The 72,089-nt window shown below is 40.2% G+C and overlaps 1 protein-coding gene across 1 annotated transcript; it reads right to left on the reverse strand.

The window, feature by feature from the left end:
* Positions 1-34,357: 34,357 nt before the first annotated feature.
* Positions 34,358-54,474, reverse strand: LOC143958245 (vomeronasal type-2 receptor 26-like). The gene is made up of 5 exons (XM_077467763.1): positions 54,358-54,474; positions 46,358-46,588; positions 38,407-38,473; positions 38,244-38,294; positions 34,358-35,265 (listed from the first exon to the last, which is right to left on the reverse strand). The coding sequence occupies exons 1-5, from the start codon at positions 54,472-54,474 to the stop codon at positions 34,358-34,360; spliced, it is 1,374 nt and encodes a 457-aa protein (XP_077323889.1).
* Between the last annotated feature and the right edge of the window lie 17,615 nt (positions 54,475-72,089).

The following is a 72,089-nucleotide window of genomic DNA, read 5'->3' on the forward strand; positions in this document are numbered from 1 at the left end:
TTTAACTGTACAAAGACAGAGAAATGTGTTTCTCACAAAAATGTTTTCCTTACTAGCAGAATGACAGTCTACGTTGTTTACATAGGCAGAACTCAGTTCTGCCTCTCTTGTTGTTTTGAAGGGTCTCCCTGCCGCAGTATATGTATGTGGGGTGGTCCTTAACCACTTGACGCCTGCGCTATAGCTGAATGACGGCTACAGTATCAGCCTGAATTTCTGGGAGGTCATCATAGGATGTCGCTGTGATCACCGAGTCACCAAGACTCGGGTGATCATTGATCCAAGTAAGAGGCCTATCCTGGCCCCTTACCACATGATCAGCTGTCAGCTAATGACAGCTGATCACGTGTGTAAACAAAAGCTCAGTATTAGTTTTTCACTGGCTTATCACCGGCGATCACCAGCTTATGTTCATGGGACATCGGTCCGGAAGAGGAAGGAGGCACATCTGCCTCCTCCTCTGCGCCAATCATTACCCCCTGCCAGTGCCACCTGTCATTGCCCACAGTGCCCACCAGTGCCACCTATCAATGCCTATGTGTGCCACCTATCAATGCCCACAAGTGCTGCCTATCAATGCCCACTAGTGGTGCCAATCAGTGCCTTATCAGTTCCACCTAGCAGTGCTGCCTTTCAGAGAAACCTACCAGTGCTGATCAGTGCCCATCACTGCCATCCATCAGTGCCCATCACTGCCACCTATCAGTGCCCATAACTGCCAGCTATCAGTGCCACCTGTTAGTGCCACTTGACAGTGCCCACCAATGCCACCTATCAATGCCCTTCAGTGCCACCCATCAGTGCCACCTCTCAGTGTCACCTCCCAGTGCCCACCAGTGCTGCCTATCAGTGCCGCCTATCAGTACCCACCAGTTCCACCTATCAGCACCCACCAATGCCACCCTATCGGTGCCCATCAGTGCAGCCCATCGGTGCCCATCAATGCAGCTAATTAGTGCCTATTAGTGCAGCCTCATCAGCGTACAGCAATGAAGGAGAAAAATTACCTGTTTGCAAAATTTTGTAACAAAATATAAAAAATATATATATTATTAACAAAATTAACAAAAAATAAAGACTGCAGAGGTGATCAAATACCACCAAAAGAAAGCACTATTTGCGGGAAAAAATGTATAAAAATGTAATTTGAGTACAGTGTTGTATTACCGCGCAATTGTCATTCAAAGTGTGACAGCTCTGAAAGCTGAAAATTGGTCTGGACAGGAGGGGGGTTTAAGTGCCCAGTAAGCAAGTGGTTAAGCAGTTAAGCATATCTGTTGAATGTAATTTCCTGATGAATTTCTAAATATTATTTCTGCAAACATTTCTGTCTATATCTCATTGTGCTGCTTGATTACTTCCTTGTCTCTTTCACAAAGTTAGATTCATAATTTTTCAGTGTTGATCAATATGTCAGGTGGCCCAGACCTGCTTAGATCTAGTGACTGGGCTCAAGATGTTCAGATAAGTTCCTAGTCATCTCTGTAGGTGCAGACACTGTGGAGTAATTAATCATCGATGTTTCCAGCAGAAGTATTTTCATTCTGATCCACCTTCCATGACTGACAGCCGGCCAGACTTCTAATCTCTAATGTAACCACAGATCAGGTACACAGGAAGAAGGGAGAGTAGAGTGCTGAGCCCTGATTAATGGCTACATTGCTTCTATTAGGAAGTTAAGGATGAATTTCTCCATGATGCTAGGTTACATTGGGACAAAAACAGAGCCCCCACCCCAAAGCACCCCCCATATTGAGGGCATGTGGTATGGTATGGTACAGGAGGTGTGGCACTTGCTCGTCCCCCTCTTTCCTGACCTGCTGGGCTGCATGCTCGGATAAGGGTCTAGTATGTTTTTGGGGGGACCCCACGCCATTTTTTTAAAAACATTTTTGTTTTGCCGACATTTTGTTGTTTACATTTCAGCTGTCAGTGGGGAAGCCCGCTGACAGCTGATGAGTCATCAGTTGTTAAGGATGCGGTGACCTGTTTCCTGGTCCACTGCTAAACAACCAGCTATTCTTCACACAGAATTAGAATCGGTCGATCATTTTTCAACTGTTCCGACTTGTAATTGTTCTGAAAATTTGCAATTCATTACAAAATGAATAAACAAAATTACATTTTATGAATTTCAACTAAATTTGTTAATAATTGTTACAATTTTATTCAGAGATTCAGATACAACCAAATCTCTAAATAACCAAAAATGTGTCTGAATTTGTATTTGGACCTTAACAAATTGCACATGTCTAATGAGCACTGCTTGGATTCCTCCAGACATAACATTTAGAATTGAAGCCAAACACTTCCATTTTGGTTTCATCAGATGAGAGAATCTTGGTCCTCACAGTCTGAGAGTTCTTCAGGGGATTTTTTTTCAAACTCCAAGAGGATCTTTATGTGATTTGCACCGAGGAGGGGCTTCCATCCAGCCAGTAGACATGTGCAATTCATTTAGTTATGAATCAAAATTCAGACAACATTTTCATTATGGGAGATTCGGATGTATCTGAATTTCCAAATCTCAATCGTAACAAATGTCAACTAATCTGAAATAAATTATAACAAAATTAATTATACAAATTTGCAAATGAATTTACATTTGAAACATATTGTAATAACTCTGGTCTACAAAGAGTAGAGATGAAAGGAAAGTAGCTAAATTGTACTAGAATTGGGTCACTAATAAAGGAAAACTAAGTCCTGATTAGGGATGGGTGAACAGCTCGACCCGAGCATAAGTTTGGGCGGAACTTTGGTGTTTGGGGCAAAATAGAAAGCCGCGGAACACTGTTAAAGTCTATGGAACACTAACAAGAAAAATCAAAAGTGTTCATTTTAAAGGCTTATATGCAAGTTATTGTCATAAAAAATGTTTGGGGACCCGCGTCCTGCCCCAGGGGACATGTATCAATTACATTTTTTTTAAACTGAAATTTTTTCGGAAGCAGTGATTTTTTTTAATGCTTAAAGTGAATCAATAAAAAAAGAAATATTCCTTTAAATATAGTTCCTGGGGGGTATCTATAGTATGCCTGTAAAGTGGCACATTTTTCCTGTGTTTAGAACAGTACCACTGCAAAATGACATTCTAAAGGAAAAAAAATAATTTAAAAATGATCGCGGCTATAATGAATTGTCGGGTCCCAGCAAAATAGATAAAACTCATTGAAAAAAAAATGACATGGGCTCCCCCATTCCATTACCAGGCCCTTTGGGTCTGGTATGAATACTAAGGGGAACCCAAACCAAAATGTAAAAGAAATGTGTGGGTGTCCCCCTAAAATCCATTACCAGGCCCTTTGGGTCTAATTTGGAAATTAAGGGGAACCCTGCACCAAATTTTTTTTTAAAAATGGCGTATGCACCCCCCAAAATCCACACCAAACCCTTATCCAAGCACGTAACCTGTCAGGCTGCAGGAAAAGAGGGGGGAAAATTGAAAAAAATGGTGTAGGGGTCCTCCCAAAATCCATACCAGACTCTTATCCGAGCACGCAACCTGGCAGGCCGCAGGAAAAAAGGAGGAATGAGAGAGCACACCCCCTCCTGAACCGTAGCAGACCACATGCCCTCAACATGGTAAGGGTGCTTTGGGGTAGTATCCCCCTGTGTGAAATGGTAATGAGGTACAAATGTACCCCTGCCATTTCACAAAAAAGTGTCAAAATGTTAAAAATGACAAGACACAGCTTGAGGACAAGTCCTTTATTAAAAAATAAAAATGTCCCACAATGTCCATTCATTTTCTTCTATCTCGCCGCAATGGACCGAAAAAGAAACAAAATCTGTCACTGACCCGATTCCATGGGAGGCTCCCGCCGCGTGACGGTTCTTTGCTTGTGACAGTTCTTATATAACTGAAGGCGGGGCCAACTGGTTACACACCTGGGTGACCCCGCCCCCTCTGTCACCACAGTGACTTCCTCATAGCTTACCCGTGGCGTCAGAGCGGGCGGGGCAGATTTTTTTTTACTTTTTTAATTTTGAATATAAGTAAATTGTATAGAAAAAATATAGCCGTCTTCCGAAAATCTAAATTTGAAAAGATTAAAATAAAATGGAGTAGAAGAAAATAGAAAGAATATAACTGTCTTCCCAAATTTGAAATTTGAATAGAATTAGAACTTTGAATTTCGAAGTTTGAATTTCAAAGTTTGAATTTTGAATTAAATTTAGAGTAAAAAGAAAAAATATAGCCACCTTCCAAAAATCTAATTTAGAAACTCAATTTCAAATAGAATCAAAAGAATATAGCCTACTTCCCAAATGCAAATGTATAATAGAATAGAATAACATTTTCAATTTTGTATATAATAGAATATAATAAAATAGAAAGAATGTAGATGTTTCCTAAATTAATATTCCAAATAGAATAAAAAAATACAAATTTTAATTTCAAAATTTGAATTTTGAATAGAAAAGAAGGGAATAGAATAAAATAAACAGAATGTAGCTGTCTTCTGAAATGTGAATTTCAATTTTTAAATAGAATAAAATAGAAAGAATATAGCTGTCATCCAAAAGCCAATTTCAAATATCAAAATTTTAATTTTGATAAAAATTGACTAAAATTGAAAGAGTTGAATAAATTAGAAAGAATATAGCATTCTTTTCAAATTTGAAAACAATAGAATGAAATAGAAAGAATATAGCCCTTTTCCATAATTTGTATTTCAAATATAATAATATAAAATCTAAAAATATATATCTGGGTTTGGACATTCAAATTTTGAAATATAAATTTTGAATAGAAACAAATAAAATAATATAGAAATAATATTCCCAACATGCGCAATTGGATTTCAAATTTAGAATAGAATAGAGTAAAATATAAAGAATATAGCTTTCATCTAATATTTGAATTTTGAATTTCAAAATTTGAATTGAATAGAATAGAGTAAAAAAAGAAGGAAATAGCCATCTTTTTAAATTCAAATTTCAAGTAGAATAAAATAAAATTCATAACTAACTTTAAAAATGTGAATTTTGAAGTTCAAATTTTTTACAGAAAATAATAAATTGGAAGGAATGTAGCCGGTTTCCAAAATTAGTATTTCAAATAGAATTAAAACAAAAGAAAAAAAATATCTCTGTCTTTCAACATTCAAATTTAAAATATCTTTATTTGCATTTTAAATAGAAAAGAATGGAAAAGAATTAAATAGAAATAATGTAGCCATCTTTTGAAATGTAATCTTCAAATTGTGAATATAACAAAACAAAATAAAATAGAAAGAATATAGCTGTCTTCAGAAATTAAAATTTTGAAATCTGAATTTTGAAAGAATACTGCCATCTTTCAAAATTCCAATTTTGAATAGAAAATAATATAACAGAATAGAATAAAAAGAATATAGCAACCTTCTGAAATTAAAATTTTGAAATTTGAGTTTCAAATTTTGAATACAGTAGAATATAAATGATATAGTCGTCTTCTAAAATCCATAATTTCAAATAAAACAGAATAGAAAAAAAATATAGTTCCAAAATTCAAGTTTCAAAATATTAATTAAAAAATTTGCTTAGAATAGCATACAATATAAAGAATATAGACATTTTCTGAAATATGTATTTCAAATACAAAATAATAAAAAAAAACTGTCTTTAGAAATTCACATTTTGAAATAGAAATTTTTAATAGAAAATAATATAATTGAATAAAATAGAAAGAATATTACCATCTACTGAAATTAGAATTTCAAATTTAGAAAATAATTGACTAGAATAAAATAGAAAGAATATAGCTTTCAATCAAAATTTTGAATTTCAAAGTTTGAATTTTGAATTGAATAGAATAGAGTAAAAGAGAAAAAAATATAGCCACCTTCCAAAAATCTAATTTAGAAAATCATATTTCAAATATAATCAAAAGAATATAGCCAATTTCCCAAATTAAAATTTCTAATAGAATACAAAAAAAATATATAGGTAACGTTCAGGATTTGAATTTAGAAATTCAAATTTTGAATTTTGAATATAATAGAATATAATAAAATAGAAAGAATGTAGATGGTTTCCAAAATTAGTATTTCAAATAAAATAAAAAAAACACATCTGTCTTTCAAAATTCAAATTTAAATCTCAAAACTAGAATTTTAAAAAGAAAAGAATGGAATACAACATAATAAATAGAAAAAAAACATAGCTGTCTTCTGAAATGTGAATTTCAAATTCTAAATAGAATAGAACAGAATAAAATAGAAAGCATATAGCCTTCTTTTGAAATGCTAATTTTGAACAGAAAAGAATAGAATAGAAAAAAATATATAATTTAATAAAATAAAAATAATATATCATTCTTCTGAAATTCAAAGTTTGAAATGTGAATGTAATATTTTGAATACAATGGAATATAAAGTATATAGCCATATTTTAAAATCCATAATTTCAAATACAATAGACTATAATAAAATCTATAGCCAAATTCTAAAATTTGAATTTCAAAATTCGAATTTAAAATTTTGAATAGAATAGAATACAATAGAAAGAATATATATATCTTTAGGGGATTGTGCCTCCCGCTCACTATTTATACTACCCCCTTCTCAATAGAGTATGCTTAATAATACTTATATTCACTAAATAATCACTGTGCCCCCATATTATCCAAAATATATACACAAGACATTAATTTATAATTTCAAAAAATATAGCGTCCTTATTGTGCGATATTTTAATTCGATTGCTCCAACTGTGCCGTCTTAATCACCAATCATCTTCTAATCAAAAGTCCACTTGTGTCAACTAAAATAACCAAAACTGTGCCACCGTCACCAAGCAGAATGGCCACTCTCCAGATGTTTCCAATCAGTAAGCCTTCGGTTCATTCAATGGATAACCAATCCACAACGCATTCCTCCCGTTAGCAATTCCTCAACGTCCATATATTCATACAAAATTAAATGGAACCAATATAGTGTAAAATCGTTTTGACTTTAATGGAAAAATCAATAAAAAACGTATTGCACTCACATTTCAATGTGTCTATTGGCCGACACCAAGCCTTTCCAGCAATGAGAAAACCGTTCTAAAATCGGGCAAGCCACTGATGTTCCACAGGTGGTGTTAGTCTCCCTCCACTGGGCCGACCTGTTCCTGGCTTGTATTCAAGGACCGTATGTCTCCCACAACTCCTACGCGTTTCACATTTGAGCGTCGTCCTGAATGGGGTAGAATAAAATAAAAACTATAGCCATCTTTTCAAATTAGAAATTTGAAAAGAATAGAATAAAATAGAAGAATATAGCCATTTTCCAAAATTTGTATTTCAAATATAATAAAATAAAATATAAAAATAGGGGTGTGGCCAGAAGCCGACCACGATGGCTGCTTAGAGAGAGAGCTCTGAGGGAACGGCGGCTATTCAGGGCACAAATGAAGGACACAGCTTTCCACATGGTATCACAGTATCTCCAGAAAAGACAAGGAACCCCCAGGATCCACGACCGAGATGTATAAACAAAAGAAAGTACGCCTAACACCACGGAAATTAACAGAATTCTATCCGCCGCCTCACAGACCAGGATCCCAAGATGACGCCAGCAGCCATACAGGCACACCTGTGGCGGCCTCACATACACCACCTCTGGTGATTCATTAACAACAGGAGCCCCTACACTGCCACACTCTACGAGCAGCATCTCTGCAGCTTCTTCCCCATCCACCAGCCCAGCTAAGACAAAGCTGAAGCTGACGCAGGGCACACATCCAGTTGAGGTAAGCCCTCTTAATGTAATGCCTCCTATTAATCAGACTGACTCCAGCTCCATTGCTGCATATCCTACACTAAATCAACCTGTCCTTGACCCTACTCTAAAGGAAATGCTTCTCACACTACAAAATGCCATTTATTCTGATATAAGCAAAATGATGCACAACTTTGCTTCTGAAGTGTCCTATCTCGGTGACAGGGCTACTACCATAGAATCAAAGCTGGGAGAAGTGACATCCTCTCTTAACAGTTTAGTGGATGCGCAAGGTGAAGAGGCAGAAGATATTGAATGGATGAAAGCCAAAATAGCAGATTTGGAAGACCGTTCCAAAAGGAACAACTTAAAAATGAGAGGAATACCAGAATCTGTCCCATAATCTGCACTAAAAGATTACTTTCTGCAGCTGTTATCTGCATTTCTCCCCGACACCCCTCCAGGGGAGCTGGTATTCAACCGCAAACATCGATTACCCAAGCCGCCACATCTAGCGGACACCATACCCAGAGACACCATTGTCTGCATTCATTTTTTCCACATTAAGGAAAAACTCCTACGCGCTACGAGGAGTCCTGCTGATTACCCTCAGCCATATGCAGCCCTGGCCTTTTTTGCGGATTTATCCAAATACACCATGATGCAATGCAGAAATTTGGCAACCATTACCAAACCACTTCGGAACCACCAAATTCCGTACGAGTGGGGTCACCCGGTCAAACTTATCATCACCAAAGATAGCAAATCTTTCTCTGTCCACAACCTCGACAAAGGCCTCTCCCTGCTGTGCCAGTGGCACGTCTTAGAACCATTGGAGCAACGTCACCCACACCGTGCCACAAGCAGCCACAATACTGGTGATTGGGATGACTTTGACCCTTCTGATGAAATGACCACCTGAAATATCTCCACAATTCCAGGTAACATGCAAGCCCTGGATTGCCCGTCGGAGCCCTCTTCTTCCTCTGAACAGCTCTAACAACCCCAACTTCAGTCGCGGTAGTTACTGCTCAGTCCCAAGTTACCCTAATCCCTGTTTATGTGTACAGCATATTTGTTGAAATACTGTTACAATACTGACATTCTTTATTGCTCTGTTTCTGTTTCTTTTCTTTACAGTCCACAATTACTTGCACTTCTTTTCAGCAAAGACTGACACTGAACAACATTGAAACAAACGAATTCCAGCGGAAGCCGATAAGCTACTTCTCTCAAGTAAGTTGACCACCACATCTAGTGACTACCTTAACATTGTCCCCTAGGGCCCCACCGGACCTGATACACTGCTGATACAGGATCCCCTCAAGGAACTGACACTTACCTTGAAAAACGAATCGCAACATTGAATCCACAATGCCAATCAAAATTACTTCCTTAAACGTTAAGGGCCCGAACCATCCGGGGAAAAGATACTCACTATGGACTGAAGCGTGAAATCTCCATAGCAATGTTATCTGCTTACAGGAGACACACTTCTGCCAGGAAAAACCTCCCACCATGTCTCATAAAAACTTCCCCCATATCTTCTTGGCTAACGCCCAAACCAAATTGAAAGGAGTTCTCATCGCCATTAAAGACACCATTACGTTCAAACTAATCTCAATTACACCTGACCCTCAAGGGAGATATATCATACTGATAGGAGAAATAAACGTCACCTATACGCTAGTAAACATCTATGCCCCAAATTTGGGTCAAATGCAATTTCTGTGCAAGCTCTGGAAAAAAATTCAAGGCCCCCAACAAGGCCAAACCATTTTATGCAGAAACTTTAACATTGCACCTGACGACTCCATAGATGTCAAAGGACCATCAACCAGGAAACCTCGTCCAGCGACTCTCACTCAATTTCTTCATGCTAACTACCTATTTGATATCTGGAGCTGTCAGCATGCCTCGGAAAGGAACTTTACTTTCTTTTTGAAACCTCACTGCACTTACTCCAGAATAGATCTATTTGTGGGAAATAAACAATTGCTTGCCATAATATGGTCTGACCATGCACCCATCTCACTGACTTTGGGGGACAAGTCTACCCACTCCACTTTTCTGAACTGGAGGAATGACCCACATCTAATGGCGATCCCCAGTAGCAAAACGTTTATTCAAACCTGCTTACAGGACTACTTTGAATGGAACGAGACATCAGTCCCACACCCATCTACCTTATGGTTAGCCCATAAGGCAAACATCCGTGGCACACTAATTAAAATGAGCACTCATGCTAAACGTCAAAGGACAAAGTGGCTGAACGAATTGATAGACAACATCTCCAACTTAGAACAAACAAATAAAACGAACCCTTCACCATCAATTAGCGACAAACTTTTCCAAGCTAGATATGACCTTAGGTCCTTTCTCAATGCTAAACATGCAAAACATCTGTTTAAATTACACACTACCTTCTATGCAGCTGGAAATAAGGCTGGCAAGCTCCTAGCGAACCACATTAAACAAAGAAGAATTAAACACAGGATACCCTTCATCAAACACCCTTCTAATGGAGACAAACTATACCACCAGAAGGACATATCTAATGCTTTTAGAGTATACTATCATGCATTATACAATCTTGCAACTGATCCTGCAACAACACAACCTACAGACACTGACATCAAAACATTTCTGGACCAACTAAAACTACCTAAACTGTCTCCTGAACATCTGGAGTCCTTAAATTGCCCCTTTACCCCTTCCAAAATTATTAGAACTATATCTACACTTGCCTCCAGTAAAGCCCCCGGCCCGGATGGCTTCTCGGCCGAATATTACAAATTGTTTGCTACCACTTTAGCTCCACATCTTTGTCATGTGTTCAACGCTGCTGTCTCCTCAGGCATTTTCCCTACTGAAATGCTTTCTGAAAACATTGTAGCACTGCCTAAACCAGAAAGGGAGCCAGTTACCCCATCTAACTTTCGGCCCATTTCATTACTGAACACCAACCTTAAATTGTACGCAAAATTAATATCCCAAAGACTAGCCCCCATCATGCCCCATCTCAGCCATCAAGACCAGGTTGGTTTTACTATGTGCAGACAAGCACCTGACGCAACCCGTAAAATAACAAATATAATAAGATTGTTAGGAAGTTGTTGGGTTGTATAACACGGACCCCCATCTAGGAGCTTCTATAACACAGCTTTGGGTTTTTCCATCCATTTCCAATCATCTCTCTGATCTCCATGAAGAGAACACGTCCCCTGCACTATACTATTAAAAGAAGAATCAGAAATCAGGAGCTTCTGCGTGGGGGATGTCGGTGACAGTCGCTATCAAGCACTATACCTGGGAGCTGAAACAATGAATATCCAATCATTCTACAGAACACTCCATAGCAGTGCAGTTTCCCCATAGTGATTACATCGAGAGTGTTGTGATGTTACTTCCTCTCAGTATTGCCACCTCACTTCCTGTCAGTGCCGTCACCTCAGTTCATGTCAGTATGGTCACCTCACTTCCTGTCAGTACCGTCACCTCACTTCCTGTCAATACTGTCACCTCACTTCCTGTCAGTACCATCACCTCACTTCCTGCCGGTATTGTCATCTCACTTCCTGTCAGTATCGTCACCTCACTTCCTGTCAGTATTGTCACCTCGCTTCCTCTCAGTATCGTCACCTCACTTCCTGTCAGTCCCGGGGATCAGGCCATTGTAGCTCTGTCCAGCCTCACTCTGTAGCAGCAGATCTCTCCTATAAAGATACATTGTTGGCTGATCGCAGTCAGAGCAATAGATCATTATTAGAAATAATCTTCTGCTGCACAACTACATGGGGGTTCTAGGTCTGGTGGGGTCTAGGTCTGGTGGGAGGTCTAGATCTGGTGGGGGGTCTAGGTCTGGTGGGGAGTCTAGGTCTGGTGGGGGGTCTAGGTCTGGTAGGGGTCTAGGTCTGGTGGGGATCTAGGTCTGGTGGGGGGGTCTAGGTCTTGTGGGGGTCTAGGTCTGGTGGGGGGGTCTAGGTCTAGTGGGGGGGTCTAGGTCTGGTGGGGGCTCTAGGTCTGGTCTCCACTAAACACATCCAGACCCATCATGAAGGGTCTGGATGTGTTTAGTGTATAGTATATATATAGTGTATAGTGTATATATAGTGTATAGTGTATATATAGTGTATAGTGTATATATAGTGTATAGTATATATATATATATATATATATATATATATATGGGTACTGCAAAACGTGTAGAGGCTGTGGGATCTGTTTGCAGTGCAGGTGCTGGTAACAGGTGGACCCAGGAGAGGGAGAGGAAGGTTACCTGTGGAACAACATTGATTGGCCCAGAATGCACCTTTTTCATGGCTGTATAAGCTTAGTGTTGGCTAAAAGACACAGGAACATGTGAGTGCAATTGGTTATTTTATTTTTTTACAATAAAAGTTGGAACGTTTTACACTATGTTGGTTCCATATATTTTTTTATGAGCTTGCATAACTGGTGGATTGCTGACTGGAGAACAAGCGGGTATAAGGAGTGGTTATCCATTGAATGAACCAAAGTTTGGTGAGTTGCCATTTCGTAAGTTGGTGGTGGCACGAAGGGTGTTCTGTGGTGAGGAGCTACACACGTGAACATTGGAGGATTGTTGAGGAACCCTTCTATGAAAATTGGGACTGGGGAAACGTATACCACTCTTACATACACATTTTTGAGATTGAGAGTGTATGGACTTGAGATAGGGGGGTCCTTTTGTGTTTCGTGTTTAGGGTGCACATATATTGCACTTATATGGTGTTTACATATGTATGTATTTTTTATGTGTATGAGTTTGTATATATATATATATATATATATATATATATATATATATATATATATATATATATATATATATATATATATATATATAAGTTGGATAAGTTGGCATTGAAGCACTGATTAATATAATAATAAGCGGTGGTATTGGTAAGGTCTGCTTGTGCTATATGTACAAGCAAAAAAAAAAATTGAGCATAGTCAATAATATACATTTTTATATATTTTTTTTGCGAATGGTTAGATAGGGGGCGTAATCCACAATTTGGCACATATTTTTTCTCACTTCATACAAGGGGTTTTTCTTGGATTGCAGCGTACCAGTGTATAATTAGATTATTATTTGAGCTCCGGTTTCTTCTTTTTCACATGTCTTCCATATGTCCCATCACGTGCCCCTCCCCCGCACAGCAGTCTAAGGGGTCTCTACAGGCAAATACAGAAAGATTTCTAACATTCATCTGATGATGATTTCGGCAGCAGATTCTCAGTTCATAGATCTTCTTCATCAGGAGATATCGGAGGAGGAGAGCCTCCAATATTCTAGAAATACTGACATAACAATGTCATAGAAATGATTTACAGACTTGAGACACATTATTATCATATGTAGAATATTCCATACAGTATCCACCAATTCCTCCATGAAGAAGAGACTCTCTCCTACCCACAAGAGACTGTAGGGGGCGTACAAGGGGTCCCGGAGAGATCATCTTATCTATGGTTGACTCACTCAGCACTATTCTGTCTGGTGAGCCTGAAAATAAAAAGATACAGATGGAAGTTGTTACATAAACAGAGCTCAGAATCCCAGTTAGGACCACTGCAGTGTGATGACCCCAACTTGGTCATTCACCAAACTTTATGGTTTTTATAGAGCCAAAATTATACCCCCCTCCCCCATGTGTGGGGACATCATCCAGGGCTATAAATCGAAGATCAAACTCTGAATGGCCAAGTTCTGCAAAATCCCCGGACACTGGTAGAGAAGGTGATTGGTTCTCATGGAATATCTATGGTGGGTGATACGGGTCTTACATTTTTGGGTAATTTCTCAAACATAGAAAAGATTTCTTGGACATGTAAGTGCATGGATGATATGTGAGGAAAGGTATGTTAGATATTCCACTCCATTCTGGGGGTAAAATCACTGCCTCTGACCATCATTTTACATTGAATATATGTTAGCAATGTAAAGTAGACATGTGCAATTTGTTTGGTTCCAAATCTGTTTTTAATTAATTTTGACAAATTTGTTATTTTCCAAATTTCCAAATGTTTAAATTTCTGAAATTAGGAATTTCCTGAATTTCCGAATTTCCAAATTTACAAAAATCCAAATTTCGAATTTATGATTTTCAAATTTTGGAATCTTCAAAATTCGAAATTTTTGAAAACTTGAAATTTCGGAATTTTGGAAATTTATGAAATCGGAAATTCGAAATTCAGAAATGTGAAATTTCAGAAATTCAAAATTCAGAAATTCGAAATTTCAAAAATCGAAATTTCAAAATTCTCAATTCGGAAATTCGAAATTCGGGAATTGGTAAAGTTCAAAAACTTAGATATTCTACATTTCGGAAATTAGGAAGTTCAGAATTTCGAGATTCGGAAGTTCGGAAGTTCGGAAATTCAGAAGTTTGTAATTTTGGAAATTCAAAAATTCAGAAATTTGGAAACTCAAAATTAGGAAATGAAAACATTCAAAATTAGGAAATTTGAAAATTTGAAATTAGGAAATTCCAAAATTCTAACATTTGGAAATTTGAAAATCCAAAAATAAGAATGAAAATCAAAACATTCAAAAGAATGAAAATCTGAATATTTGAAAACCCAAAATCTGAAATCATAACAAATAATAAATATTAAATTATAGGTATTGGAATTTCCTTTCAAATTTGGCTGTTAGTGAACATATTTGAACAAATTATCTGAAATAACAAATGCCATATCTAAATGAATAGAACATAATGATCAAATAATAATAAATAACAATAATATTAATAAAACATTTTATTATTATTTATTATTTATTTGTTCCATTCCATTTGTTTAGATGCAGCATCCATTATTTTGGATAATTCGTAACTTCAGATACATTTGTATTCATTACATTCACTAATAACCAAATTTGAAAGGAACATAATTATGATTTGTTATTATTAGTTAGTTATTATTTCAAATTTTACTGATTTTTGTTCTGTTTTCAGATTTTCAAACTCAAATTTCAGAATTTCAGAATTTTCGAATTACGAAAATTGGAAAATTCGGAAATTCCAATTTGAAAATTCAGAAATTCGGAATTTAAAATTCAGAAATTCGGATTTCAAAAATGTGAAAATTCAGGAATGCGAAAATTCTGGATTTTGAACATTCGGAAATTCTAAAATTTGGAAATGTGAAAATTCAGAAATTCGGAATTTGAAAATTCAGAAATTAGAAATTTGAATATTCGGAAATTCAGAAATATGAAAATCCAAATTTTTGGATTTTCAAATTTCCGAATTCTGAATTTTCAAATTTGTGAATTCTGAATTTTCAAATTTGTGAATTCTGAATTTTCAAATTTGTGAATTCTGAATTTTCAAATTTCTGAATCTTCAAATTTCCAAATTTCAAATTAGCAAATTTTTGCATTTCTGAATTTTGTGAATTTCGGAATTCGAAAATTTGAAAATTCCAAATTTTTCAAATTTCCAAAATTCTACATTTGGAAATTTGAAGTTCAGACATCCGAAAATTTTGATTTTCAAATTTCCAAATTTCCAAATTTTCAAATTTCCAATTTTTTGGGGATTTACTAATTTACAAATTTGTGAATTTACGAAAAAAGCAATAAAATTAATGAATCGAAAAATATTTTTTTGTCAGTGTGTGTGTTACCGGCAATCATGTATTAGTGACTATGTAACGGGAAAACTGACGCTATCTGGGATTAACTCTGATGCCAATGTGATATAGCGTCACCCGTGACACTAATACAGTGATCAGAAGAACATTTGTACACTGCACTAATGACACCGGTGACAGGGCAGTGAAGTGGGTATTTGGGGGTTGATGGGGTGATGGGGTGCAGTGCAACTGCCCTGTAAGCCCTTGTACACACGGTCGGAGATACCGACAGAATGTGTCCGATCGGACCGTTTTGTTGGGTAATCCGACTGTGTGTGGTCTTCATCGGACTGTTTCCGTCGGAGTATCCGACGGACCAAGTTTTCCAACTTGTCGGTAAAATTTTCCGACAACGTGATCCGATTGGACCTTGTCCGATCATGTGTAGAGAATTCTGATTGGACAAAGTGCCACTCATGCTCAGATCAAATTCCTACACCAAAGCTATTGGCTACTAGCCTGAACGTAGTCCCGTCGTAATGAAATAACGTCATCACGTTCTGAACGATCGGATTTTCTGAGAACTTTGTCCGACCGTGTGTATGCAACAGTTTCGGCCAAAATCCGTCGGACAAAAATCTACAGATTTGGTTGTCGGAATGTCCGACCGTGTGTACAAGGGCTTACAGTAAAAGTGCTATAGGGAAGGTGAGAACTGGTTAAGATGAGCAGCATGGGATTTGTAGTCAGTGTTAGTCATCCAAGACTGGGTCATGCATCCGATCCACACTGTCAGGGGGGAGAAAGTGACACAAACTTCTGATGTAATGGAGACCCTCTCAGACACCACACTGGGTACAAGACAAGCCAGGAATCTGCCCTGACACCTCTTCAATAAAGGATTGGGGGCACTTTTCTGGTGGGATGGTCCCTTTGGTGCCTAGTTTATGAAAGCCTTGGAACAGGTTCAATAAGAATTCTGATGGGTGTGTCGGATTCCGGAAGTTCTTAATTGGACCACTTTAAGAATCAGTCTCGATGGCTCTATGACAAATGTCATTCCTGTTCAGGGATTGGGGGTTCCTAGGATGCCACCCAGTATGGACAGTCTGGCCTCAATGCCACTCCTGCCATGCCACCATGTGATAGAGTCATGCACCTGTTTCTGACAGGTACCGGGATTTGTGGCGGGTACTGACATTCCAGGGACTGTGTATATAGTCAGTATGTGGTACATAACTGGCCGGAAATGTCATCAAGGGAATGAAGAACCAATAATATTCCTCTGGTTCTGATATGCACATTACAATGATTCTACAAACCTGACTGCACAGCCCCACCCCCTGTAATCCGTATAGGAGCTCACACATTCATGTATTCATGTCCTACTTTCTGCAGCCCCTTCCTTCTTCCTGAGTGCTGAGTGGGAGATTCTTCCCACTATAGTCCCTTGACCAGTCCCCGTCTTCTACTAAGAGGAACATCATTATGGAAATCACTTTGTGAATCACATTGTCACACATTTCTTATATTTCATGACACCTGTGTGACGACAACAATCAGAAGCCATGTCTAAAAGTTTGCACCAGGTTCCAGTAATCATAGCCAAGGTGGAAATATACATTTTTTTAATTTCTATTTTTTGAGATTTTAGAAAACACAACAAGGTCCATGCAGGGGTGGCTCGGCCAACATAACACAGAGGCTCGATCCCAAAAACCAATACAAGGAACAAACAAAAATATATAAAAAACTATATATGTGTTATATATTATATCCTCATAAAACATTTCACTACAAGAAACGAGGTAGACTATTGCTGCATACACACGAGCGGAATGTCTGACAGAAAAAGTCAGACGGAATTTTTTCATAGGATATTCCGATTATGTGTGGGCCTCATCTGCCTTTTTTTTTCAAAAATTAGGATGGACCTAGAAATAGAACATGTTCTAAATATTTCCGATGGAACCAATTCTTATCAGGAAAACCGCTTGTCTGTGCGCTGTTCCAACGGACCAAAAACTACGCATGCTCTGAAGGAAGTACGAGACGGCAGCTATTGGCTACTGGCTATTGAACTTCCTTTTTCTAGTCCCATCATACGTGTTGTATGTCACCATGTTCTTGACGATCGGACTTTGGTGTGATTGTGTGTATGCAGGACAGTTTCAGCAGAACTCCGTCGGAAAAACCTTCAGAGTTTATTCTGACAGGAAAACCGTTCGTGTGTACGTGGCATAATACATTTTGTATCATTTCCCCATTACCAAAAAATACTGGGCTCAAAAACAGGAAACAAAGAAAAAAAAAAAATACCTATTGAAGAAATACAATTTTAATAAAAAACGAAATTACATTTTTTATTCTGTATATATTTCAACAAACCCGTCCATAAATGTGGTGGCTGCATTTATTTTCTTTATTTTCAAGGATTTTTTCACTTTTAACCTGTTGATCCTCCCAATAACACACTTCCTGTCCTCGGGTGACAATTTACTCAAGAGTCCTGATGTTCTGTTGCAAGTCCGCTCATCCTGTATATTTTGCTGCTTCTGACTCATGCAAGCATTCAATCATTAAAAAATAAAAACATTCTGTGACACATTGTAATGAAAATATCTTCTGGTCATACAAAAAATAATCTCTCTGCGTTTATATTGAGATAATGTGTACGATAGACAAGCCAGCAGAGTACAATTTGAATTTGCCTCTTTTTATATGGTTGGTGTCTAACATCACCAGTAGGGATGAACCGAACACCCCCCGGTTCGGTTCGCACCAGAACCTGCAAATGGACCGAAAATTTGAGGGAACTTTAGAACCCCATTAAAGTCTATGGGACTCGAACGTTCGAAATCAAAAGTGCTAATTTTAAAGGCTAATATGCAAATTACTGTCCTAAAAAGGGTTTGGGGACCCAACTCCTGCCCCGGGGGACATGTATCAATGCAAAAAATTTTTTTTAAAAACTGACTTTTTTTTTGGGAGCAGTGATTTTAATGATGCTTAAAGTGAAAAGAAGTGAAATATTCCTTTAAATATCGTGCCTGTGAATTGACACATGTTTCCTGTGTTTAGAACAGTCCCTGCAAATGACATTTCTAATGGAAAAAAAGTCATTTGAAACTGCTAGTGGTTTTAATGTAATATCTGGTTCTGGTAATATGGATGAAAATCATTGAGAAAAATGGCATGGGTAGCCCTACCTGCCCATTGACAGCCCCTTTGGGTCTTGTATGGATATTAAGGGGAACCCCTACCCAAATAAAAAAAAAGGAAAGACGTGGTGCCCCCAGGCCCTATATACTCTGAACAGCAGTATACAGGTGGTGTAAACAAGACAGGGTCTGTGTAGGTTTGTTGTTAAGTAGAATCTGTTTGTAATTTTGAACTGGTAAATTTTTAAAGTGTAGCTCCAGTCAAAAAATCTATTTTTAAGCTTTTTGGAAAACATAGGGAATGGTTATCACCCCTGTGACATTTTTTTTCCATCTATGCACCTCTTCAGAAGATTTCACCTCACTTTCTGTCCCAATGACAAATGTTTTTTGAAAATTTGGGTTTTTTAGTAAAACAAGGATTGGGATAAAGCATCAGGGGAGAGGAGACACATTTTTCCCATATCAACTCTTACAGGAGAGAATTTCCCTTCCTAGGGGTAGATTTCATCTCACTTCCTGTTGTCTCCTTCCGTTTGCAAGTAGGATACATTTGTAAGTTGGATGTTTGAAAGTAGGGGCCTGCCCTATATGCTCTGCAGAAATTTGGGCCTAAGGTGTTGGTGTTGCCACAAGTTAAAACTGTAAGCCCTCAAAGTGACTCATAGTGGGCGCTGGAGTGTCCTGCTGTGAACTAGTATATATAGAAGTGTAATTACATGCCATTGTTGAACAGTGGTAGAAAAATTGGGTCTTTGGTGGTGGTGGTGCTGGTGCCAAAACACTGTAAGTCCTCACAGTTACCCTCGGTGGGCACTGGAACGGGCCCTGCTGTGAAATATTATATAAAGAATTGTAATTACATGCACCTGTTAAACAGGGGCTGAAAATTGGGCTTTAGGCACTGGTGCCACGACACTGCAACCCCTCACAGATACTCTAGTTGGAGCGCAGGAATGAGCCCTGCTGCAAAGTATTGCATCAAAAATGTTAAACAGGGGCTGAAAAATTGGGTCTTAGCCACTGGTGGCAGTGCTCAGAACCAAAAATGTTCTTTCAAGCTATCAGCAGGATCATTGAGGAGGAAGAGGGTAGTCAGTCAGCATAACAAGATAGTCACTCAGCATCAGCATAGTCTTGAAGAGATGTGACATTTCAAAAAAAAATTATTCGGTTAGATCAGCTTTAGGTGCTTGGTAGCTGGTGGTGATCCAAGACTGATTCATCTTTATGAAGGTCAGTCGATCAACCGAGTCGGTGGACAGGCGTACCCTGTGATCGGTTACAAAGTCTCCAGCAGAACTGAATGTGCGTTCTGAAAGAACACTGGATGCAGGGCAGGCCGGTAGCTCAATTGCATACTGTGCAAGCTCTGGCCAGTGATCCATCCTCAAGACCAAGTAACCCAGAGGATTTTTGGTGGGAAAGGTATCCAAGTCTGACTGACCAAAGCCTCAGCAACACATTGTCCAGGACCAGGAATTTGTAACCTCCCAGTCTCTGGGAACGCATTGCACAGACCTTTCTGCAAGGCCTCCTGAAGATGTCTCATCCTCTGCTCCCTCTGTGATGCAAGATAAGGTCTGCGACCTTACCCTTATACTGTGGATCAAGGAGAGTTGCCAGCCAGTAATGATCCCTCTCCTTGATCCGCTGAAAACGAGGATCTTTCCGCAAGCCTGGCAGGATCAGGGAGGCCATGCAGCGTAGGTTAGCTGAGGCATTCTGTCCAGAGTCCTTTGGGTCACTAAGGGCGACATGATCCGCACCCACCTCCTCCCAGCCAAGTACAAGTCCACGGGTTTTTTGGGACTGTATATCATCCCTAAAAGACTGCTGCTGATGCTGAGTGCCAGGCTCCACCTCCATGCTGACACAATCCTCCCCCTCCTCCTCCTCCTCCTCCTCGTTTTCTTCCTGTGTGATCGGCAGGCCAGCAGGAACACTGTCTGGATAAAGGGGACCTCTTCCTGCCTCTATTCTGCCTCAAGTGCCCTGTCCATTATTCCACGCAGCGTGTGCTCCAACAGGTGGACAAGAGGTACAGTGTCACTCATGCATGCACTGTCACTGCTCACCATCCTCGTGGCCTCCTCAAATGGTGACAGGACAGTGTGTGCATCCCTGATCATGGCCTACTGGCGTAGGAAAAAAAAACAAGCTCCCCTGACCCTGTCCTGGTGCCATAGTTGCACAGGTACTCATTGATGGCCCTCTACTGTGTGTGCAACCGCTACAGCATTGCCAATGTTGAGTTCCACCTGGTGGGGATGTCACAGATTATGCGGTTCTTGGGAAGGTTCAATTCCTTTTGGAGCTCAGCCAGCCGAGCACTGGCATTTTATGACTGGCAGAAATGCACACAGACTTTCCTGGCCTGCCTCGGGACATCCTGTAAGCCCAGGTACCTGCCCAAGAACCGCTGCACCACAAATTTAAGGACATGAGTCACACAGGGCACATGGGTCAGTTGTCCCTGTCAGAGGGCGGAGAGGAGGTTGGTGCCATTGTCGCAAACCACCATTCCTGGCTTAAGCTGGCGTGGCGTCAACCACCTGAAGAAGAAGAGGAGGGGGTGGAGGAGAGAGGTGTGTCGCAATCACCAGTAGTAACATTTTGGAGGCATGGTGGCGGAACAACCTCCAACGCTACTGCACCTTGTCCTGCATCCTTCCCAGCTGCCAGAAGAGTCACCCAATGCATCATGAAAGATAGGTAACATCCCTGTCCATGCCTGCTGGACCATGAGTCAGCAGTAATATGCACCTTACTGCTGACTGCCCTGTCCAGCGAGGCATGGACATTGCCTTCCACATGCCGTTAGAAGGCCGGAATCGCCTTCCATGAGAAAAAGTGGCATTTGGGAACCTGCCACTGAGGATCCGCATATTGCACAAACTCACGGAAGGGGGCAGAGTCTACCAACTGAAAGGCAGCAGTTGAAGTGCTAGCAATTTAGCCAAGCTAGCATTCAACCGCTGGGCATGTGGATGGCTGGGAGTGAACTTCTTTCGATGGTCCAGCAGCTGGGGCAGGAAATTTGCCTGGTACATTCAGACGTCGGTGTACAATTATGTGGTGCCCAAGTGCCCATGATACGCTTGAGACATATGTTGCAAATAACAGCGGCGCGATCTGATGCACTCGTCTCAAAAACCCACACCAAGAACTTTTGGAATAACGTGCAGAGGCAGCGCCCTGCACAGGCGGAGCTCTGCGGTGTGATTCAGTCGGTGTGCTGCCCTTAAGCTGGCCTCTGGAGGGCATCCTGCCTCGTTGGAGATGTGCCTCCTCCTCCTCCTCCTCTTTCCTATCAGGCACCCAAGTGGAGTCAGTGAACTCATCATCCCCTCCCTCCTCATCACTGGAGCAAACCTGGCAGTATGCTGCAGCTGATGGAACATGACTGACAGATTTCTGTCCTGTTGGGCATCCCCTTTCTCTGGGCTCACGCTACTGCCTTCCTCTAGCTGGGTATCATCATCATAGCCTTCAAAACGCTGGGCATCCTCCTGGAGCATGTACCCAACACTGTGCTAAAACAGTTCGGGGGACTCCTCAGGAGAACATGGTGGGTCTAGGGAAGGAGTTCACACGCTGAACAGACGGTCATAAATCCCTCTTCAATTGCTCCAAGCCCTCTTTTTATTGCACAGGTCTGAAATCCACATCAATTTATATCCATACCTGCACCATCATCTCAGGGCTGAGCATTTTCTTGCGCCCCAGTGTTTTTCTCAGATGCACCTGGTGAACTTTCCTTGGGGATTCAATAAGCACCTCCCCCCACTTTTTTGACTGAAAATAATCCACATTTCAATATATTTACGTTATATAATTTAATATTGGGAACCTTGGAAATTGGAGAGCCATCTACATCATCTGACCTGCTTTACCTGTTTTTTATCAACATCACGTCATATCTATGCAATACTATTCATTGATATAATGTGCTCTATGCTATAGCAAATTATATTGTGTATGGGTGATATATTTACCAGTTTTCTGTACTTCATTTACTATGTTGTTCATTTTTTTTGTATGATATGATTTTATATCTATCTATTTAATTAATAAACTTTATATTTTATTTTTACTTTATTGGTGTACGTGCCTCCAAAGTCCACCACTAGGGGAACCCCCTGTTTTCTAGTTTAGGGAAGGAGTGACTGATGCCATTGAGACGAGGGAAGAGGCCACATTGGCAGCTGCTTTGCCAGTACCCTGAGCATGAGTGAGAGAGGATGAGGAGGATGAGGAGGGCTTGGTCATCCCCTCTACCAAGTCTTCGGCATGTCGAAATGTAATTACTGCAGCTGCCTGCATGTGGTATACAATCTGAAGAACACCAGCAATTGGGGTAGCTTTAGGTGCACACTGTGCAGATGACACAATACACCAATTGTAATTACTGGAGCTGCCTGCAGTATAGGATCAGCAGAACACCGGCAATTGGGGTAGCTTTAGGTGCACACTGTGCAGATTACACAGTATGTCGACTGTAATTACTGCAGCTGCCTGCCTGTGGTATATGATCTGAAGAACACCAGCAATTTGGGTAGTTTTAGGTGCACACGGTGCAGATGACACAATGCACCAAATGTAATTACTGGAGCTGCCTGCGGTATAGGATCAGCAGGACACCAGCAATTGGGGTAGCTTTAGGTGCACAATGTGCAAATGACACAATACACCAACTGTAATTACTGGAGCTGTCTGCGGTATAGGATCAGCAGAACACCAGCAATTGGGGTAGCTTTAGGTGCACACTGTGCAGATAACACAGTACACCGACTGAAATAAACAATGGGAGCTCTGGTCCCCAACCAGAGGCACCAAAGAAAAAAGGGGGGAGCTGATGGACTATTGCGATGCATAACAAAACATACAAATTAAATTAAGCACTAGTGTAAAAAATTGGATACATTTATTGAGTTATAAAACCAAAAACAATATGAACAATCAATGGCTAGTAAAGGCAATGGTGTATTTCGACTAGTTTCGCTTATCAGCTTCTTCAGGAAATACAGACATCCTAAAGCTTAAGCCATTGAGGTTGCTCAAGTACCGAGAAGGGTCTCTTCCGGCGACTGGGGGCGGTATTTACCCAGAAACAGGCCCATATCCTGTCTCACTAAAAATAGTAATGGGACCCGGAGACAAGCTGTAGACCAGCCCCACACCAGTGGGTATGGTCTCAGCCATGGAAGCCTTGCTGATGTAGGAGGTAAACAAGTGTCCGTCAGAGAATCAAACTGCTATACAGCAAGTGAGCTACATGTCTGTGCGGGCATACCGATAATGCTCCGGGTCCAGACGACCTCAATTACTGCAGCTGCCTGCCTGTGGTATAGGATCTGAAGAACACCAGCAATTGGGGTAGCTTTAGGTGCACGCTGTGCAGATGACACAGTACACCGAGTGTAATTACTGCAGCTGCCTGCCTGGGGTATAGGATCTGAAGAACACCAGCAATTAGGGTAGCTTTAGGTGCATGCTGTGCAGGTGGCATAATACACTGACTGTAACTACTGCAGCTGCCTGTGGTATAGGACCAGAAGAACACAAGCAATTGGGGTAACTTTAGGTGCACACTGTGCAGACGACACAGTACATCGACTGTAATTACTGCAGCTGCCTGCCTGTTTTTATAGGGTCTGAAGAACACCAGCAATTGGGGTAGCTTTAGGTGCACACTCTATGAGCCGCAAAAACTATGCAAGGCCACCGCACAGGCGGCCTTATGTAGTGTGGGTCGTGTACTACACCCCCTGAGCCATAATTGGCCACAGGCATCCTATGGCTCTCTTCGCTGACGGCGCTGTGATTGGCCAAGCATGCGGGTCATAGTGTATGCTTGGCCAATCATCAGCCAGCAATGCACTGTGATGCCGCAGTCCATTATGGGCTGTGAGCGCCACTCGAATTTGGTGCGCTTGGGCCCATAATGTTTGGATTTTGCCGAACGGGCGAACAGCCGGTGTTCGAGTTGAACATGGGTTTGACTCGAACACTCAGCTCATCCCTAATCACCAATTTAGTTTGGCTGTACTGCTGGAAAGCCTCATCCATATAATACGGCACGTCACTGGTATTGCTGTATTCTTTTGTTATATTTTTGTGTTTAGAGATCTATATTTTTGTGTTTAGAGATCTATATTTTTTTCAAACTAAAAACAAGTTTATTGTAAAGAAGGTATTACATATACAATTACATGGCATGGTGTATAAAATAAAATTAAATAATAGGTGCATATAGTAAGTAGTATCCAAATTATAAGACCCCTTCCACACAGGCTTTCTGATCAGATCTGCCTGGATGTGCACTAACATCCGCTGATATCTGATCTGATCTTGTCTATGAAATCTAGATGGATGGTGACTCAATTTTCCATCCGTCTGGAGGATCGGATCGGATCGGATCGGCTGAAAATTGACAGGTGGTTTGTTTTCACCTGATCTCCCCATAGAGGACAGTGGGGCTCTGACAGGTCCATCTCTACACAGTAAGGGGACACAGACCTTTCATCCAGCGGAGATCAATGAATCGATCCCCCCAGGAGTAAAATGAAGTCCCCTTGGCGGACCTCCCTTGTGAATGGACCCTTAATACAAATTTATCGGGCATAACACATTCAAATAAGTACAGTGTTAATACAAATACCTAATACCAACATTCATAGGAATAGAAATCCTGTGAAAGAATATGGACCAAAGGTGGGGGGAAAGGGTTAATGTTCAATTTTGGGCTAGTAAACATTAAGGGGGGTATGCTGCATAAAACTTAAGCACCTCAGCTGATTGAAGAAGGACACAGTGGCATTACACATAATACATTACAAGGGAGCACGCTTAGATGTAGAATCACAAATTATAGGCCCCTCAAAACAATATCATACAGCACAGGTGTCTGACGGCTCAAGCCATCTATCCCAGGTTTTGTTGTATTTAAAGGGGCAGCCTCTATGAAGACAAACCAATTTCTTATATGGTAGTGTTGCATTAACCTCAAATAACCAGGCTTGAAAAGTGGGGGGATCAGCCTGCATCCAGGGATGCACCTCAATTTTCCGGGAAATAAAAAGGGTTTCATGTAAAAAAAAAAAACAGTGAAGAACATGTCTGCATCAACATCTGGAAGCAGGACTAGTAGACAAGGTTTAGGGTCAAATTGAAGAGGGGAGCCTATACGGTCATGCAACAATTTAATTATTTGCTTCCAGTAGGCTTGAATAACTGGACATGTCCATAGTAGGTGAAATAGAGTACCCATGTCCTCTGAACAGCGGGGACACCATAGGCTGTGATTTGGGCAGCATCTAGAAACCCAGAGCAGAGTTAGGTCTGCTCTATGGGAGCACATGCAATTGAGGGATACACAAGGGAATATTATAGTGATGGGGGGGCAGTGAGTCCAAATCAGAGCTATCTCCCAGACATATCTGTGATGTCGCATCATAGGCTCACGTGTGTACACCACACCCAACTGTCCACCCCCTCTAACGATCACCTGCAGGGAAGAGTAAGGTATTTGGTTTGGCTTACTAATGTCTGATATTGATTAGCTTCAGTCTTATCTAAGTGGTAGAAGTGGGACAATTGGGGTGCTAAGTAATAGGAATGGAAGACAGACAAGGCAGTCCCTCCCAAAGTGGCTGGGTTTTTAAGGGTAAGCCATGGCAGTTCATGTCTACCCGATCCCCAGATAAATGTATTAGGCTTGTGCAATTTGTTTCGTAACAAATCTAAATTCGGACGAATTTTGCATCTTTCGGCTATTCGGATGCATCCGAATGTCCGAATAAAAAAATAATGAATAACAACGAATACGAAAGAAATATAACAAATGAATTTGAATGAATTCGACATGATTCGGTAATTCTTTAAAGATCTAATAAAACAAAAGGTCAGCTCAAAGTAAATCTTAGCCCTTGTACACACGGTCGGAGATTCAGACGGAATGTGTCCGATCGGACCGTTTTGTCGGATATTCCGACTGTGTGTGGTCTACATCGGACTGTTTCCATCAGAGTATGCGATGGACCAAGTTTTCCAACTTGTTGGTAAAATTTTCCGACAAAACGCTGCGATCGGACATACTCCGATCATGTGTAGAGAATTCCGATCGGACAAAGTGGTACGCATGCTCAGATCAAATTCCTACATCAAAGCTATTGGCTACTAGCGTGAACATAGTCCCGTCGTAACTAAATAACGTCATCACATCGGATTTTCCGACAACTTTGTCCGACCGTGTGTATGCAACAGTTTCGGACAAAATCCATCGGACAAAATCCGACGGATTTGGTTGTCGGAATCTCCGACCGTGTGTACAAGGGCTTATAGTCCAATCAGCTAATAAATTTTGTGCCGGAGGATGGATTACTGGCAAAGTGCATTCCTGAAAACTGAGTTAGAAGGGTGTTGTATTGTATTTGAGCCAAGGAGAAGAGACGTTGTCATTGTGTGTGTTAAAAGATTCAATAAACAAACGACTTTCCAAACTACAAATCATTATCACGAATGTCTATACATACATAAATAGCGAATTTCATCGAATATGAAGGAATGAATTCAACACTCTACGAATAATAACGAATTATCCGAAAACGTATTAACGTAACATAACGAATATAACAGAACGGAATGATGTATTTTACGATTGACAACGAACCGAAACTAAACAAAACCGTTGTGCACAAGTCTAAAATGTTTTATAGATGGCATTGATCATTTTAAATATTTTAAGGGGGAGTGGCACTGGGGGATGCCAAAACATCCCCATACATAAGAATTTGAGTAGGAGGATCATCTTGAATAGTTACGGTTGAGTATGAGTTTGGGGCGAACATTGGCTGTTCACCGAACATCTGAATTATCAGGGCGTTTGACCGTTTATTCAGCCTGCTGCACGACCAAAATGCCCTGCGCCGCCGCAGAATAAAAATATTCTTTACATAGTGGCCATTTTCTGTGTGATATCAGCATATAGAGAGATAGAACAGGACTCTATTCAGTGCTATTAGACAGTTAGTGCGCTATTGTGATTGTATTGTCAGTATAGAATATCAGTTTAGTGTGACTCTAGTGATGGTGCAGTGTGAGTGTAGTGTGACCGTTCTTCTTTACTTTGGTGTCATTTTATTTATCTTCGCGTGTGGATACAAGGGAAATATCATATCTCCATCAGGGGGATCGACACACATAGGGGAGGGGACTGGAAGGTGCAGGAGGCAGCTGGTCTGTCATATGGAGTAGGACAACACAATCTCATCCACGGCTTGACACTATTAAGGTGTGTTATAGAGTGGTGACCGAACGCATCAGACCCATGATGCCACACCTTTGAGCAGTATTTGGACCATGCAACTTGACCTGGAATCCATTTTGACGATTCAAAAGGGTGTGCTGACCAAACTTAATTGTGAGGTCACCCGACCCCACACCATTTTTTTAACTATTTTTTTTTGTTTAGCCAACATTTTGTTGTTTACATTTCAGCTGTCAGTGGGGAAGCCCACTGACAGCTGATGAGTCATTGGTTGTTAAGGACGTGGTGGCCGTCTTCCCGGTCCGCTGCTTAACAACCAGCTGTTCTTCACACAGAATTAGAATCGGTCGATCATTTTCCGTCTCTGTTCCGACTTGTAATTGTTCTGAAAATTTGCCATTCATTACAAAATGAAATTTTATGAATTTCATTGAAATTTAATACTATTTGTGACACTTATATTCAGAGATTCAGATACAACCAAATCTCTGAATAACCAAAAATTTGTCTGAATTTGTATTCGGACAGAAACAAATCGCACATGTCTAATGAGCACTGCTTGGATTCCTCCAGACATAACATTTAGAATTGAGGCCAAACTCTTCCATTTTGGTTTCATCAGATGAGAGAATCTTGGTCCTCACAGTCTGAGAGTTCTTCTGGGGATTTTTTTACAAACTCCAAGAGGATCTTTATGTGATTTGTATGGAGGAGGGGCTTCCATCCAGCCAGTAGACATGTGCAATTTATTTCGTTATGAATCAAAATTCAGACAACATTTTCATTATTGGAGATTCGGATGTATCTGAATTTCCAAATCACAATCATAACAAATGTCAACTAATCTGAACTAAATTATAACAAAATGAATTATACAAATTTGCAAATAAGTTTTAATTAGAAACATATTGTAAAGAGTAGAGATGGAAGGAAAGTAGATAAATTGTACCAGAATTGGGTCACTAATAAAGTAAAACTAAGTCCTGAGTATTCATTGACTGAAAATTCATAAATTATAAAATTCATAAATTACAAAAGTTTGAAAATTAATAAATAAGAAAATTATAAAATGTATAAATGATAAAATTATAAAATTCATAAATGAGAAAATTTGAACAAGAAAATCATAAATTTGAAAATTCATAAAGGACAAAACTAGAAAATCCATCAATTTGAAAATCCATACATTTGAAAATTCGAAATCTCAAAAATGTATAAATTCGAAAATTAGAAAATTCATAAATTTGAAAATTCATGAATTAAAAAACTCGAAAATCTATGAATTTGAAAATTTGAAAATTCAAAAATTTCTAATTTATAAAATTGGAAAATTGGAAAATTCATTCATTCAAAATTAATAAATTTGAAAATTCATAAATTTGAAAATTCATACATTCGAAAGTTCAAAAATTCATATATAAGAAAATGTATCAATTAGGTATTTCAAAAATTAGAAAATTTCATAAATTAGAAAACATGAAAATTCATGAATTAGAAAATTCAAAAAAATTTTAAATCGAAAATTAGAAAATTAATAATTTCTACATTTCAAAAATTCTTAAATTATAAAGCTAGAAATTCATGAATTAGAAAATTCATAAATTAGAAAATTCTAAAATTTATAAATTAGAAAATTAGAAAATAAGAAAGAAAATCCGAAAATTTGAAGAATAACTAACTAATAATAACTAACTATTAAATTACAGGTATTGGATTGTCCTTTCAAATGTGTCTGTTAGTGAATGCAGCAAATATGAATTTATCTAAAGTTACGAATTATCCAAAATAACAATACATATAATTTAATAGTTAGTAACAGTTTAGTTATTATTAGTAAATTATTATTTCAGATTTTCAAATTTACGGGTTTTTAGATTTTCACATTTTGAATTTTTAATTTCTGATTTTCAGAATTTTCAAATTGACAGTACATTCAGGTGATGATCTTTAGTCTCACAGTGAAGATACATTTATATACTTCCATGTGTTGCCATTTTCATTGTTGTACCGTACTTTGTGGAGAAGTTATGAGGCATCATGATCATCAGACATCTCCCTCCCTTGTAGGCAAATATATTCACCTGTGTATAAATCCTTATTGTAAAATGTGCTGAAAAATTTTGCTATCAAGAACGTTTATCATCTGTTTTCTAATTCATCCAATCAAAATATGTAAGAATTAGCACATTTTATCTCGGAGGGGGATCATTTCTCAAAATTTGTAGATCAAATTAATAACATTTAAGTTTAAAAGAAAAACAACAATGCTGATTCCTACTTGGGCTGCTTTATATAATAGAACAGAATCTAAAATAATATAATAAATCTGAATAAAATAGAGCATACTCGAAAAGAATATAACAGAATAAAACAGAATAAAATGGAACAGACTATAAAAGAATAGAAAAGAATAAAACAGAATAGAATAGAAAATAAAAATAATATAATATGTTAAGATAGGACAGAATATAATAAAATGCATATAAAGAATCAAATATAATATAAAAGAATAGCATAACACAGAATATGATAAAAAAAATGAAATAGAATGGAAGCAGATTATAATAGAACAAATAGAACAGAATAGACAATATATAAGAATATAATATTATAAAAGAAAAGAATATAACTGTCTTCCATTATTTGAATTCTAAATAGAGAGGAGTAGAACACAATAGAAATAATATAGCCATCTTCCCAAATTGGAATTTTGAACAGAATAGAATAAAAGAGAAAGAATATAGTCGTTTTTCCTAATTAGAATTTTGAATAGAATAGAATACAACATAAAGAATATAGCTATTTTCTGACATTTGTATTTCAAATATAAAATAATAAATAAAAGCTGTCTTCTGAAATTAAAATTTTGAAATAGGAATGTTGAGTAGAAAATAATTAAACAGAATAAAATAGAAAGAATATAGCTTTCATTCAAAATTAGAAGTTTGAATTTTGAATTGAATATTGATGTGTTTTATGCAGGGAAATCATTGGACAGCTTGGCAGTCACTGCTGACAAGAAAATACCAAACAAACAAGAACATTTTAACAAACTCCCAGGTGCTGTAATGGTCAGGAGTCTGTTTACAAATCAGTGATTTCATCAACATAAACCTTATGTTGGTGTAACAGAAAGGGTTAAACCAATTTCTTAATGACCTCTGTAGCCAAAGGCACCATGGAGCAATTCATCCTAAAATTCTTGAATGTACAGTAGTCATTATACAGGACTGAGCATTCTGCTCTCCCCTCCTCCTGTGTACCTGATCTGTGTATACATTAGAGATTGGAAGTCTTGCAGGCTGACAACTAACTCCTGGAAGGTGGATCAGAATGAAAGAACTTCTGCTGGAAACATTGAATAGTATTTACTTCACAGTGTCTGTACCTACGGAGATGACTAGGAGTTTATCTGAACAGACTCTAGACTTCAGCAGGTATGGACCACCTGACATACTGTTCAATATTGACAAATTATGAATTCAACTTTGTGAAAGAGACAAGGAAGGAATCCAGCAGCACAATGAGATATAAGTAGAAATGTTTACAGAAACAATATTCAGAAATGCAAGTTTATCAGGAGATTGTATTCCACACATATGATATATGGCCAAACATTTGTAGTCACCCGACCATCACACCTATATGAGCTGGTTGGGCATCTCATTTCAAAATTATGATCATTACTGTGGAGTTGCCCCTCCCACCTTTGTGCCTATAACTGTCTCCACTTTTCATTGGATTTTTATCATATTTGTGGGGGTGTGTGCCCATTCAACCAATACAACTGATGTTGGATGAGAAGACCTGACTCACACATCTGGTTTCGGTCAAGACTGTGTTCATGACGTTTGAGTTCCTCCACACCAAACATATTAATCCATGCCTTTATGGAGCTGGATATGTGCTCAGGGGGACTGTCATACTGGAACAGAAAAGGTTGAAAGCAAACAATTGCCTACATATACTGTAGAGGGGTAAATGTTCTTGGACCTCTCCTATTGCTTGTCTCCCATGGTTTTCAATACCACTTCTATGCCCATGACACCCAAATCTATCTCCCTACCTCAGCTCACTCCATCAGTCTCCTCACTTTTCACCAACTTACTAACAGAAATATCAGCCTCTATATCACGCCACTTCCTCAAACTCAATTTATCCAAAACCGAGCTCATAATATTTCCTCCCCCTCGTGCTTCTTCCCCTGATTTCTCTGTCAAACTCAACGGCTCAACTAACAGCCCATCCCCCCATGCCAAAGTCCTAGGTGTAGTCCTGGCCTCTAAACTCTCCTTTCTACCCCACATCCAATCCCTGTCCATAGCTTTCTGCCTCCACCTCGGCAACATCTCAAAGATACACCCCTTCCTAACCAATGACACCACAAAGCTTCTAATTCACTCGCTGGTCATCTCTCACCTTGACTACTGCAACTCCCTCCTCATTGGCTTACCTTTATATAGGCTATCCCCCCTTCAGTCATCATGAAAACTGCTGCCAGACACTTCCACCCTACGAACCGCTCAGCGTCTGACCCTTCTCTACCAATCCCTCCACTGGCTTCCACTCACCCAACAAATTAAATTCAAGATACTAACAATAACTTACAAAGCATCCACAACTTGGCCCCCAGCTACATCACTAACCTAGTAAAACAAAACAAAAAAAAAACTAAATAGTTATCTTCGTTCCTTCAAAGACCTCCTGCTCTCTAGTTTCCTTGTCACCTCGTCCCACACTCACCTCCAGGACTTCCCCAGAGCCTCTCCTATCCTCTGGAACTCACTACCCCGATGTCCGATTATCTCCTATTCTGTCCACTTTCAGATGATCACTGAAAACTCATCTCTTCATAAAAACATATTTGGCCCCTACTTAACAACTGTACAACTTATTTTCTCCATCAGCCCACCCCCCACAGTTATTACCTCTTGAATCTCTTGACCCATCCTCTAAGCCCTTTTACACACGGTCGGAGATTCCGACGGAATGTGTCCTATCGGGACTGTTTTGTCGGATAATCCGACTGTGTGTGGTCTCTATTGGACTGTTTCCGTCGGAATATCCGTTGGACCAAATTTTCCAACTTGTTGGAAATATTTTCTGACACACAGTGGTCTGATCGGACATACTCCGATCATGTGTAGAGAATTCCGATCGGACAAAGTGGCACGTATGCTCAAATCAAATTCCTACATCAAAGCTATTGGCTACTAGCCTGAACGTAGTCCCGTTGTAACGAAATAACGTCATCACGTTCTGAACGATCGGATTTTCCGACAACTTTGTCCGAACATGTGTATGCAACAGTTTTGGACAAAATCCGTCAGACAAAATCCGACGGACAAAATCCAACGGACAAAATCCAACGGATTTGGTTGTCGGAATATCCGACCGTGTGTACAAGGGCTTAGAGTGTAAGCTCTAATGAACAGGGCTCTCTGAATTGTATTGTAATTGTACTGTCTGACCTTATGATGTAAAGTGCTTCCTAAACTGTTGACGCTATATAATTCCTGTATAATAATAATAACAATTGTAAGTATAGGAAGAGTCACCCTTTAAGTTTATACACTTCTTATTACATCTAGAATCTACTTCCATAGATATATATATATGAGAAAGGTTATTGAAACGGCTTCACATGCCATACTTTGCAAGTCTGCAAGAAGGAAGATGCGCCTGTGGTCACAGCTGACATTTAGGTTTTGCATACATAGAACATATAGGGCATGTTAGGAACATTGTGCTGTGGTTTTATGTTCCAAATATGATAAAAGCTTAAGCTTATAAAAACATATATTTAGACACGTTCCACAGATTTATCTCTGGGCAGAAATCACCAAAAAATTTTGCTAATTGTATTACTAACATAGATGTGGATGTATATGATTGGTTGCTCATGGGGCCTTCCACCTTGTGCTTTGTGTAATCTCTAAGTGTTTATATTCATTACACAGGAAATAAAAAAATTGTACTCTTGATAAGCCATACATCGTGCACGGTGTCTTGACTACCCCACCGGTCAGAGAGTTTTTCCAATGACCAATAGAGTCCAGCTCGAGCAGAACTAGAGGGGCGCACCTTACAATAACAATAATAATAATAATAATAACAATAATAATAATAATAATAATAGGGGGATGGTTGAAGCTGTTTCTGGCACTGCTACTGGACTGCACTTGTACTGGATAAAGCTTATACTGGATGGTGATCTTGAAGATTTCTTTCCTCTAACACATTGATCAGTATGTGAGTGCAAAATGGTATCAAGCTGCTAACTGCAGGTGTTGGTCACATTGTGTGATGCTTTGATTGGTCACAGCATATTTTTGTGATTGGCACCATCCAATGGACAGTGCAGTCACAGTACTTTGCTTGTGCATGCTAGGGGGGCATGTAAGAGCAATAAAAAAATGAAGCTTTGATACAGTTTCCCATCCTGTAACATCCACCTTCCATTCACTTATGTACAATAGGCAGACAGAAGGTAGTTAATATACACAAACATTCATAATGATGATGATAAAGTCATTCATAATGATGATGATGATGATGATTTAACAATAAGGCTGAATTAGTTTAATCTGGTCTACAGCATTATACATTGAATCAATGTGTTACATTTACAACATTCTTTTCCCCAGCATTGTTTTCTGTGTATTCAGTTCAGGTTTGAAAAGCAAAATGTAGAGTTTTGGAGAAAACATACACAATAATATTCCAGCACTGGAGGTCAGTATGGCGAATATCTCCACAGCCACCATGTATTTCCCTCTGGTGCTCAGATAGGCCGGGATCATGGCAATCCAGACACTGCAGAACACCAGCATGCTGAAGGTGATGTACTTGGCCTCATTAAAACTGTCTGGTAATGTCCTCACCATGAAAGCCAGAACAAAACTCAAAGCTGCTAGAAGCCCCATATAACCCAACATAGAGTAGAACCCGATAACTGACCCTTCATTGCACTGAATGATGATCTTCCCAGGATAGGAGTCCATGTCATACTCCTGTAATGGTGGAGAAATGGACAACCAGAGAATGCAATTCATAACCTGAATGGATGAGCAGAATAACATGACTGTATTGGGAAGTTTGACTCCCACCCATTTCCTACAAGAGCTTCCAGGTCTGGTGGCTTTAAAAGCAATGAAGACCATGATGGTTTTGGCTAGGATAGAAGATGCTGAGATGGTGAAGGGAATTCCAAAAGTGACTTGTTGTAGCATACAGGTAATATCCACAGGACGGCCAAGGAACAGGAATACAGAAAGGAAGCTCAGTATGAGGGAGAGGAGCAGAATGAAGCTGAGGTTCCGGTTATTGGCTCTGACTATGGGAGTGTTCCGAAACCAAACAAATAGTCCAAGTATAAGGAGAGATGTTGTAGCAAATATGACTGAAGTTATAGAAAAAAATAAAACTAGAATGTCCTCCTTGTATGATAAATACTCATTGACCTTGTCAATACAAATAGTTTTAGCTTTGTTGGGCCATTCATTTTCAGGACATTTCTTGCAGAGTTCACTGTCTGTAGAGTAAAAATAAGTGAAAATAACATTAAACATATTATACCGAGAATGCAACTATTTGACAGTTTTGGCCTCTTCCATGTAATCATTTTCCTGACCATTAGTTTTAGATAAATGTTGGAAGCTTTCTCAAACAGAAAGTAAGAGGAAGCTATAGAAAATATAAAACGGCCCTGGCAGCCTATATTATACAATACACATCCTAGTGATTAGTGCCATATACGTACATCAATGTGTTTGTGACATAAAAATCAAAATACAACAAAATTATATATAATATAATATGCAAAAGTCTGTAAAGTGCTTGGTGCTTCTATAAAAGTGCAATGGTGCTCCAACACTTTGCAAAATGTGAGGTGACTCCACCTTTGGTGACCCCACTCACCAAAAACAATAGACCCTCAGCTTCACAATCTAGGATCAAAAAGGCAGTGATCTATTGATCTGGGGGTATGTAGGATGGTTCCTCAACAAACTCTTCCAAGAGGGTGCTTTACGACAGAAAGGATATGCCACACTCCATAGATGGGGAAAAAACTCATAGCGAAATACCGCTTAACATAAATTATCAAGCACATTACAAGCATCACTTATGATATACTGATATTTGGCAAAGACAGGCATCAGTAAAAAAACATCTGAGTTAGCCGCTGTATGACAAGCATTCCACGGAGGCAGAAATTGCATCAGTGGTTAGCATTAACCAGTATGTTGGTGCGTTTTACCCCTCCTCCAGTGCATATTCAAAGGACATCACTTCCGGTTCCATTGCAATCTATTTATACCCGAGGGAAGACCAGGGCTCCCTCTGGGGAGGACGGAGCGACCAATTACGATCAGTGTGAAAAAACACTGTCTTCCTCTAACATAATTTCATGTTGCCAAATATATATAAAAAAAAAACTTTAATATAAACATAAGCAAAAATGACAAAACATACTTATAACAATACAATATTTTAAATTTTTTTTTAAATGATTAATTTTTTTTAATATTATTTTTATTTTTATTTCTATTTTTATTTCTATTTTTATTTTATTTTCATTTTTATTTTTATTATTTGTTCTTTGTACTTATTTTCATTTTTCCAAACTAAGTAATTTTTAATCATGGATTGGAAACCTTTTGCAAATGTCTATCGCATCTTGAGATTTATTTTATTTGTATAGCCAAATAAGCAAGTTTTCTCATTTTGGCTTCTGTTCATATTAAAGTTTTTTATATATATTTGTCAACAGGAAATTATGTTAGAGGAGGAAGTTGGTGTTTTTTCACACTGATCGTAATTGTTCGCTTCATCCTCCCCAGAGGGAGGAGTGATCTTCTCTCGGGTATAAATACATAGTGATGTACTTTAATGATGGCCTGGAGGAGGGGTGAAACGCAATGACTCACTTCCGGTTCATGCTAACCATTGACACAATTTCTGCCTCCGTGGAATTCATGTCATACAGCGGTGAACTGGGATGTTTTTTTACTGTTGCCTGTCTTTGCCAAATATCCTGTAAGTGATGCTTGTAATGAACATGATAATTTATGTTAAGCTGTATTTCACTATGAGTTTTTTCTTTATTTTCCCATCTATGGAGTGTGGCATATCCCTTGTCAGGTCACCTGAGGCCAGGTGACAGATGCACACCGTAGGGATCAGGAGTGCACCGCAAGATTGTGGACACTATGGCTGACTGCTGCGGATTGTACCCAGGGAGATTCAGGAAACAGGTCTACAGGATCACTAACACAGATCCCAATGGGAGCTGGAGCATAGATTCCCCAGCGCACGGAGTCTAGGGTGTTCGCCAGAGCCTCCAGTGGTGAGGATGGACTTTGCTGCAGTCTGGCTCCAGGTCGCGGCCCCTAGAGTCTCACAGCTCACGCTCACAGTAGACTACAGGAGAAGGAAGCAGCAGGCTGGAACAAAGAGGATAGTAAGGGGATACTGTAGAGGTCAGGGCAACCAGCAGACAGGAACAACAGAGTACACGCCAAAGGTTCAGGGTCACAGGCAGACAGGGATGGTCAGGGACATGCAAAAGGTCAAGGTCACAAGCAGACAGGAATCGTTGAGAACACGCCAAGGTCGGTAACAGAGTCAAACATAGAGCACACGGCAAGCAGGAACCAGGAAGCCAAACACACAATGAATACACAATGGTTGATCAGCCACACTGGCTTGCAGTGCACAGGTTATAGGTGATAGGGCCTGGGGTGGAGCCACGCTTAGAGGAGAGGTTATAAAAACCACCATGTGGAAGTGGCTGGCCTCTTAGTCTGAACATATGAGGGGAGGTAAGCAAACAGAGGAAGATTACTGCATAACCATGACATCCCTTCTGTCATAAAGCATCTTCTTGGAAGAGTTTGTTGAGGAACAATCCTACATACCCCCAGATCAATAGATCACTGCCTTTATTGATCCCAGACTGCAAAGCTGGGTCTATTGTTTTTGGTGACTGGGGTCACCGAAGGGGGAGTCACCTCACATTTTGCAAAGTTTTGGAGCACCATTGTACTTTTATAGAAGCACCAAGAACTTTACAGATTTTTGCATATAATATTATAGATCATTTTGCTGTATTTTTATTTGTATGTCACAAACACATAGATTTATATGGCACTAATCACTAGGATGTGTATTGCATAATATAGGCCGTCAGCGTTGTTTTATACTTTCTATCACTTTTCAGGTTGTAGCACCTTTGCACAGCGGCTGCAGTCTTATTTGCATATTTATTTTGATTTAGTACTTCAGTTTTGCGTTTTGAATAGATTTATAATAGGAGGAAGCTGGTTCTCGTTGCTTGCTGCAAAGTGTAAAGTGGTTACAGAATCACTTTAAAAGACTTTAAAAGTTTTCATTTTCTAATTCAATATCAGAGTTTCTATATAAAAATTCAAACTTACCAGAATGTTTTGATATTTCTCCTTCTGAACATGGAGCACAATTATAACAACATGGGTGATATCCTTCTCTTACAGATTTTCGGAACCCTGGAAGACATTCCTCGGAGCATCGACCCCTTGGGACCTAAGATAATATAGAACAATATGAACTATTCAAGAGAAAAACTACAGATATAATAGTGTAAGTAATCCAAGCTTCTGGTGTGTACAATGATGTAGAAAATGCATGTGTATACTTTGGTGGAAAAACATGGACCATTCCAGAAGGTGGCCCTTCATTAGTCTGAATACCACAGAGCATTCCTAGAACCAGAAGACAGAAAAAGACATCTAGGAGTAATAACAGAATGCTTGAATTAGAAAGGTCACAGCAACAAAACTATCAGTACAAGCATAAACACTGCCTTAAAAGTCCAAAGAAAAAATCTCCTACAATACAAAGAGAAGAAAACAAATAGCTGTGTACCTCTAATAACCACATACAATCCAGCACTAGAAGGGATGAGAGAGATAATGACATAGATGAAACCTATCATAACAGAGGACAGAACCCTGAAAGAAATATTCCAACAACCCTCAGTGCTGACCTTCAGGCAACCACCCAACCTCAGACATACATTATTCAGCAGGAAGCTTCATTCTGAGGACAGGGACTCTAAAAAAGGCACAAAACCTTGCAACAATAAATGCTGAAAACTGTGCATATACATAAATGTATTAAACATTGTCACACAAACAAAAGGAACAGTCAGTATTACAGGATCATACAGCTTGGCCTCCAGTAATGGGATGTACTTCATTCAATGCAGAAAGTGCAAGCATGGATCATACATTGGTGAGACAGGACAGAAGTTACAAAAACAGAATGAATGTTTATAGACACTGTAATGGAATCGTCTCCCACACTCTGCTTGGGTGCTTCCAACATATATCACTTCCTCCAGTCTGAAGATAGATATCAGATATTATAGCTGCATATTACAACCAAGAACAAGGTAGGACTTGTTTGGCTGCCAAGCTGGAACACATTTATTTGAACAAACACATAATATATACCCCAGAGGAGGACCTCCCCCTCCTGATCATATTACCCTAACAATACAAACTGTACACAGGAATATTAGAACAACAGACATATACTATAAACATTATGATAATTAGCCACCTGGATGACTCAGGGGTTTCATTCTAGTTCAGACTTGCTGACTTCTACAATACTGAATACAGTGTACTGGACAATACACATTATTATAAACACAACCCACAATGGTTTGCTTAGCAGACAGACAAAAGGTGAGTTACCAAATTTTTCGCTCCATAAGACGCACCTGACCATAAGACGCACCTAGGATTTAGAGAAAAACAAGAAAAAAAATATTCTGAACCAAATGGTGTACTAAAATATTTCCCAGTTCCCATGAAATTCAGCCTGAGCAGTGCCAAAGAAATGCAGCCTGACCAGTGTCATAAACACAGACTGACCATTGCCAATAATGCAGAGTGACCAGTAATGCAGAGTGACCAGTAATGCAGAGTGAAAAAGACAACTTCTCCTGCGCTTTGGTGTCTGGGTCTTTAAAGTGTGATACCAACAGTTTGAAAAGGTAGTGTCAAAAAAGGTCTTGCAGCCCTCCTCAGAATATTGGGTATTCAAATACTGGAGAAAACCAAACAAGAAAGGAAGGCGCACTGACCTAGTGCATTACCATAGATAGAGCTTTATTAAAAACAGAACAAAATGGCTACTCACAAATGAGTAATGATAAAAGGCATAATCAATACAATTGGGTCCATCACACCAAACATCCACACGTCCAGATCTGATGTCAGATGAATCGACTAATACCCCAACACAAATGGCTGATGCGTTTCAGGGGAGAACCCCTTTCCTCAGAGCCCCTCTGGACTAACGCAATAGACACACACTTCTGCACTCCATACAACTTCCCAAACACCCATTTACCTCTCTCTGGCCATAATCTTAACAGTTTCTTACTCTCCATCCCTCCTAGAAGCAAACTTACATAAATCTTCACCACTTTAGAGTGCTGGAAGTCAGTCCTCTATAGCCAGACTACCCTGGAACATTTCACCCAACATGGATGAGAACCCCTGAGTACAATGTCTTCAAACTGTTCTAACTCAAATACTGGGGGAATATCCCTGCCATCCATAACACATTCCTGGTGTCCTGTACACCCCTCATCCCTACTACCAGCAAACCCATAGAAATCTTCATCACTTTAGCCCTTCTCTTATCTACTCTGCAACCAAATACCTTTTATTACCAAAGCTTACCCCTATCCTACCCTGACCTTGCCAATTCTGTCTCCAATAGAACAGTCTCATTATCCCTGGAAACATTGCCTCCCCCCACCACCACACACAGAATTAGTAGTAGTATCACTACCACCACTAGATGACAAACGTGTGACAGCTTGTTTTAAATTGTCAACAAGTTGGTGGGGATTCTGATGTTGTTGATCAAATGGTTTCATCATCATATTTGGCTCTCCTAGACAAAAGTCTGTCCGTGTCCAGAGACGGAAGAAGACCAAAACCAAGATATTACCTTCACCATGCTTCACAGAGGGGGAAAAGTTTTGGTCGTTATACGCTTTATTTTTTTAAATAGCTTTTCGTGTTCTACTAGAAAATGTGTGGGAATGCTGAATAGCATCAAAACTGCCCCATCATATTGCCCCCATCAAAACTGCCCCATCCTTTTGCCACCGTCAAAATTGCCCCATCAAAACTGCCCCATCATATTGCCACCATCAAAACTGCTCCCATCAAAACTGCCCCATCAAAACTGCCCCATCATATTCCTCTATTATAAATCAGTACATGGTGTGTCTGTGCTCTCCCCCGGGCTCTGTAATCTGAGATGCTCCAGCCGCCCCCCCCCCCCCCCCACTGCCTATCACTGTGTATAAGAAGCTTTGGTAGCCATGGAAACAAAACAGACAACAAAAGCCTGGATGCCCTAAATTGAATGACATTTTCTGAAATGATCACTAAACTTAAACATATTTTTCACAAAAACTGTAAAAGATATCAAGCTGAAAAGATATAGCCAGATAGCTGAATATTTTGTGAGCATTTTAAAGTGTGTTTGACGTCTGTAGGTGAAAGTATGAAGGAGCTGAAACTTTTGGTAGCGCAAGAAGATTTTATGGATTTTAAGCATGCTCTCATTGACTTCAATGATAAAAAAGTGTTAAAAAGCTTAATATTTTAAAAAGTATTAATAGTAGAAAAAAAGTTGAAGGGGAACACACATCAACTGAAAGAGCTGAGCATTTTAAACGTTGAATGGCTTTAATAGCTGAAAGTATGCAGAAGTTATGCAGAGCCAAAAAACATACGGAATAAAAAGATGATTAATAAATAAAAAAAAAGAATAACAATAGTGGGACTGCTAAAGCAGTCCCACTAATTATACTGTCCTTTATTATATTCATTCATAGAATTGTGCTCTGTGGTCATTGTGACCATTTGAAAACTTTAGAAACAGTTTTTAAGTTGCTCTTAAAGTTTAATTATAAGCAAAACTTTTTTATTCCATTTTGGATAGAGTAAGGAGCGGGTTATAACCCCTGTCATATTTTTTTTTTTTTTTGCCATCTGTGTCCCACTGTGGAGATTTCCCTTCTCTTCCTGTCTCATAGCCAAACAGTAAGTGAGAGGAAATCTCTGAAAATCAAAGGAATTCCTTGGGGAACCCCAGGTCATCAGAACTAGTGTCCCCATTGGAAAATGTCCCCTCTATTACTTTTCTGGGGACAACCCAAAAATGTGGGATTTTCTAATACTTTCTCTTACAATGATAATGGTAAACAGGACAGATAGAGCGGGGGAATCTCCCTAACCGGGGAATAGACAGTAATAAAAACTGACAAGCATTCTAATCCCTCTCCACTCTATCCAATAAAAAACAAAAAAAAGTTTTGCCTTTAATGACATCTTATGTTTTGCTGTGAACTTTGCAGCAAATTTCCTGTATCTTCATTTTAACATTAAAGGCCTTTAGATTTGCTTTTGTGGCCTTTTTGTCTTCATGTATCTTTAAAATCCTCTCCTACGTACTTTGATTATGGCTTGAGTCACATGAACAGAACCTTCTTTAGTAGAATAGAATAGACTCTACCAGACATTAATTGGTCTTTTTGATTGGGCAGCACAGCATTAAGCCACACCTCCATCTTCTCAATGATTGGGGTAATGGAGTCTAATTACTATTAACAAACATTCAAACATATCGGATGTTTTCCTATGAAGGACTTTGATTGCTTCAACTAGTTGATCAACAGTATGTATGACCATGTAAAAAGCTATGAGTGATATTTTGTTCCTAGATTTTTTTTTTTATTTGACCGTATTTTAGGAGTCACACATACAGAAATGTTTTTTTGTTTTTTAAATGTATATACAGTAACTACAAATTAATGATGGGGGAATTACAGTACTACTAAAAATTTTTTTTTTTTTTTTTTCGTTTTACAGTCAGATGAATTCAGAAGACCGTGGTAGAATCTGGTCATTGGTAATACTGGTGGTCATTCCACTCCAAAGTCTTTTATCTTCTTCTTGTAGAGCTCTGATGTTTGGCTAATTGTTAGGATCAATTGATTTCACTCTAAGTCTGTAATTGGTGCACTTCTCTCTTTTGTTGCTAGGTGGCCGGGTACCTGGTGGCATTAGATATGAGAAGGGCAATGCAAGGTCAGATTAAGGGTATCCCAGCCAATGGGCAGGGGTTTTCTTAAATCCCTGCTGGGAGAACCTATATATTCTGGTGGAGTCAGGTGATCAGTGTTCTGTGCCACCTGGACAGCTGTCTGGGTGGACATGTGTTGTATTGCCCGGGCTGCTAGGCCAGAGTTTGGGCCTACCCTGGACACATCCGGCTGCTGGGCTGTCTGAGGGCCTGTCCAGAAGCAAGAGAGCAGCGTAGGTTTGGGATTGCGGCTTGCAGTCCAGCCAGAGGTTACATTTCTGCCGGCTGGAGAACCTGTCGTGGTCAGAGGTAGAGGGGAAGCTTTTGCCACAAAGAGACCAACCACCTTATTACCGGGGACCACACTGAGTGGCTTAAGCAAGTACCAGAACAGTATTCTCATCAACTGGGGCGGTGAAGAATCTGGAAACTTCAGCGGGTGTCAAGACAGGGACCCAGCCAGCTGAGGTGATGCTTGCAGAGCAGCCTTGTGTGTCAAGCCAGGGACCGAGCTGGCCAGTGGGGTGAAGCTTGAAAGGTATCTTGAGTGCCAAGCTAGGGACCCAGCAGAGAGGAAGTGGTGACGCTTGAGGAAGATTCTACAGTGAAGATTGGAGGAGCTCAATGGATTCAGTGTCAGTGAATAATCTAGTCCAGTGAGAGAGACTGCCAGCTAGGTGGGCTGAATAACTACAAGAAGTTATTTTTGTAGAAGTGAAGGAACTGTTACACCTTGTATTAGAAACTTTTAAAGACTGTTGCCATAGGAGACAACATTCCTACACATGCATTTAGAAGGGTCTTGCTGGATGCCTTTCCCTGCATGGCTGTCTTCCTGTTGAAGTCTCGGAGTCTGACAATTAATATTGCAAGTGCCAAAGGGTGTCCTGGCCTTAACCCTCTCTCCCAAAGTCCTGTTAAGATAAATAAAATCTCTTCTGCATTCAAGACGTGTCTGGCGCCCAGTGAATCTAACACCTTTGCACCCACTATGCCTCACAACCCACCATATGCAGAGGGATAAAGAGAAGCACACTGCTCCAGGCAAAATCAGGTGCAGGAGGGATCACAGGTGCAAGGAATTGGTTGCACACTGGAACTCCAAATTAACTCAATGTCATCTTTATTGTCAAAGGGGTCAGACAGATACAAGCAATGACAGACGTTTCACAAGCAATAGTTTGCTTGTTCACATCCAATGTTACACTAAACAGACAGATCTTTTAAGGGAGTCTGGGGGATTGGTATACACCCAAAAACACATCTGGCTACAAACAACATTTCAACCAACATTTTAAAAACATTGCAACGTTTAAAACGCATATATATATATATATATATATATATATATATATATATATATATATATATATATAGATAGATAGATAGATAGGTATAGATATATGTCTAAACAAATGCACACAAAAACAGTAAGGCCGCGTACACACGCGGGGACTGTTCGCCCAACTTTGTCCGTCAAACAGTTTCAGCAAACAGTCCGCTCAAAATTAGCATGGATGGACATGGCCACACACGACGAACGAACAGTTTGCTGAAACCGTGCGCGATGACGTGAACGGCACGTACGACGGGACGAAAAATACGACGTCCTATACACTGCATTATAACTTTCGGCGTGTAAATCCTTTCTGAGCATGCGCGGAACTTAGTTTGACGAACAAGCCTACACACGAGGGGACTGTTCGCTGAAACAAAGTTTCAGCGGACAGTTTTTCGGAAATTCCGAAAAACCTTGTTCAGCGGACTGTTCGCTGAAACTGTCCGCTGAAAGCCCACACACGAGCGGACTGTCCGCCGAAACACTGTTCAGCGGACAAAGTTGGGCGAACAGTCCCCGCGTGTGTACGCGGCCTTACAGTCATAATAATAATAATAATAATAAAAAAAATACACACAAATACACGCATATATATATATACATGCAGTGCATGTGAATCATTTCACACATGCATGTATATATACATCTATTCCATATCTTTTTCCATTACTTTGTAACTGTTGCGATTTGCACATTTGGATGTAAATTTTTTACACTAGAATCCATTGCTTTTTGTTACAATGTTCCTTTTGTCCTTATGTCCTTCGCAGATTTGACTTTCAATGGCTATTTTTTCATCACCGGTCAGCTCCATGCGTTTTTCACATCAATAGTCCGAATACATTGAGGTTTAGTTCAGCTGAACAAGGTTTGGTTCTAAACTTGTAATACCCAACAAGATTTGGCTTTATACACCTATTTATATACACGCCTATAAATGTTTATCATGTGTGCATAGACATTTTGCATGCATGTATTCAATGAATAGGTGTGTTTTGGGTTAACCCTTTTTGGGCAAATATAAGTCTGGATTTGGACACTGTTGTGTCTTTTTTCTAGGCTTTATTGTCCTTTTCTTTACTTTTCTCCTTTTTCATGATTTGCTTGTGATTACATTTTTGGTAAATGACTGCAAGCTTTTTTTATATATATATATATATATATATATATATATATATATATATATATATATATATATATATATATTTTTTTTTTTTTTATTATTATGACTGTTACTGTTTTGTGTGCATTTGTTTAGACATATGTATAGGTTTTAAACGTTGCAATGCTTTTAAAATGTTGGTTGAAATGTTGTTTGTATGTGGCACTATTAGGCTGGATTCACACCTATGCAGTTTTAGTGCTTTTTGCATTTTGCAGATTTGCACTACAGTCCATTTAACATGGTTTCCTATGGAACACGTTCTGTAGAGCAAATCAGCAAAATGCAAAAAGCAGTAAAAATGCCATAGGTGTGAATCCAGCCTGAGAACCAGGTGTGTATTTGAGTGTATCACAATTTGGGGCGGACTCCCTTAAAAGACCTGCCTGTGTTACATTGGTTGTGAACAAGCAAGCTATCGCTTGTGAAACGTCTACCATTGCTAGTATCTGTCTGACCCTTTTGACAATAAAGACGACATCAAGTTAATTTGGAGTTCCAGTGTGCGAAAGATTCCTTGTTTTGTTCATATACAGAAGGATGTCAGCCATCTCTGGCCCTGGAGGTTCTCATTAGACCAAAGGAGGCCGGAGACCTTGCTACATTCTGTACACAGGAGTCCGGGTCCTTCTATAAATGTCTATGTCCCGGTCTGTGTGATGAGGAGGGGGAGGTAATAGTAGTCAGTCACGTTCAGCTGGACTTGTTCTGTAATGTAGAAGATTTTTTGTAGTTTATCCACTTCTTCAGTTATAATGAGTGATGAGAACATATCCCGGAATTTATATCCACACATCTAGACCTGACACCTTCATCTAATCACCATGGAATGAGTCAGGGATGATGTTGGCCGTCTATGAACAGGATGGGGGGAGGGGGTTAGGTTTTGTCTGGAGATGGGCTTTAGGGTCAAAACTAGTATGTTTCTTGTATAAGTTCTGAATCAGCTTCCCCGGTGTAACTCACCTTGTCTCCTTTCCATGATATTTGCTCTGGTTTTAGTGTAAGTTGCTGACCCTCTGAAAGGGACCCATCAAAGTGACCCACAATCATCCAATCAGTGATATTTATTCCACCTTTAATTCTTGTAATCCAATTTATAATTTCCAATGGGCTGGGCAGTTCTCCTTTATTATTAAAAATCAAGACTTTGCCATTCGGATCCTTGTACTGGACTTCTTTTACATAGCGGGACAGCTTAAGAAATCACAGAAATGATTATAGGTAACAAGCATATAGAACGTTTAATACTTTATTGATTATAAATTGTTTATCTAGTTTTATCTTATTTACAGAATGCCATCAGGATGAGATGACCTGTTTGCTGATGACTTATAATCAGATACATTTTAAAGGGACTATTTATAAACAATTTGCTTTGTGAATGCGATTGTTCCAGAGATAAATGAATAATTCTCCCCCTTTACAATACACTGGCTCAGCCTCATCTTGGATATACAGTTCAGTTTTGGTCACCAATCCTCAGGAAAGATGTTGATGAAATAGAAAGAGTTCAACAAAGGGCAACAAAATGAACAATGAGGACAGAGGATCTCAGCTATGAGGACTGATAGATTACAGGTATTAATTAACTTCAGAGAAGATGCACTTAAAGGGTAATTCCACTTTCATGAAAAAAAAAAAAGAGAAAAAAAATAATAATAATAATATAGGGTATACAAATATTGTAATTGAATGTTATTTAAAATGACCTTTTCTTTCAATCTGCAGCTCTGTAACGCTCTGTAAAATGCAATATGGCCACCTGGGGGCGTTCTTTACACAGATGATGTGCAGAACGCCCCTCCCCCAGAAATGTAATTTCCTGCTTGTGTGATTGGCTCACTGATTTTCCTAGAAGTCAAATACAAATCAATCAGATACAAATCGGATTTTGTACATCCTGTGCAATAAAAATTTCATTTTTGGTAAGATACTCCCAAAGGGAAATCACGTCTAAAGGGATACAGACCCTCCCACTTTCTCCATTAAAGTCCTGCAGGTGCAGCAGCTGATTGACAATTATGTAGTGCACCCCTTAAGGAGCCACAAGTGTAAAGGGATCCCCCACCCTGCACAGCTAGGCACAGCACATCTTCACGGAACACTTGAGTCTAAAGAACAGTCCAGTGCTTTGTTTTAAATTGAATTGAGGAAAATAAATTGGCACACCTATATACATTCTGTATATACACTTCTCCTCTACCTCCAGCACAAATCTTGCTTGTAGAACTACAACTCCCAGAACCAGTTGGCACTGTTTGGATGATCTGACAAAGGCTCATTCAGATGAGTAGCAAAAACCCTTTACAGGCGGGGACCATGGGCCCCTTGTTTGTGTAGTAAAGTCATAGTGCCTAGCTGTCCTCTTCTTGGGGCTACAGATCCCAGCACTGTAAAGAACGATAGCAAGATAGACTCCATTTTGTTCAAGATTTTATGTTTTACAGGAAAACTCTTAAATTCAAATATGAGTTTAAGTTGAAACTCACACATGTTTAAACTGTTATCTATAGAAATGTTCTCTTGGTTATTTTTTACATATATATATATTAAGACTGTGGAGTTTGACCTAGCTCAGGCTTGTGTTTGTTTTAGATAAGGTAACGACATCTGTTCAAGAATACATATATTTTGTAGTAAAAATGATGTGAATTTTGTCTTATGGCACCAGCTAATAAATAAAATATTGACTGAAGCTATTTCTTCTGTATACATGTAAAACTTCAGAAACTCCTCCCTTATTATCCCTAGACTTGCATAAATGTGCACCCTTTTACCTTGTGTAAGGCAGATATCTTCAAAGTGAACCATTGCAAACCTGTCTCCTGTGTCACATTATTGATATCTCCGGGCCTGGGGGTCTACGGAAGTCTTCCTGCATTACCTGAACCTACCTGGGTGGTCCTAGAAACTGAATTTCCCTACAACTGGGGGCTCGTCTGGGATAAATAAGCAAAAAGTCTTCTGAGGGTAAGTTTAATTTGTCTTTATTGACAAAATATTCCTTGCCCCAGCTCTGAGTTAAAGCTTTTTAGACCCATAAATTAATAGGGGATAGGATCCACAAAGATAAGCAGTACTGCATACACATATATAGATACATTTATTTTGGGAAGAAATATGAGGAGGTTAATGAGGAAATAGACTCCGGTAACACCAAAATCTTTTGCTTTTTCTTTCTGTTGCTTAGAAGTTATAAGATAATCTGTTGTGTGGATCAGAAGGCTGCGTGGTAAAACAGTCGGCTTCCACTGTCGATATGGGTCAGAAACAAGGTAAAGAAGATCCTCCCCCTCTTCCCAACCCAGGAGAAACATGTAAAGATTCTGTAGCCAGAATTTGTGGTACTAATTAGGAATTTATAGTCCCATGGGTTTCAAATTTAGCGGGATAGACCAAAACCATACACAGTGTAGACCCCTTTTCCTGGAATGGTAACAACGATAATTTTCATATGGACATGATTAAAGGATTGTGTTTAGGAGATAAAAGAACTTTCCCTTGGTACCCTGGGGATCCTCAATGGGATATGGATTATATGGAAAAGGGAGGGGAGAACTGGTTAAAATATGCGCCATATTGGTTTCAGAGGGAAAATAAGAAACAGAAAAAGCCCACCAAATGTCTAAGTAAGGAAGATTATGACCAGAAACATAGAGAAGAAGCCGATAAAAAGAGAGTTGTCCTTGACCCAATAGCCCCATCCCTGCCAATAGTCAGTCATCTTCCACCCGCATATGTACATGTCTATCCGAGTTTAGCAAAGGAAGATATTGATCTTCTGGCTGGAGATTATGCAACCAGACAACGGCAGGTCCCTCCCGCTCCACAACCACAACAGCAGATCTTTCCCACTCCACAACAAGATAGACAGCACCCACAGAGGAGAGAAGAGAGTGCCCAAGTCGAGGTAGCTGAACCAGAAAGATCAGGGAGCTATATGAGAGGTAGTTTCACCACCTGGCCAAGAGCAGGAGGAAGAACAGGAAAACGCTGATAGGGATAAAATATTCAGTCCCCCTAAAACAAAGAGTGGAGCTGTATATAGTAACCCTAATCTTCAAGCGCCTTTCATGACCATTGGAAATGAAATGTTGAAAAAGGTAATAGACATTGAGGACATTGACAGGATAGTAAAACATTGCCCCAAACCCACCACCTCTGCAGGAGGTACTTAAACTTACTTAAAAAAGGCCTGTAAGGGTAGAAATTACACACAGGAAGATATGTGTCTTATCATTGATGGCATCATAGGACACACCAGTTCCTGGAACTGGGCAAATGTTGCAACTATAAACACTATTGACACTAGAAATGCGGGAACATATGGGTTAAACACAGTACCAGGGAGGAACACCATGTGGACGGAATTAGAGACTGAAATGATGAGAGTATTTAAATATAAAACTTCCCTCCCTACTGCCATAGCATGCAAACAAAAGTCAGGAGAGACTGTAGTTGAGTTCTGAAAAAGGTTTCATGAAAATTGGACAAGAGAAGCTGGATTAGCTACAACTACTGATGTGGGAGCTTTGTTTATTCAACCCCAGTTCGCCTTGGTGGTCAAACGGATGATATTGGAATGGACCACACAGACGATTGACCAATTTCAGGAAACTTTAATACAGAAAGAAGCAGCAGGGTGTTTTGATGTAATAAAAGAGAAAGCAGTGAGTACCCATTATTAGGGTGGAGTGCAAGCCCAGCCTCCCCAAGTTAATGGTGGACAATGGGACAGTGGAAATAGAGGTAGAGGCAGAGGAAGAATAAGAGGGAAAGGGCATGGTTTTTCCAGACCCCCCCAGCAGTCCTACACATGTTGTTTTAACTGTGGACAGGAGGGGCACTGGAGAAATCAATGTCCTTATGAATGGAATAACCCAAATACTCAAGATCAAGATCAAATGCATACACAGGGACCCTAATCTAGCCAACAGAATCAAGTTGCCCCAAAACAACAGGGTCCCTGATTTCCTATACAGTGGAATCAACAACAACTGAAATGAAGCTGCCCAGTAGGTAGTATCCCAGCATTTCCCTTGATCTCACACTCTTACAATGAGCAACCAATTGTGACCTTATATGTTAAATATAGGCCTGTTCCATTTTTAACCGATTCAGGAGCGACTCGGAGCACCCTCAGTGAGGACTACTACAGAGGTGAGACCAAAATTGCTGAACCTTCTATGGGAATTAATGGGATACTTACCAAAACATACAAAACACCGCCTTTACCAGTAAGTGATGTTGAAGGGGGAGGTGCAACAGTCTTGCATAATTGTTTCAGGATTATACCAAAATGTCCCGTGAACCTCTTGGGAAGAGATTTGATGGGAAGATTGGGTATAACACTGAAAATTACCACTGAAGGAGGGATCTTCGTACACTCCAAGGTAATACCAATATATTAGACTGAGGATAGTGATCTCCCTCCACCAGATGATCCGGTATGGTCTAAAAGCTCCTTGGATGTAGGTCTTATTTCTTGTACCCCATACAAGGCAGCTTTAAAATCATGGGCACAGCCAGTTTATCACAAACAATACCCCATTTCAAAAGAAAAAGAGGAAGGAGTTGCTCCAATGGTAGAAAGGTTCCTGCAGCAAGGAATTCTTAAAGAGATACTCTCACCCCCATTAACCCAGTAAAGAAGCCGGACGGCTCTTACAGGTTTGTACAAGTCCTCAGAGCTATAAACAACCTAGTGATACCCATCGCTCCCATAGTGCCTGACGTGCCATCACTCCTAACCTCCATACCATCCGATGCAGAGTATTTTTCGGTCAATGAGCTTTGTAATGCATTTTATTCAGTTTCTGTTGACGAAGAGACACAACCTATCTTTTCATTTAATTTCAGAAATCGGCAAATGACGTGGTGTAGAATGCCGCAGGGCTATGTAGACTCCCCTGTAGTATATACAGTGGCCCTCCAAGCAACCCTGTGGTCCTGGACACCCCGCCATGGTTCCGTCCTACTTCAATATGTTGATGATTTGTTGTTGTGTAGTCCAAGTCAGAAAGCATGTAAAAATTATGGTTTAGATTTGTTACATTGGTTAGCAGACAATGGTCACAAGGTTTCTAAGAAAAAGCTACAATGGTGTCAGCAAACTGTTGAATACCTTGGTTTTGTACTCTCCAAAGGAGAAAGGAAAATCAGTCACAAGAGAGCTGAGGCTCTCGTGGGTCTGCCCCGCCCACTTACTAAGAAGGACATGCTATCCTTTCTTGGTATGATTGGTTACTGCCGCCAATGGATACCTGATTGTTCCTACTATGATAATCTCCTGAGGCAAGCCACAGGTACTGACATGCCAGATTGTGTGAAATGAAATGATGAAATGTACAAAGCCTTTGTGTATCTTAAAACTGCAATGGTCACAGCTCCTGGACTTGGACTACCTGAATATGGGAAAATGTTTCACTTGTTTGCAAGGGACAATTGTAAAACTTTGCAGGGGTCCTGGCCTAGGAGCATGGGGGCAAACTCCGCCCTATTGCATTTTTTCAAAGGTTATGCCTATGCCAGTACAGGGTATGCCGGCATGTCTCAGAGCTCTTGCATCCTGTGCGATGGTGGTGGAAATGGCTTAATCATTGCTAAGACATTGCTAAGACATGGGATCCTTTTGCAAACCTAAGTCCTGGAATAGGAATACTTACATGGTTAAAAAGTGCTGCCATAACTATAACTATGATTATTATTTTTGTTTTGTTCCTAAATGCCTGTTATACGTTTATAATGTGCATAATTGTTAAAGCATCCCGAACCCCTGATCCTGCTGCTGGGAATAGAGTTTATCTTAGTATGTATTATGATAGAAGAAAGATTACATAACTGTGAAAGGTAGTGAGTCATATAAATGTCTCAAAGAGGGGAACTGTAAAAAACGATAGCAAGATAGACTCCATTTTGTTCAAGATTTTATGTTTTACAGGAAAACTCTTAAATTCAAATATGAGTTTAAGTTGAAACTCACACATGTTTAAACTGTTATCTATAGAAATGTTCTCTTGGTTATTTTTACATATATATATTAAGACTGTGGAGTTTGACCTAGCTCAGGCTTGCGTTTGTTTTAGATAAGATAACGACATCTGTTCAAGAATACATATATTTTGTAGTAAAATTATGTGAATTTTGCCTTATGGCACCAGCTAATAAGTAAAATATTTACTGAAGCTATTTCTTCTGTATACATGTAAAACTTCAGAAACTCCTCCCTTGTTATCCCTAGACTTGCATAAATGTGCACCCTTTTACCTTGTGTAAGGCAGATATCTTTAAAGTGAACCATTGCAAACCTGTCTCCTGTGTCACATTATTGATATCTCCGGGCCCTGGGGGTCTAGAGAAGTCTTCCTGCATTACCTGAACCTACCTGGGTGGTCCTAGAAGCTGAATTTCCCTACAAGCACCACCTCTTCAGGCACTGTCAGTCCACCTGGCTGCAGCTTCCGCTTTCTCCAGCCCTACTGGCCAAGACTCCACAGTCCTCCCAGACTGACTCTGCATCTCTCCCAGACTGCTCTCTCCCAGTCCTCTCAGGTATGCCTCTCAGTCCTCTCCAATTGTAACAATCACCCATCTACCCGTCTTCCATCCTGGAGATTTGCCTGGCAGTGTTCCTTGCTGTCCTCCACTTGCTCCCATGCCTCTGGTCAGTACACCCCTGTGTGTCGTGAAGAGAGTCTCTTTCACACATAAGCTCAGCCCAGAGGTCACCCCACCCAGACTAGGGAGCACCTTCAAGGGCCACTGACAGACAAAAATTTAAACTGCAGCTTCAACCCGAACTTCTCTGCCCCAACAGGGCTTAACCAGAGTATTTAAGGGGTCCTGTTCCCTGCCAACCCATCTGTTGGGGATTGGTCAGGGCCGTCATGAATACTCTAGGCAGTTCCTACTCATCTTCACTCCCATTATTCTAGAAACTTCTGCTAGTTTCTAGAAGTAGGGAGAGGCTGCCAGCCAAGCCTGAACAATTTTCCTACACAACAAAAATCCTACTCTAGCACACTAGAGGGAGCAACATTTATTAAACGGCTCCCATTCACATTCCCCCAGTACATGGACATAGAGAAACAAACAGCTATTTCTTCAGAGTAACAAAAGATAGGAATCTGCAACAAAGTTTGGTAAAATCCATGCAATGTACATAGACCACCCAGAGAGGAATGTTTTTTTCTCAAAAAAAGTGAAGTTACTCTTTAAGTGAGGACATGATAACAATGTACAAATATATTTAAAAGTGACTTCAGTAACTCTGATATACTATTTACTGTAAGGTCCTGAAGAGGACATGTGGCCATGATTTGAAGTTAGAAGAAAGGAGGCTTAACCTTAGATTGTGGAAAGGGATCTTTACTGCTAGAGAAGTAAAAGTGTACAATTCCCTTCCCTAGGAAGCAGTACAAGCTGAGAGTGCAGAAAACTTCAAAAACTTTTTAGATGTCTTTCTCAGAAAGCAGAATATATGTGGCTATGGGAACTTTCAAAGAATAAAAATCACACATACACACACACAGGATGAAATGGATGGACCTGTGTCTTTTTTTTCAATCTTCTAAACTATATAAACTATGAATGTCAAAACATTTGTGCAAGCATAATGAATAATACCATAATGTTTTAATATGTGTGTAATGGTATATTTGTTGATTTTCACCGGGTGAATGTAACATTCTCTAACATTTGAGAAAAATAGCTATGAGAACATTTGACCATGAAAGTTACCATTCACCAATAGAGAAAATGGTCTAACATTATAGATTAAGAACATTGGACCAGCAGAGGAAATAATATGAGGAAGATCTCTGCACTGTGTACAGTCCATTGAGAATCCTGTGTGAATGTAAAAAACAAATGGATTTTCAGCGAGGTGGAGACAATGTTCTGGTATAAACATTGGCTGTTTGCGCATTCAGACAAGTGGCTAAACTTTTGCCCATCCAACCTACCTTTGGATTGGAGTCAATAATCTCATATAGAAGAAATATTTCTACAGCTTCTATATAGGACAACCTCCTGCTGTCAGTGATTTCTAAGGAAGCAGTGTATGCTTTTACCCGAGGCATCCCTAGGAACCAATGACATCACTGGAAATCACTGCCACTTAATAAATGGGGTGGGGATAGCAGTGACATCACTGCCCAAATAGGGTCACTGGCCATATTTAAGCATTTTTCATTTACAAGAAAATAGCCACTGTGATTCTGATAATCCAACCCACCAACAAACCCCCACAATCATTGACCAGGGTTATTGGGAAGAGGCTCTTGTCCTTATCAACAAGACATTGCCCCCTTGTTGAAGGCATGTGGCCTGGTGTGGTTCGGGGGGGGGGGTGCCAGCTCATCCCTCCACTTTCCTGGCCAGCCAGGCTGCATGCTCAGAATAAGGGTCCATTATGAATTTTTAGGGAGACCTCCCAAATTTTTTGTTTCGTTTTTGTTGAGTTCTGTCTTAACCACTTACCCACTGCTCTCACACTTTGGATCCATGATGCAGTTCTGTACTTGGAAGGATACAGTGTCCCGAATGGCGATCATGACTCCACTTTGTTTTTTGATATAACCGGCTTGGAATATATGTGGGAATTGTCTGTGGTTACACTGTGGCAATGTGTTTTGAAAGTGAGTCTCTTGGATGCATAGAATGTCACGCTTTTGGGAAAGGGCTGTCTTCCATAGAGAGGCACACTTGATGGGGTGGTTCAAACCTTGTGCATTAAGGGACAGAACGTTGATATCCATGTTGACATGTGCTGTTGTGGTGAAAAAGGATTATAATGAACTTACTATTGGTAGATATCGGTGGACTAGTCCTCAGGAATCTGGATGCTGGAGAAACGTGTTTCTTTGTCTGGTACTTTTAATGGTGCTGTAAAGTCGGTACTTTTGAGATTCTAATAAAGGTATATAATGCGTTAAGTAATGAGCTGCAATGTCATCCATTACTAAAAAAGTTTGTGTTCAGAAAGAGGAAGACAAGACACAGCAGAAACGTAAAACTGCTAAAAGAACAATTTCAATTAGGACAAACAGGTTTATCAGCAGTATAAAGCTCTGGGAGCAGCTGATTGAACTTGGGGGAAAGTTCAGCAGGTGGTTATCTGAGCATATAGCCAGACCGGACTTAAAGCTAATATGCATTGCGGTAGGTTTCTGGGCAAGTTGGTTAATTTATGTCTATTTTTCCATGCCCTGGTTTTGACCAAACTGAAAGGGAGTAGATTTCCCGTGTGGATCAGGTTGGTTATAATGAGGTTCTGGGATGATTCCTCAGGCATGGAGAAGTTTCAGGCCCCTGTCCAGAGTAGAGATGGTGTGATGTATGCCATTGTGGGTGGTCAAAATGGTGGCTGGGTGGTGCCACTTGTATATTATTTTGTGGTTATTCATGGCCTTGGTGATCGTTTTAAGTTGTCTCCTCATTTGCAGAGTACATTGTGACAAATCTGCATATAGTTAGATGTTTGAGTATTGGGTCGGGAGAGGGGACAATTCCCTTGCTTTTGAAAGGATGTGTTCTTTTGCTTGATAGAAGTGAATCCGCAGCAGAACATCTCTGGGGACATCTGCTTCTAAGTGGCGAGGTTTAGGTATTCTATGAATATGGTCTATTGTGAGCTAGATTGGAGAAATTTCTGGTAGCATGCTAGAGAACATGGCGCTAGCATAATTTTGTAGCTCCGTAGGTGGAACAGACTCTAATGTTAGTTCATCTGGAATGGTCCTCAAGGTCCGCCAGCTTTGCTTTAATCCATAGATTGTCATTTTTTTGTTCAGTGTATGCATCAACTAGATCATTCGCTGTGTCTGTGCATTCCTCCATTTTGTTTTCCATATATTACATTCTGTTATCCATATGTTTAATTTCCAATGAAAATGTATCAATCAATGAAGATAGATTAGTAATTAAGGAGAACTGTAGGGACAACAGCACGTCCTTCATAGTGGTGTCTAGCACCGGTTGACCTGAGGTGGGGAATTGGGCTATAGAGGACTGCTGTGAGGATATAGCTTTGTCATTATGTAGGCCTGTACTTACTGTGTTGGAGGCCTAGTGATCAGGATCCATTGGCATCCTGGATTTAGCTGGACTCTGCGAGACTGGGGTGGCTGGAGAGGAGTCCTGGGGGATGAGGATGATGTTCCACTCTGTAGTGTTTGTGGATGATCTCCAGGGGCATCTGTGTAGGCCACGCCATGGCTCCAGTGGTGCCATCTTGGCTCTTTCCCTGTGTCTGATGAGGCTGGAAGGAGAAGGACATGAGGTGTTTTGGGGACCACTTTCCCACAATCATGGCCCGGTAGTTGTGGGAATGTGTAGTTGGGGGGCTTATCTGGCTCCTATCTAGCTAAAGTATAGTTGCAAGTTTTTACATGTTTGTGCTTGAGGTTTATTATTGAAAAATATAAAGTAATACACTTGGGAGCTAAAAAATATGAACACAAGTTAATGATTAGTGAGAGAAACCCAGGAGGAATTGAGGATTGAGAAGGATCTGGAAATTTTTGTAGACCACAGGCTCAACAATAGCATGCAATCAAGGCCAACAGACTATTAGCATGCATTAAAAAGGGTATCTACTCTAGAGATAAGACTTTAATTCTACCACTTTACAAAACTCTATTTCGACCACATTTGGAGTATGCCATCTAATTCTGGTCACCAGTCCTCAGGAAGGATGTGCTGGAACTGAGAAGGGGAATAAAGCTAATAAGGGGGCTGGAGGACCACAGTTATGAAGAATGACTACAAATATTAAACCTATTCTCCCTGGAGAAACCTTTTTAAGCAGATATGATCACAATATTCTAACATAGAGATGAAACTATTCAGTCTCAGATTTCTTAAGAAGATACACAGTCACTCAAAGAAGTTGGATGAGAAAGGTTTTAACCTCAAACTCTGTAAGGGGTTCTTTACTGTTAGATTGGTAAGCATGTGGCACTCCCTTTCACAGTTGGTGGTTTCAGAGAGTGTTAATAAAACTTTTAGATGGACATCTTAGTGAATATAATATACAAGATTATTTTAGTGGCATAAACACCCACACAGAGGTTGAACTGGATGGACTGGTGTCTTCATTCAACTATATAAAATATTTACTATGTACCTATGTTTATATGTCTGTATAAGACTGTGGTTCGTGGCTTTCTTGTGCACGAGACTGGATGCCTAAGCTGTGAGCTCCTCAGTGCCGACCGGACTACAAATGAGAAACAGGCTATTAACTGCGGCCACACAGCCCATTGAGGACACAGCTCATCCCCAGGAACTACGCTGCCCCGATGTCCCACAAACGGAGTCAGGATAGGGGCCCAAAACACCTCACGTCCTTCTGCTTCCAGCCTCATCAGACACAGGGAAAGAGCCAAGATGGCACCACTGGAGCCATGGCGTGATCTACCCAGATGCCCCTGGAGATCATCCACAAACACTACAGAGTGGAACATCATCCTCATCCCCCAGGACTCCTCTCCAGCCACCCCAGTCTCGCAGAGTCCAGCTACTCAGGTCAACCGGTGCTAGACACCACTATGAAGGACGTGCTGTTGTCCCTACAGTTCTCCTTAATGACTAATCTATCTTCATTGATTGATACATTTTCATTGGAAATTAAACATATGGATAACAGAATGTAATATATGGAAAACAAAATGGAGGAATGCACAGACACAGCGAATGATCTAGTTGATGCATACACTGAACAAAAAAATGACAATCTATGGATTAAAGCAAAGCTGGCGGACCTTGAGGACCATTCCAGATGAACTAACATTAGAGTCTGTTCCACCTACGGAGCTACAAAATCATGCTAGCGCCATGTTCTCTAGCATGCTACCAGATATTTCTCCAATCTAGCTCACAATAGACCATATTCATAGAATACCTAAACCTCGCCACTTAGAAGCAGATGTCCCCAGAGATGTTCTACTGAGGATTCACTTCTATCAAGCAAAAGAACACATCCTTTCAAAAGCAAGGGAATTGTCCCCTCTCCAGGCCCCATACTCAAACATCTAACTATATGCAGATTTGTCACAATGTACTCTGCAAATGAGGAGACAACTTAAAACGATCACCAAGGCCATGAATAACCACAAAATAATATACAAGTGGCACCACCCAGCCACCATATTGACCACCCACAATGGCATACATCACACCATCTCTACTCTGGACAGGGGCCTGAAACTTCTCCATGCCTGAGGAATCATCCCAGAACCTCATTATAACCAACCTGATCCACACGGGAAATCTACTCCTTTTCAGTTTGGTCAAAACCAGGACATGGAAAAATAGACATAAATTAACCAACTTGCCCAGAAACCTACCGCAATGCATATTAGCTTTAAGTCCGGTCTGGCTATATGCTCAGATAACCACCTGCTGAACTTTCCCCCAAGGTCGATCAGCTGCTCCCAGAGCTTTATGCTGCTGATAAACCTGTTTGTCCTAATTGAAATTGTTCTTTTAGCAGTTTTACGTTTCTGCTGTGTTAACCTTGTCTTCCTCTTTCTGAACACAAACATTTTTTTAGTAATTGATGACATTGCAGCTCATTACTTAACGCATTATATACCTTTATTAGAATCTCAAAAGTACCGACTTTACAGTACCATTAAAAGTACCAGACAAAGAAACACGTTTCTCCAGCATCCAGATTCCTGAGGACTAGTCCACCGATATCTACCAATAGTAAGTTCATTATAATCCTTTTTCACCACAACAGCACATGTCAACATGGATATCAACGTTCTGTCCCTTAATGCACAAGGTTTGAACAACCCCGTCAAGTGTGCCTCTCTATGGAAGACAGCCCTTTCCCAAAAGCGTGACATTCTATGCGTCCAAGAGACTCACTTTCAAAACACATTGCCACAGTGTAACCACAGACAATTCCCACATATATTCCAAGCCAGTTATATCAAAAAACAAAGTGGAGTCATGATCACCATTCGGGACACTGTATCCTTCCAAGTACAGAACTGCATCATGGATCCAGAAGGGAGGTTCATATTACTGATCTGTACACTTAACAATGTTCCATACACCTTGGTCTTCATATACGCACCTAACCACATGAAGTTTCTTAAAAAAAAAACTCTTCGGTCAGCAACGAAAATCCAACAAGGCCACATGTTGATTTGTGGAGACTTTAATCTGGTTCCTAATACTGACATGGACTCCACAGCAGGGCACAAGCGTCATGCTTCCCCGTTGGATAAGTTTATTGCTACTAATGAATTGTATGATGTGTGGAGATGTTGTCACGCAAGTGAACGTGATTTCACTTTACTTTCGCCGCACCACAACACCAACTCACTAATTGACTTATTTTTGACTGGCAAATGGCTGTTACAGAGAATATCGCGATCCAACATTTACAACGCCACCTCGTCAGATCATGCCCCTATCAGCATCTCCATATCCGCCAATTCTCCACAACCTAACTCCTATATTTAGAGGGTTAACAACTATCTCCTCAACACTCCATGCTATTCTAATCCAATCAAACAACAACTAGAGGAATTCTTCCTACTAAATAAAACATCAGTATCTGGCCCACTGGTGGTGTGGAATGCTCATAAGGCTGTTATTAGAGGTGTATGCCTCCAAATGGGTGCTAGGGCAAAGAAAAAAAAGAACTCAAAAACTAGATGAACTCACAGCTGAAATATCAGCTGCTGAATCCTTGAATAAAAAATAACCCATCTCCTATCCTCCAATCTAAAATATTTAAATTAAATTAATTAAATTAAATTTCATAATCAACATTTTTAACTAGAATATATTTTTCTCATTTATATTGCAAAACTTAGGTGGTGATTAAATCCTACCAAAATATATCTCTATCTGTTTAAAAAAAAAAGATAATATTTAATTAGGGTACATTGTTGCATGGCTGAGTAATTGTAATTGAAAGTGTAATGCTGCGTACACATGATCACACATTGCGACTAGGGATGAGCTTCGTGTTCGAGTCGAACGTACGTTCAACTCGAACATTGGCTGTTCGGCGAATTCCGAACGTTTGGGCCGTTCGCGTCAATATTCGAGTGGCGCGCGCAGACCACAATGCACTGCGGTGGCGCAGTGCATTGCTGGCTCATGATTGGCCAAGCATGCACTGTGACCCTGCATGCTTGGCCAATCGTAGCGCCAGCAGCGAGGAGAGCCATGATTGGCCACAGGCATCCTGCCTGTGGCCAATCATAGCTCAGGCTGTGTAGTGCACGCCCCACACTATATAAGGCCGCCTTTGAGGCGGCCTCGTGTAGTGTGTTAGCATCTGAAGCAGTGGGTGTTCTGTGTACCTTCAACACAGTAGACACCGATCGTTTTTGGCTGATTTCCTATCTTGCTGCTGTGTAGTGGTTGTTGTCTGTGCCCTGACCGCAGTATACACCACGATATTCACCTCACCTATATAGCTAGTGATCTAGCTTTAACCACTTAACAACTGCCCATTGCCGATTAACGGCTTCAGGGCGGTTGTTTAACTGTGAGAGGCCGTTAATTAACGGCCTCCCAGAATTCTGCTCTCGCGCGCCCCCTGGGGCGCGCACTCGAGAGCATCCGTGACCGCCGGGTCCACAGGACCCGGCGCATCACGGATCACAGTAAACGGCCGCTCGTCGCGGCCGTTTACCACGTGATCGCTCCGTCAAATGACGGAGTGATCACTTGTAAACAAACCGGCGTCATGTTATGACGCCGGTTCCTCCCTCCCCTCTCTGTACCGATCGGTACAGCGGAGGGGAAAGAGATCGGTGTCAGCAGCGATGTGGGCTGCATCTGCAGTGCCCACATCGCTGCTCACCGAATTTAACCCCTCAATTCCCTGCCAATACTCTGCAATACCAGTGCATACTCTGCAGTACCCTGCCATTACTCTGCAGTACCCCGCCATTACTCTGCAGTACCCCGCCATTACTCTGCAGTGCAGTACCCTGCCATTACTCTGCAGTACCCTGCCATTACTCTGCAGTACCCCCCATTACTCTGCAGTACCCTGTCATTACTCTGCAGTACCCCCATTACTCTGCAGTACCCCCCAATACTCTGCAGTACCCCCCAATACTCTGCAGTACCCACCATTACTCTGCAGTACCCCGCCATTACTCTGCAGTGCAGTACCCTGCCATTACTCTGCAGTACCCTGCCATTACTCTGCAGTACCCCCCATTACTCTGCAGTACCCTGCCATTACTCTGCAGTACCCCCCATTACTCTGCAGTACCCCCCAATACTCTGCAGTACCCCCCAATACTCTGCAGTACCCGCCATTACTCTGCAGTACCCCGCCATTACTCTGCAGTGCAGTACCCTGCCATTACTCTGCAGTACCCTGCCATTACTCTGCAGTACCCCCCATTACTCTGCAGTAACCCCTATTACTCTGCAGTACCCTGCCATTACTCTGGAGTACCCCCCAATACTCTGCAGTACCCTGCTATTACTCTGTAGTACCCCGCCAATACCCCGCCAATACTCTGCAATACCCTGCCATAAATTGCCATACCCATCCATACTCGGAGATACCCAGCCATACTCGGTGATACCCTGAAATACCCAGCCATAGACGCCCCCCACCCCTCACCGCCCTCCGGTGCTTCTACCAACTCGCCAGTACGATCAAAGCCAGAATCTTTTTTTTATTTTTTATTTCAGGCTTCCCAGCCTAGAGGTGAGATGTGGGGTCATATTGACCCCCATATCTCACTGTAAAGAGGACCTGTCACCCCATATTCCTATTACAAGGGATGTTTACATTCCTTGTAATAGGAATAAAAGTGATCAAAAATATATTTTTGGGGAAAAAAATGTCAAACTAAAATAAATAGAGTAAAATGAACAATAAAAAAAATAAAATAAATTTAAAGCGCCCATGTCCCCATGTGCTCGCATGCAGAAGCGAACGCATGCGTAAGCCCCGCCCACATATGAAAACGGTGTTCAAACCACACATGTGAGGTATCGCCGAGAACGTTAGAGCGAGAGCAATAATTCTAGTCCTAGACCTCCTCTGCAACTCAAAACATGTAACCAGTAAAAAAAAATGTAAGCGTCGCCTATGGGGATTTTTTAAGTAGCGACGTTTGGCGCCATTCCACGGGCATGTGCAATTTTGAAGAGTGACATGTTTGATATCTATTTACTCAGCATAACTTCATCTTTCACTTTATGCAAACATTGGGCTAACTTTACTGTTTTTTTTTGTTTGTTTTTTAAGCACAAAACAGTTTTTTCCCCCCAAAAAACGCGTTTGAAAAATTGCTGTGCAAATACCGTGTGAGATAAAAATTTGCAACGACCACCATTGTATTCTCCAGGGTCTTTTGGTATGCATATGCTGTGTGTGTGAAATAACCTGATAATATGACAATTTTGTGGAAAAAAAAGGAAATAGGCCGTCAGTACTTCAGGTGTGATCAACTTTCAGATATTGGCACCATAGCTTGTGGACTCTATAACTTTCACAAAGACCAAATAATATCCACCAATTTGTACTTATTTTTACCAAAGATATGTAGTAGTATGAATTTTGGCCAAAATTTATGAAGAAAAAATTACTAATCTGCTAAATTTTATAACAGAAACGAAGAAAAATTCATTTTTTTCGCAGAATTTTCGGTCTTTTTTCTTTTATAGCACAAAAAATAAAAAACTGAGAGGTGATTAAATACCACCAAAAGAAAGCTCTATTTGTGTGAAAAAAAGGACAAACATTTCCTATAGGTCCAGTGTTGCATGACTGAGTAATTGTCATTCAAAATGTGAGGGCACCGAAAGCTGAAAATTGGTCTGGTTATTAAGGGTGTTTAAGAGCCCAGTGGTCAAGTGGTTAATAATAGAGCTTGCAGTCAGTAGTGTTAGGAGATAGTGCGTGCTGTCTGCGTGCTCTGTACCCAGTACATACCGCTATAATATAGGGCAGGCCCCTACTTTCAAACATCCAACTTACAAACATCTCCTACTTGCAAACGCAAGGAGACAGCAGCAAGTGAGATGAAAAAAGATGGACGACAAAACAAATTATACAGGGGTGATAACCCTTCCCTATGTTTTCCAAAAAGCTTAAAAATAGTTTGTTTGACTGGAGCTACACTTTAAAAATGTACCGTTTGAAAATTACAAACAGATTCAACTTAACACAACAAACCTACACAGTCCCTGTCTTGTTTGCACCGCCTGTATACTGCTGTTCTGAGTATATAGGGCCTGGGGGCCACACGCATTTCCTTTTTTTAATATGGGTACGGGGTTCCCCTTAATATGCGTACAAGAGGAGGGAGAGGAGGGAGGCTCAAATAAATGGGCATCCTGGGAAGAATTTAAACTGACCTGGAGATATGTGGAGGAAATTACACAATAAATTTCAGAAGAAAGCATTATTCTGTTAAAAAAATAACGGTCACTAAGAGGGAACCCACTAGCGGTTCTACAAGGTATGGGAGGGGCGGGCTGAGGGGGGGGGGGGGAGGGTGGGGAATATAAAGATTACATTGGTGTAGGTTTAATCTAATAATTTTTTCTTTTGGTATGGTATATATTGTATTTGTATGAATATGGTCCCTTTCCTTTTCATGCATGTATTTATATTGTTATGGAAAAAAAAACTTTGATATAAATAAAGATTTAAAAAAAAAAAAAAATATGCGTACAAGACCCAAATAGGCTGGTAATGGGCAGGGAGGGCTACCCATGCCATTTTTCTCAATGATTTTCAACCATATTGCAGGAACCAGATATAACATTAAAACCGCAAGCAGTTTTAAATGGTGTTATTTCCGTTTAATGTCATTTTGTGCAGGGACTGTTCTAAACACGGGAAACACGTGGCACTTCACAGGCATACTATAGACACCCCCCAGGCACCATATTTAAAGGAATATTTCACCTTTTTTTTTTCACTTTAATCGTCATTAAAATCAGTGCTCCCGCCAAAACGGCAGTTTTTAAAACTTTTTTTTGCAGTGACCCATGTCCCCTGAGGCAGGAGGCAGGTCCCCAAACCCTTTTTAGGACAATATCTTGCATATTAGCCGTTAAAATTAGCACTTTCCATTTCGAACGTTCGAGTCCCATAGACTTCAATGGGGTTCGAACGTTCGTAACGAACGCGGGGGTCGTTCGCAAGTTCTGGTGCAAACCGAACCGGGGGGTGTTCGGCTCATCCCTAATTGCGACAATAAAATCCATGTTTTTTTTTTCCGAGGGATGTTGGCTCAAACTTGTCTTGCATACACACGGTCACACAAATATTGTCAGAAATTCCGAACGTCAAGAACGCGGTGGCGTACAACACGTACGACGAGCAGAGAAAAATGAAGTTCAATAGCCAGTGCAGCTCTTCTGCTTGATTCCGAGCATGTGTAACATTTTGTGCATCGGAATTGTTTGCACACGATTGCAATTTCCGATGACGGATTTTGTTGTCGGAAAATTTGAGATCCAGCTCTCAAATTTTGTTTGTTGGAAATTCCGATGGAAAATTTCCAATTGAGCCTACACACGGTCAGAATTTCTGACAACAAGCCCGTCAAACATTTGTTGCTGGAAATTCTTATCGTGTGTACGCGGCATTACAGTGCTGAAAACTGAAAATGGCCTGGGCCAGAAAAAGTGGTGGTGGCTGCTGGTCAGATCCCTCAAGATGATTTCAACCCCACCCCCCTCCAATGTGCTCAGAATTAATATATCATCTATCTTGACGTTTTACATTTTAGCCCTAAAAATGTATAGATACCTTGCTATGTGTGACTTCAGGGAATCAGTGGCAGAAATATTTCCTCTATAACTGGAGTCAGACAATTCTGATATGAAAGCATCCGAACAGCCAAAGAACTAGCATTCTCCAAGGAGAGTTCAGCAATGGCAGCCTCCATTAGTGAGACCAGTGAATGTCTGTTTGTTGATCTCGTCTATCTATTAAGAACCTGGAAGTGATCTGTAAAATGTCACTTCGGGGGTTATGCTGCCACTGGGAAGAAGCTAATGGAGCGTGATCTGCATTCCATTCGTTTAATAGAGGGCAGCGGAGACATCAGGGGTATCATTAAAGGGAACCTGTCCAAAAAAAGTATCACATAGGGGACTCGTGTCCTCATGTGATAAAAAATAAAGTGTAAGAAAATAAAGTTAATTCTAAGCACTCTAACCCCTCACAATACATAAATATGAGCTCCCCCCCACCCCCATATACACACATATACAAAAATAAACACAGATGGGAAGGGTACTTGCACACTAAAGCTTTAATTGTTTTGCACATGTTATCAACACACATGCTGGAATGAGAACAATCATTTTAGGCCTGTTATCAGTTATCTGGTTTGAGGGAATCATGGGTGCAGTGCCAGGCTCCTGCAGACACGTCCTTCAGCTTTCTGCCCATACATCTGTACAGACTTTTTGTTAGAAAGCTGGAGGACTTGTGAATGGACAATGGGTGCACTGATCAGCACAATCACAGTCCATTGATACTACAATTCAGTCTGCCACGATGGAAGACAGGACTTGTAGTTTATCCATTCACAGATTCTTGTGAATGAATGACATGGCTGTGTGGGCGGAGATGATTTTACATGTGAATGTGGTTTTGGGGGAGAGGAACCCCCTACCCACTGGCATGGGGGGGGGGTGAGGGAACATGTGCTGGAACATTTTAAACCCTAAATACTGATGTGCCATGTAACATGTTCCAAAAGGTGAACTTAGTCTTTAAAGCATTTCCTATAGAAAACTAAAGTTTGTCACCATTTCAGAGGTGCTGGTCATTTTAAGGCTTGTCATACTGGATATCTATTTATTCAACGCAACCTCATCTTTTATATTTTACTAAATAATTGGGTAATATTTTACATTTGCATGGCCTAAAATGAACTTAGTGTATCTTTTACTGAAAACAAAAGACTACATTTACACTAATATAATGTGATAGAAAAAAGATGATACAGCGAGCATTGTTTCTCCAGGATCTCTGCTTTTGGAAAATATACTGTATACTGTTTAGGGGTTTTATATAACCTTCAGGCCTAAAATGATTTTTTTTTAACATGGGTGAAAAAATAAAAAAAACAGCTCCAGACGTGAAAGGGTTAAACACCTCTAAACTAAACATGAACCTAAACTGGGTGTAATTTTTGTAAACTTTCATTGGACGCTCTCACCTTATACTTTAGTGTGTGTGGATTTATTTCAGATTTTTTGTTATTTATTTTAAAAGATAAATCCATGTCATGTAATGCTTGAGCCAAAATGTAGACTGAGATATACACTCTATAGGATGTTTTCTCATCAGGATAAGATAAATCAAGTGGACGTGTCTCCAAACCGCAGTTCCTAAGAGGATATTGAGTTGTGAGTGGAATAAGGACATTTTTCATTTGGTTTTTGGAAGAACATCCACATTCAGTTATGAGAATATCCTCTATCAGGGGGTCATATGGGTGGCTGGATGGATAAATACTATAAAAATATTTGAGCAATCCCTTTATGTAGAGATGGGGGAACGTAAACACCAAGCTGCAGTTACTGAGAATAAAAAACATTTCACTCATTGACCAAGAATCTGGTAGAATAAATGTTTTCTCCGTGTAATAAGGGACATTATTATACAAAAACGAGTAATAAGTCAGACTAACTGAGCCACAAATAATAAGAACTTCCGTAGTTGAGGTCCGCAGCTCTGGAGGAATTTTATTATAATTCTTTACAGACACCAGGATCTTGAATTCAATACAAATTCCATGATTAGATAAATGTTTGCTGAGGTGTCGGATCTCCCTCTCTCCGTATTCATCATCAGATGTGAGGATCCCGACCCAGTTCCACTTCAACCTTTCCAGTAACTTTGCTATGGCCACATATTGCATCTCATCATCCGGAACTGTCCGGAAAAAGTTTGGATACATCTTTCTATTACTTAGTAAAGTATCTCTGGCTCCATAACTAATCTAGAAAGAAATAAAAAGTCTGTATAATTAATCTGGAACTCGTAATGGACAGAAGAAAACCTTAGTAAATTTTTTTTTTGTTTTTTGTTTTTTTTTAAGAGCAACAATCATGTCATCTGAGTCTTCTACGAGAGATTTCTAAGCAGATTTTAGTGGTGCCCTTTTTTTAATTATTGTTTATTTTTTTTTTCCATAATTTTTTTTTTATTAGCAATAGAAAGAAAAAACAGATACAGCAATGTAAAGTGTGAAATGAATGAACCGATAACGTGCGTATTCACGCTCTAAGGCCGCGTACACACGGGCGGACTGTCTGACGGACTTGGTCCGCTGAAACGTGTTTCAGCGGACCGTCCGCTCGTGTGTGGGCTTCAGCGGACTTTTTCAGCGGACAGTCTGGCGGACTAAGTCTTTCGGAATTTCCGTAATATTGTCCGTCCAACTTTGGTTTCAGCGGACAGTCCGCTCGTGAGTAGGCAAGTTGGACGGACTAAGTATGGCGCATGCTCAGAAAGGATTTACAGGGCGGAAGCGCTCGGTCTTGTAAAACTAGTGTTCGTATTGAAGCTAGCATATTCGTCATGCTGCTAATTTTGTGTTTTTTTAATATAGCCCGTTCTTTTCTTCTTCATAATGCAAGAAAAGTGAAGTAGCTTTGCTGCTTATATTCACACAGAGTTATCCCAAATGTTTTTATTCATCCTCATCCTATGATTAATATTCCAATTTTATAAAAATATAAAAAAAAAAAAATATATATATATATATATATATATATATATATATATATATATATATATATATATATATATATATATATATATATATATAAAATTATAGAATTTATATATTACTATACATTTTGGAACTACTATTGTCAGTTAAAAATTATTTATTTATTTATTTATTTATTTTTGTGGGGGGGGGGGGGGGGTTTGAAACAAGATGGACTTGCGTTTTTTTTGGCCAAGCAGGACTATGTAAGTAGAGATAGATAGATAGATAGATAGATAGATAGATAGATAGATAGATAGATAGATAGATAGATAGATAGATAGATAGATAGATAGATAGATAGATACCCAAATCAGCATTTTAGCTTACACATGATTGAATGTTCAAAATCAGCAGAGCTTCCCCTCATTTCAAATGTTAAGCCTCAAATTTACAGCGACTGCACTTCCAAGTGCACTTGCAGTGCTTTAAAAATTGCACTTGAAGTTAGCATATTTCTATTAACATGAACGTGTGTTTTGTAAATAACCCCCAGAGTCTTTTGACATGTACCTGCCTACTCACAAATAAACTCTGTTTTTTTAAGCCAAAATAACAAAAAAAAAACATACAATATTTTTGAAAATAATAAATATTTATTTTTCGTCAGAACAAAACTAAATCAAGAGGGAGGCAACACTGGAGACAATTTTGAAGTTTGTGAAGCCTTTTGTCCCCCAGGCACACATCAAGTGAGTGGCCACCAAAATTCAGAACCTGTGTAACATGTAAATAGGGAGCACAACCAGGTCCTAGAATCCCAAAGACCAGGAACAGCAGCAGATGAGATCTATGTCCCCAGACTGTGGTACTACAACAGCCTGCGTCTTCTTTCAGAGCAGACTGAAGCCAGGCAGTCACTTCCGACTCTTCCGTCTAGTCTTCCCTCCACGCTTCGCTGGAGGCTGTGCCTCTGGTGGTGGACTTGTGGTAGGAGGAGGGGGAGGAGGAGGAGCAGTAGGGTCTGTGTTATACAGTCTGATGGTCGGTGTTAGCTCACCCTTCAGACCCCGTTGAATCGCATCAAAAAAATGGCTTCGCACAAGTTGCGCTGTGCCTTCTCCATTTCTAGCAACTTGCTTGCCAAGTATGTACCGTAGGCCTCCTCAGGATTGGGGGGTTTGCTCAGCACTTGGGTGGCTTGGCGTATAAGTGCCAATGACTCCTCCTCTGTCCGTGTCATCCTCCTGGGCCTTTTGCTGGCTAGGCGGAGGGGAGGGACCTGGCTTTCGGTCCGACTCCTGCTGGGCCCAGCTAGCTCCTGTGTGTGGCTGGTCCCGGCCTCCTCCTCCATACCACTGGTCCCGGCCTCCTCCTGGGTGAGCTCATCCTGTGTAAAAAACAAAGAAATCAATAACTAAAATATGTCTATATTTTGAAATCATCAATCACTAACAATTTTACAGTTCTCACTTGCAAATACATTTGTCTTGAAATACAAAAGGCTATCATTTTGACACCATCATTTTTCCATCAGTTCACCAAGATTTGAGCCACATTTGTGGAAACTACTGTATCCTTCTATCTAATTTAATTTGTGATGAAATCCTAGATTTGGAAGCAATTCAAACATTGAACTTTACATCATTAATATTTGAGCAATCCTAACTTTAGAAACTAAAATATACCTGGCTCCAGCTGGGCGCATCAACTTCGTCCAGCAAGGAAGGGTCTGGATCTTCCAGGGATGGCTCACCTGAGGTGGAGGGAAGGGTGGAGGGAAGGGTAGATGGAAGAGTGGAAAGTGACTGCCTGGCTTCTAACGTGTGATCCAGAAAACGCAGCCTGTCGTAATACCACAGCCTAGGTACATAGTATAAGGATTAACAAGTCTCCATTTTGTTATACTGTCATCCATTTTAAAACTTTGTATGACCAAGCTAGAATTCTAACTACTTTTGACATAGATGCTTGCTATTTGGAAAACATGCTGTTTTCTTTGAATGCCCTTGGCCGCGAGAGTTTGTACAGAGAAAGCCAAGATATGCAACTATCTTATATCGTCTATGACCTAGAACGTCTGGACCACAGACTATTAGCACAATATTGTTGAATATTGTTAAATATCGTAGTCTTATTCTTATCTCGCGTGAAGGTTAATGACGTGCTTTGCCGTGAAGACAATTTCTGCTTATTTTGCTTGTTCTGTCAATAAACCTGTTACTAGGAAAAGCTTGGTGTATAGCTACGAGCGGGTCCCTGATTGGCTACTCCACAGGGCGCCACCCCAACTGTTTCAGCATATAACCTGTTGTATTCAAAACATTAAATTGTAATCATTATTCGCATACATCTCGTGTATGAGTTTTGGTTATCTCACCGGTGAATGGGACTCCCAAGTACATCCAGACCACGGCCTAGGAAAGATAGGAAGAGGGAAATCGAGCACCTAACAGAGCAAGGACCTACCTTTACAGCTGGTACCAGGAAGTGGGGTCATCGATTCGGCAGGTGAGTGACTACTGATTTATTTACCTTATTGGTGAGGATCTTTTGGTGTCACTCATACTGCCGCGGTGACCGCCACGTGCGGGACCTGTATTGCTGCTGTGCCTCCGCGGTGGGCTAGGCTGGCCCATCGGGAGAAGTAGAGGGCTTGTACCTAAAAAAAGAGAGTCCGGCTAGGTTGGCCTGACTTAAAACTATTAAGTAAAATAGATTAAAAGAGAGTCCGGCTAGGTTGGCCTGACTTAAAACTATTAAGTAAAATAGATTAAAGAGGAACATTACAGGGAAGGGAAGCAATAGATTGCGCCCTCCCCAAATAAGGTTGGATGTTCAAGGGACGCCCGAAGGGTAATTTGATCAAATCAAACACAGTGCACATTTTATCTAGTCATGTAAAACGATTGTATGTGATTTAGTTGTTCATGTTTTTCTTTCCAGGTTACGTAAGTATTTCAAACTTGCCTTTTCAATAGTTTTTTTTGTATTTTGCTGTTCTTTCAATGTCTTTACCTTGTGATCCAGATTGCTGTGAAATTGTTAACCCTTGCCCTCACTGTACTGTTGGTTTATTGTTTCTTAAACAAATTGATATCCTGATATTGATAGCCACTCGCCCAGGGGGATATTCCACTAGACTAGGAGAACGCCCCGTGTACCCCCAGGACGAAACATCTCCCGTTGTCACGCTAGTCAGAATAAACCTGCATAGCCCAGTCAGTGAATCCCACCTCCTTGCTTTACATTCCCTGGAAGAAGTTCAACAACAGGTGATTCGTGCCACTGGCTGCTATCACCTCTGCCCCCTTACCAAGCATCTCATAACACCCCCCCATAATGGGGAATATTGTAGGCAAAGACGGGACCCCTTATGAACAACCTACTCCCTATGAGTATGTGCAGACTATAGTGCCCGGTCCCTATGTAGAACCATTTTGGAGTCAGGTTAGGGAAAGGTGCCAGCAATTAGGGATCCATGATATAGGTCCCGCGGGCCCCTGCAACACAGAAGATTGGCATGTAGTAAAAAAGATTTGTCAGTTACATAAGCACTCATACCCCCCCGGGAAGTGGGATGTAGATTACATGAAAAAATCTTGCAAGATATGGGAAGCCCCTCTAAAAATTTATAAAAAAAAGCATGCCAAAAATCATGCCCTCACAGAAGGAAAACCAATACCCTCGGCCCCTATAACTACACCCCTGAATGCCCCAGAAATACCCCCTCCTTATGTCCTTGTCAAAACTGACGAGGGCGAGGTTGCCCAGGCCTTGGCCATCTACCCCAGCCTTGGGGTAGACATGGCTGCCATATCCGCTGCACTGTACAACGCCTCCACCCCGCACCAAAGACAACTCTGGGACAGGGAATCCCAAGCCAAAAGAGACAGGGAGGGTCAGGAGTACCAGGACCAAGTGGAAGCTGACGAGAGGGCGAGGGAGACCCCTGAGCAAAAAGACTTTAGGGAAGAGAAGGAACGGTTTGCCCTTGAAGTAGA

Source organism: Lithobates pipiens, unplaced genomic scaffold (assembly GCF_037356315.1).
Source record: "Lithobates pipiens isolate NorthernLeopardFrog02 unplaced genomic scaffold, aLitPip1_a1.2 Scaffold_6, whole genome shotgun sequence".
Lineage (NCBI taxonomy): Eukaryota > Metazoa > Chordata > Amphibia > Anura > Ranidae > Lithobates > Lithobates pipiens.

Bases quoted from the DNA above. Each gene is read 5' to 3' on its own strand.
- LOC143958245 (XM_077467763.1), bottom strand. From the start codon at position 54,474: ATGCCTCGGGTAAAAGCATACACTGCTTCCTTAGAAATCACTGACAGC. The intron at 38,295-38,406 runs GTATACACATGC...ATATTATCTTAG, and splicing joins GTCCATGTTTTTCCACCAAA to GTCCCAAGGGGTCGATGCTC. The intron at 35,266-38,243 runs GTAAGAGAAGGA...TTTACTCTACAG, and splicing joins TTCCAGGGTTCCGAAAATCT to ACAGTGAACTCTGCAAGAAA.